Here is a 72,089-nt window from a genome sequence, read left to right on the forward strand (position 1 = left end):
AGGAGTGGTTTCTAAGGTTCTCCAAGAATGAATCCCAGGGAACCGGGATGGCCAGTTGTCAAACTGTGACTTTGCTCTTTGGACGGTGTACCCACCAAGGGTATTGGACTTTTATAGGTTTCCATTTCTCTTTAATACACGTCAGGTGATGAGGACGTGGGCACAAGTATTTGACACCTTGTCGAGGCGACTTTGGTTACCTGACTAGAAGCACGGGCACAGCTATGGCTGCGTCATACATCTTGCCGCCCATCCCGTTCCCCGGCTCAGTGATCACGGCAGAGTGGTCCCTTGTTGACCTGTCTGTCTCTTCTGTGACATCATAACCCATGAAAAGACCGGAGTGTATTAACGTGGATTTCTTAAAGTCAAAGGAACAGATCAAATATGGAGTCAGATTTGTTCTTTCCTACTTCAGTAGTGCCATGGAGAAGGCAGTTTGGGCAGCTTTTTGTCGGGCCCTAGAGGCTTTCTCTCTCAGCCTCTGGGCACCTTTATTGAAAACCCTTCATAGCTGTCTGGCATGCTGTAAAACCACTCCGCCTGTTTTGCCCTGAAGATGTGTTCAGTTTATAACTCATCTCTACTCCTTGGAAAACAACTCAATAAAAACTCAGTTGGTTTCCCACCAGCCCTGGGCAGGGGTGGGGGATACCTTGTTATTATTTCATAAAATAAAAATAACAACAATAATAATAATAGTAATAATAATAATAAATAATAATAATAAAAGAAGTCTTAAAACAGCACTGGGCACATTGGAGAGAGTCAATAAATGCTTCCTGGCTTAAGTCAAAGTGATGACTCAGTGATTCCATGGCTGCTGTATTTGCTGAGCTAATTACTCCTTTGCTCCATTACACATTTTTTTAACTGAAAAATACATGCAAATGGTTAAAAAAAATTCAAACAGAGCACAAAACTACACAAGTGAAAGAAGTTTACCCTCTTCCTCTGTTCTTCCAGCCCTCCCTGGAGATGCCACTGTTTACTATCCTTTGGATGCTTTTCCAGATATGGTATGCACATTCCCAACTATGTATGTAAATTCCTTTAAAGTTTTAGATATTTTTAACTTAAAGGGATTTAAATCCTCAAGTGGCTTCTGCCCGGGTAATAGAACAGAACAAATCTGACTGCATATTAGATTTTTTCATTTGACTTTAACCCCATGCTCTGTCTCCTAGGCTTCATCTTGCTTGTAAAACAATGTTGCTTAGAGCCTGAAATATACAGGAGAGCCTATTCTGAAGGCTCTGACCTTTAAGGATATTTAACACTTTTTCATTCATGAAAAGATAACAAATTACAGAATAGAAAATAACGTTTGTTTTGTTGGAGGTTTACAGAGATTTGACCCAGGCAGATAGCTGCAAGAACAAAGGATTCTAACAACAAGGAATTCCTACACCAGGAAGATTGCAACAACCAAGCACGTAGGAAAGGGGCCTGAATTCTGACTTGGGGAGATGGTTTTCCAGGACATTATTTTGCCATCTAGGTCTACAGAGACTTGCTATTCCTTGCCCCAACACCTGGTCTCCCAACTTATTGGCCTGTCCTGCAATGAGGAGAATGAATTTGGACTCGGTAACACTCCTATCTACCTAGCAACCTGGGCACTGGAACTGAGTGTTATGGAAACAACAGGCCAGCCAAGAAACAAGCACCACTGGGGGGGTTGGAGTATTCAGATTTATTATGCCGGCGGGCTCAGAGGGGCTTCTGCTCCGAAGTTCTGAGCAACTCCAAGACATGCACATGAGGTTTTAAAGGGTTAGTTACAAGTAAGGGGTATTACCCAATAAGGCTCAAACAACAAAAAGCAAGGAATCTGTACACTGGAGCTTATCAACTTGTAATAGATCACGTTACTGACACCTGTTGAGGTTGGATTTACGAGTTAGCTTGTTAGCCCAGTAAACTGACACTAAACTTCAGATTTACGAGTTAGCCCAGCAGAATTTAGATCAGTAAACCGACACTTATCACACTTAGATTTGTGACTTAGCTTGTTAGCCCAGCTGGGCTTTTCCTTTACATGAGGATAGCTCTCCCACACCCAGGGAACTACTGTGAGCCCTTGATGGTTCCACTAGGGTGGGGTGTGGTTTACCCAGGAGGGATGGGGACTGTGCACCAACACTCAGGCAGTCGGCTCTGTCTGGGGCTCTGATCTTGTACCACCCCGCTCCCCGCCAGCCCAACACCTGGGAGAGTGGAACTAAAGCAGAGATCATGCCTGCCTGTTTCCCAGCGTGTAAAAGGGGAATAGGTACTCTTCCCAAGGTAGTTCTGAGCGACAACACCTGCGGGTGCTTGGTTCCCAGAGCAACAGAAAACCCAGCTCCGCGTGGGGGCCATGGGTGTGATACCCATAGGGGTTTTGCAGAAGCATCGGATGGAGGGCTGGATCCGAGAGGTAAAACATGAGCTGTGGGCCTTGAAGGGTAACAGAATGGTACAGAGGCAGGACTGCCGCCTCCTTCGGGGTGCCCCCAGAGGTAAAGCTTTTTCTCTCCATCTCCGCTACGACCCTACCCTCTCCAGATCCATCCCTTTTCTCTGCTCTTCCGGTCCATCTGTCTCCCTCCACTTTTCCCCTCCTCTCCTCCCCCTCCCATCTTCTCCCTCCCTCGCTGCCCCACCTTCTCTCGCAGAACCCAGAGTGGATCACTGGCCCTCCTGCGCATGGGCAGTCGGTGCCAGCTCGACCGCGGGTTGGAAGCTCCAGCTCCGAGCCTCGGATTGGCCCCAAAGGCTTCTCAGCTCTGTCGACCGGTAGGCCTTTAGCTCCTTCCCGGGGCCGGGGCCTCTGGCTGTGGAAGTGCAAGGTGGGGGGCTCCCGGGAAAGGGGTCAGGCGGCTGCGGGAGGGCGGTCGGCATGTCACAGCCCCTCAGGGCACCAGTCAGCCTGTGTTCAGCTGAATTGCTCTGGCCAGACCCCTCTGCCCGCGCCACCTACCCCGGCTCCCCGGCCACACCTGTCCATGGCCAGGTGTGCACCTGCAGCCTCTCACCCAGCCGGGCTCCCCTCAATCCGTGGCTGGCGTCCCCTTCCCCTCTCCCGCCCGCGAGTCCTCTCCTCCCGGGCTGCCTCTCCTCGGCCGCCGGCCGGTCCCCGCCCCTGGGCGGGCTGTGTCCCGGGCGGGCGGGGTCTGCGGACCCGAACTGGGGCAGGCGGCTGGGGCTGGGGCTGGCCTCCGAGCGGGGCTGCAGCCCGCGTTTCCACCAACCGCCCCCCCACTTTCCCTGTCCCGCAACCCCGGGGCTGCCCTGCTCTCCCTTTCCTGCTCCCTGAGGACAAGCTCAGCGGCGTGGGCGCTGCTCCCTGGGCTGAGAGCCTCCAGCTGTAAAGCCCAGCTTCTGGTGGAGTCGGGAAAGTGGATCCTCAGTGCTGAGCGAGCTTCTGTCTCCTCCCTCAGTGTTTCTGCCCCAGGTAAGTACCTTGAACACTTTCAGGTGTTATGATGGCGGTGCTTGTTGATGTCACGTGTTTTTATAGTGCCAGGAATTACAGTGTTGAAAGCAGGGCTTGGTTCGGTTAAAAATGAGCTGAAGGCATGAGGCTGTGACATGCTCCTTCCTTCCCACTCCCAGTGTGAAACGTGTAACCGTCGATTTTAAAAAGATAGTTACAGTCCCTAACTAGCCCAGCCCAGCTAGGGTGCGTTAACAGGAACAGCACCACCAGAGGCCTTGGAGACCCAGGGACATTGCAGTCCTAAAGAGCTCCTGGCACGGTTTGTTTTGTTTTGGTTTTTTGTTTTTCTTAAATCGTGGGGCAGACTAGTAGTATAGAGGGAAAAATAATTGTCAAGAAATATGTTTTCATATAACAGCTTTATTGTGATATTGTTCAAACACCATGAAGTCCATCCATTTAAATGGTACAATTCAGCAACTTTTAGCATATTCACAGTTGTGCAACAATTATTATTCCAGAACGTTTTCATCACATTAGAAAGACCAGTGGAAATGAGTGACATACCCACTCCTCCCCAGTGGTGTTTCTAAAGAAGTTTCTTGCCTATTCCTGACCATAAAATAACTTGTTACATTCCATGAAATATCTGGTAGGAATTTTAATCAGAATTGCAATGCACTTGTGTATCAAAACTGGAAGAATTATTGTCTTTATGGCATAAATTTCTTCTACCCATGAATATATCTGGGACTGTATCTTTTCATCTCTCCAGAGCCTGGCCCATGGGAAGTCCTCACTAATTGTTGGGCTTGTGAATGATGAGATTCTATACATCGTTAGATGCTACTGTAGCCTTTCACAGAAGAGAAAAGTAACCTCAGTGAAGCCAAGTGACTGTCTGATGGTCAGAAAGAGTGACAGCCAGTGCTGGAGTGATCCAGTGGACTTGGTGCTTGCAACCAGGATTCTCCAGCAAATACAGCTAAGGGGATTACAGTATTCTTTTTTTTTTCTTAATGGCGTTGCTTTTATTTTTACTTATTTTTTTAATTTATTTTTTATTGAAGTTTAGTCAATTTACAATGTTAGTTTCAGGTGTACAGCAGAGATTCAGTTATCAACATATGCATATGTATATACATATGTTTTAGATTGTTTTTAGTAGAACTCATTACAAGAAATTGAATATAGTTCCCTGTGCTATATAGTAGGTCCTTGTCATTTATTTTATATTTATTAACGTGTATCTGTTAATCTCCCCTTTCCTGCCTGCTAAGCACAGTTTGCTTTCTATGTCCATGAGTCCATTTGTAGCAGCACCGTTTTTCCTAGTAATATATGCTCTTTGGCTGCTTTCAGTTTCAGTAATTCCATGTTATCTGTGAGCGCTTTTCTTCTGGTGGCCTTTATGTGGTTTGCACACGTGGTAATAGAGATCTGTATTTGGGAGAACTCCAGGCCTAGTGTAGTCCCTGGTACAGAGTGCCCACTGAGTTGATGCTTGAACTGGGGAAAAAAAAATAGTAAATGTTGGAATTTCCACTATGGTTGAGACTTCCAAGTTTCTGTAACCTGTTTACCCCACCTTATTATTGGCTGCCCCCATACTGGGTAATTTGGTGGAATTTCATGGTATGGTGGTGTAGGGACAGGGCCTTGTATGCTTCTTCTCTTTGCGTTTTCTAACACTCATTCTCCTGGGCCTCCCAGATCCTCCCCCAGTAGTGCCCAGGGCTGGCTTGGTGCTGTGCTGAGGCAATATTTGTTAATAAGGCCCTTTCCTCATCTCTTCTGACCCTCCGTTTCTTTCTCTGCACAATGAGGGCTTAGACTAGATAAGTGCTTTTCAGTTTCTTTTAAAGCCATGTTTCCTTTGAGAAACAGAAAATGCAAATCTCTCCTCCCATCCCAACACTTTAGATTTTGTTACTTCCTGCAAGGAGTGACATAGCTCTTTGTGGAAAATTGATGTGATTGTGATTCCAGGTGGCACAGAAAATACTCTTCAGAAATTTATTGCAGGGAGAGGGCGGAAAAGGGGCAGTATGTCACACTTTCTAGTGTGAGCACTGGAGCAGGGGCTTGGATTTAAATATGGTGTCTGTCGTGGCCTCTCTTTAATCTTGCACAATATGACAAACCTCTCTACCTCAGTTTCTTAATGTGTCAAGTTGGGGTGATAATATTTTAAGGCTTTTGTGAAACATTATACACATAATCTATTTGTGTCTCAGTAGAAACAAGACCTGCAAGGGATTCAGGGATTTAAAACAAAAAAAATCTTGCCCATCGCACTATGTCGCTGTGTATTTTAAATTTCCTGGAGGGTGATGGTTGAGTCTAAAGTCCATCGTGGGACAGGTGGCCCATAGTTCTCTATGCCCCAGATTGGCCCCTCCTCCCCAGTCCTCTTCCTCAGTCCAGGATGAAGTTCCCTAGTAGATTTACACAGAGGTCTTGTGGAAATGGCTTTTCATTTTATTGTTTCACCAAGAAGGGCTGCCATCCTGATCTCTGTGGTCAGGTTTTAAAGGGCTGCCATCTTGATGTCTAGTCAGGTGAAGGCTATGCAATTGGGAGTTTCTACTTAATAAAAAGGAAAAATATTACAAATAGAAAATTAGAACAAGTGTGGTGACAGGGGCTCTTGGAAGTGAGCACCATTAGCTTTGTTAGCTTCAGGTGCAGTGGCCTCTTGCCACGAGGACCCATCCTCTTGCTCTGAAGTTGGAGGGACCAGTGGGTTCAGTGGGAATGTTAACTGAGTGTATCTCATGTGCTGGGCATTGACCTATTTCTTCTGTGTGTTCCTTTTTTGAGACAGTGAGCACATTTAACCTCAATAGCTTCTTTAAAAAAGTAGAAGTTTTATTTTGAGATATAATGTAGATTCCCATGTAGTTGTAAGAGATAATATGGAGAGGGCCTATGGACCCTTTTCCCAGTTTTCCTTAATGGTTCCATCTTGCAAAGTTGGGGTACGATTCATTACTGACTCACTAACAATTTGAGGTTTGTGTTATTGCCATCATTTCTATTCACGATTAAACTGGGGCTTAGAGAAGCACACACGCCTGCCCAGGTCACCCACATGGTTAGTGTAGAGACGGGTGGAACGTGGGCTTGTGATTTCCAAGCAGTACCATTATGATGGTCTGGCAGGGAGCAGCATTCATTTTGATTGTTTATTCACTCATTCAACAAACATTTATTGAGTAACCTCTGTGGGTCAGATGCTTTCATAGGGTTATCTGATTCTTCAGCAGTACTGAGAATCAGGTAATATTTACTTTTTTTTAAATCTGAGAAAATTAGCTCTGAGAGGTTATTACTCCCCCGAAGGAAATATAGCTCATAAAGGAGGGATAGTAAATTTGTAGTCACCCCTTTTTATGCAGGTGGTACCCTAGGCATTTTACATTTGCAAACTTCCGTAATCCATATATATTCTTGTAAGGCAAGAATTTTTTTTTTTTAATTGAAGTGTAGTCAAGTTTACAATGTTGTGTCAATTGCAAGGTGTTTTTTGAATTTTGAATTAAAAACTATTTTTTGAGGAGAGTAATTAGGTTTATTTATTTGTTTCATTTATTAAAATGAGGTACTGGGACCTCGTACATGATAAGCATGTCCTCTACCACTGAACTGTACCCTCCTCCCCAAGGCAAGTTTTCTTATCCATTATTCTGCAGCTTAGGGGTTCAAATAAATTGGAATTGAAATCCAGATCTTTTGCTCCTACTGTTGTCCTTTTCTTTATATTCTGCTGAAGGGGGTTGCGGAAAGCAGTTCCTTTTTTCATTTCTTTATTCCGCATTTTTGAGCAATGACTTTGCATCAGGGCCTTGCTAAGTGCTTTGAAACAGAAAACAAGAAATGACCCTTCTCTGCAGGGGCAGGAAGCCTAGACCAAAAGCTGGGTAAACTGATCCGAGCTACGGTAGCCATGTGCAGGCTCTGAAGGACAAAATGTACCCCTGGATTTGCTTGGGCTTCCCCTGCCTTCTGGCTGGTACACAACAGGTCACCGCAACCCAGAGGCACCCGCAGCCCACAGTACAATATTTACCTCAATCTCCTCTCCCCTCTCGGCAGGGCCTGCTACAGGAGCATCCCTGACTACGTGCAGTGTGCTGAGGACTATGAGACTCTTCCCGTGGTGGTCAAACCAGTGGGGATCATCTCAGAGGAGAATTTCTTTTGCATCTATAAGCGAATCTCCTTGGTGAGCCAAATCAGCCCGTGCAGCTCCCAGGGCGCACTCTGTACGCACTACAGGTACCACTATGCGCCCAAGAATGGATGGAGCGTCTTCCAGACCCACCGCATGTTTCTGGGCCTTGTCACCATTACCGACTGCCTCTCGGCCAAGGCCTTCGAGAAGCTCCACGTGCAGAGGAGCTGTATGGCATCACGCTTAATGACTCTCAGCTCTTTGTCTTTGTGCTGCATGGGGAGGTAAGCCAAGCAGCCGCGCACCGACGTGGCCTTCAATCTACGAGGACTGCAGGGTGATGGAGAAGAGGATCGAGGAATTCACTGAGTCGCTCTTCATCTTGCTCAAGTCCAAGTGGCTGGATGGGGCCCCTGACAAGTCTGGGGACAAGATCCCAATCCTCTGCATGCCGTTTGAGAAGGAGGAATTCATGGGACTGGACACAGACAGCAGGTAAGTTTACCTGGAGGCCAGTCCACCCTGGCTGTGTGCCGGGTTTCTTCTCTCCATCCAGAAAGGGATCAGCACGGAATCGGACTGTCTTGTATCCAAGGGGGGAGGGAGGTGCAGCCCGCCGTTTTACAGACATCTAAAAGTGAATCCACCTTTGTTTCAGAGAGATTCTTTTAGTGATAGTGTTAGAGCACTTACTCCTGCTTTTCAGCCAGGACCCTGGTGGGACCCCTGGAGTTGCTGTTCAATAGAGTAGCCACAGCCACTGATGCTAGGAGCACTGGGGAGGAGGCTGGTCTGAGCTGAGATGTGCTGTAGTTCAAATGCACATGAGACGCTGAGGCTTGTCTACTAAAAGCATATAAACTATCTTGTTGCTTCCTCTATTGATTACATGTCAAAATGATAGTATTTTACATACAGTAGATTATATAAGATATGTTCTTAAAATCAGTTTCTAGTACTTGTTTTTTGTTTGTTGGTTTGTTTCTTTGTTTACCATTTTAAATGTGGCAACTGGGAAACTTTCTTTACATGGCTCTCATTTCATTTCTATTGGGCAGCGTTTCCTGGGACAGTCTCATCCCTTTGCTTATAGATGAGATGCTGAATCCCGAGAGGCAGAACGAGACGCTGGTTGAGCTGGCTTGGAGCCAGTGTCTCCTGCCTCCCAGGCTCAGCACCTGTTCGGCTCAGGCCCTCTCTTCCTGCCCGACAGGCAGTATACCATGTTAGGACATCAGAAACACCGCCAGGGACCTCCGAATGAACTGCTTATGCAGGGAAAGGCGTATCACGGAGTATGGGAAAGAGCAGAGAAATGTTCATCCTCACTTTGTCCCTGTGATTAAGTCAACGGCCCCACTTTGCCTCGGAATTACAGACGAGCTCTTCTGGGCTGCCTAACCCCCCAACTTCTGCTCTGTTTCCCCATGTATCTATTGTGCTGTCCCTCGGGCAGAAGAGGGTGAGGTGCCTTTGCCGGGAGGTGGTCCCCCTTTGCTGGGGAGAGTGAGGGAATCTGTGTACCCCCGGCCTACGGCCTTGGTCCTTGAGTCTGGAGAGGGCTCATGGCGGTCCCACAGGTGATGGTCGGACGACCTGGCACGTGCTGCCGGGCCCGCTGTGGAGGCGGTGCTCTGTGATTCTTGAACTTAACTAAGATCAGATTCTACTTTCTGGTTGTTGGTAAGTTGGAGGAGAAGATGCCAGAGAATTGATAAAAAGAATATCCAGAACAGCCCTGTGAGTGATAGGCAAGAGGACCCGAGTCCCACCTGCGTGAGGTGCCTAGCGGGCTCTGGATGAATTTTCTGTTCCTCCGGGACATGCTTAAGGAAGGGGCAAGGCATGTCGTGGCCATGATCTGTTCTTGTCCTCACAGGGCCCTGTGATCTACATGCCCGCGCTCCCCATCTGCTCCTTGGAGATAAGGTGTCAGGTTTAGGAGCCTGGGCACTGCTGAGGGCACAGCTGCCAGCACCGTGCTACACCGAGGCTGGCTCCGTTCACCTCACATGTCACCTCCTGCTGATCCACCAGGCGTCAGTCAAGGTAGGTGCATCGGTGCAACGTAAGCAGGGACCACCTTCTCCCCCTGGACAGACTGGTGGGTGAGCAGTGGAAGCCTGGAGCCCTGCCCCAGCCCCCATGCCAGTGCCTCCTCTTTTGTCACAGGAGGCACTGGTGACATTTTTGCTCAGCAACTGCTTGGCTCTGAGTCTGTGGACCCACCAGAGAATTCCTGCTTGTTTTTGCCTTTTGAAGTCTGTCCTTGGGATTTGGAGGAGTAGCTGGATATGTGCTTAGACCATAGTGGTTGACACAGTCACCATTGTTTACCCAGAACCTCGTGTACCAGGCATGGCTCTCGGCATCAAAATATAGCAGCGCATTAAACCTCCCTCCTGGTGCGTCTGTCTGTTTTGGTACCGTAAGGCCTCAGCCAGCATCTTAACGTCAGTGAGATAACGCAGCCAGTGAGCTCGGGTCAAACACGTTCTCCTCCAGTCACTTTTACTCCATTGTTGCTTTTACTATTCTGCAGACATTAATTTTTTAAACAATGCTTTGGTGCAGGAACAGAGCCTAATTCTCTCCTGCTACTCTTGGTGGAAGTGCGTAAAACTGTCCAGCCTGAAATGTGACCACAATTTGTAGCTTAAGACCTGCCTAGACCCATGTATGTGGAGATTTGGTTAGGGGCGCTGACCACGTTGGGGTCCCCCGGCAGCGCCGCTCCCCTCAGGCCCCTGCTCTCCCTGGAGCAGGAGGTGAGGGTGGGTCTCACCAGCCCCGCGTCCCTGGCCTCACACACTCACGTATATTCTTGTACGTGCTGTCAAAGTCATTTTGGTTCTTGTGTGTTTCTAATTTTCTCTTGTTCCTCTTTTCCTTTTTCTTTATTCCTTTTTCTCTTGTACTGCCCTGTGAGCATGTTGTTGCGTCTGAAAATGTGGGCTGTGCACACCCTGTATTGGAAATAGCTAGATCACCCTCCGTGCTGTCTCCATCGCTTTAAAAAGCAAAAACTTAACAGCTGCCTTGATCCATGTATTATCCTTGTCATCTTTTTATTTTCTAATTTTTTTTGGCACAACACCCACTGGTGTTTGATACCTCTTAAAATCCTTGCTTTAAGGAACCAGTTTGGTCCTCCTTATATTTGGTGACAAATGCGCCCTTATTAAATTTGTTTGATTGTTTTGAAGAAGTGAGATGCGAATTCATTTAGGCGGCTGCTGAGGGATGTTTTTCATGGAGTATTTAAACTTGTAAAGTCAAATTCTGAAGCATCTTGCTCCATTCCTTCTTTTACACAAACGTGCTTGGCACTCGGTTCCTGGCTGTCGCTGTGTGACGCACGTGACGGCGCTGCCTGGCCGGTGGTCACTGGTGAGGAAGTGGCAGGCTCAGGGGTGAGCAGCTGTTGGAGGAAGCAGTCACCGTTTTGTTATTTAATTTTTTTTTTTTTTTGCATTTTACTTCCCTTGCCATTTACTTTACTTTGCCTTCATAAAGAGGCAGAAGTGGGTCTAAAATCCATGCCACTCTTCTGTTCCCTTTACGAGGCTGGTATATCTGAGTATCAGGACAACATGCCCTTCTCCTAAGTAGCTGGCTCACCTGGATCTGGTGGACATAGGGACTGCTAAAGGGGACCGTAGCTTCCACCCTGCTCCAGTCAGTGGGCATTCAGAGCCGGGTCTGTGGTTTGCCTCAGCAGCCGTGCAGGCCTCCCTGCACCGGCCTTTACTTTTAACCCATGTTGGCAGTAAATAGCTGACTCCGTGTCTGTTGCAGCTGACGTCAACCACTGTCGGCCTTGTCGTTAGTTTGTGGTAGTGAGTCTCCAACACCCCAGTCAACTGTGAAGGAAGATGCTTTGGCCGACCTAGGACCTTGGATTCTCACGCCCACCATGGTTCATCTCACCCGGTGAAAGTGTTTGGCCACCACCATCATGCTGAACATGAGGCCTTGTTTCTCCTTTCATGCTCTGGTCCAAATGTGGACACTTCATTTTTCACTGAATTTGTCTCGCTTCAGACAGGAGAGAATATCTGAAGGAGTCCATCACATTGTGGGTGGGGAACAGATCAGAAGTAAATGTCGCAAGTAGAAGGAGTCTAGTCTGTCCGGGTTGGCAAATGCAGGCTGGGATCTGTGATGGCCGGGCTATGCCCTGGACACAGGCCTTTCCCGTGGCTCCCGAGAGCCCAGGGGTCGGAGTGAGAACAGCCTTGCCTGGGTTCCTCCATCCTCGTCTGCTTACTGGCAAGTTTGTCCGCTAATTAGGAGTTCCCCCACACCTCGGGCCCTTCAAAACTCAGACCATGGTAGAACGTTGAGTCCCCTCTCCTGGGCCTCCTTTCTGAGAACACAGTGCCTTCTGAGGTGACCAGTGGCAGGAGATGCCTCCCCCTCCAGGGAGCACCCTTTGGAGGACTGTGACTCAGTGCACCATGCTGTGAGCTTGTGGGGTTCCGGCCATGGTCCCTGCAGAACCAGACTTGAGTTGGGCTTAGCGACGGATATAAACAGGACTGATTCCAGGGCAGGGTTTGGGGGAGGGAACAGTGGAAATTGAATGTGACCTCAAACACATAGGTGGGTTCTGGGGCTGTTACTAAAATGGGGTGTCTGGGAGGTACCTGCCAGGAATCGAATTCCAGAGTAAATGGCGGACATGAGGCATTTTTAAGATGCCATTTGTCATCCAAGTTAGGACTTCAAAGAGGCACTCGAGTCTATGGCCATGGGGCTCAGGTGAAGGAGCCGGACTAGAGATACACGTTGGGAGTCGTCATTCTTAGCTGGTGTTCACAGCCGCGCATGTGAATTAGATCATCTTGAGAGCTGCAGACTGAGGCTGAGGTGGGGCAGGGCTGTGCCTTGGTTGGAGGAAAGCCCAGACCATGCAGCTTTGGTGTGTCAGTCTGCGGCATTTGCGATTTTCAGACTAATGCCATTTATCCTTAAGGGGCCGGGGGTTGGGCAGGGCCAGCCTGGAAGAAATCTGAAAGGAGGGTCTTGACAACGTGTGTGTCTTGGGAAGATGCAGATTCTGCAGGGTCCGGGAGGGTAGACTTCTAAGAAGCTGGAGTTGGAGTGGGGAGGAAGTAGTCACACTCACCTGTGAGGGAGGGAGGGCGTCCTTGGGAGTCGCCACCCTACTGGACTCGCTTTCCAATGAACAGAAGGCAATCAGACAGAGGATCTGAGGTGAGAAGAGATGGGCACTGGGAGGGGAGCCAACCTGGAGAATGGTGCGTGCAAAGTTCTGGAATAGTCTCCCTGAAAGATAGAGTTAAAAATACCCAGACTCTTAAGAACATTGATAGTGACTGGGGAGGAGGCAGTTGTTTTTCTGGCCTCCTAAGGGTAATGCATGTATTCAGGGATTCACAGAAGATTCGGGCAGTCTTTTCCAGGGGTTTGATCCTTACCAGGGGGAACAGTGCAAGTTTAAAGGGGGAGAAGGGCAGCGGAGGGAAGCTAGTCAGGCCCCGTGTCAGGTACCAGTCGGCAGCCCTACTTGCGTGTTGCATTCTCATCCATGCCTCCCAGGTGGGCGATGGCAGCTCCCTTTTGCGGATTGGGAAGACTTCTCAGAGGGGTTAAGGAATTGGTCCGTTTAGCGGCTAGTCAATGCTGTAGCAGGATTCAAGCAGGGCCTTGTCAGACTTCAAAGGCATGTTCTCTCTACTAATTCCGGTACCTCTCTGTTGTACCTGGATTGGTGAATTGGGTCAGTTTTGGAGCCTTTCACAAAAAATACGAGTTAAGTGCCTCAGGACAGTTTCACAAAGCTCAGTGTTCTTTGATGGTTCAGAAGCACCGCAGTGCTTTTCGCCCCACAGAGGTAAGGTCTTACTGCTTGATGATGACGTGGTTTCAAATGACGTACAGGTACAAAACCAGACTTAACAGCTTCTGAAGGGAAACTCTCCAGTTCTCCCTTGATCGGCTTTCTTCCACGGGATGTAACTGCTGCAGCGTAGGCCTGAGCTTTCCATATGGAGTGAGGGTTTGATATCCAAAGTTAGCATAAAACGGTCAGATGAAGAAAATCGACGTTGACAATTTACTTTTGGGTTACATTAGTGAAGATATTCTATCAGTTAATGACCCATATATCGAATGAAATTCAGTACAGAACATTGCAATTCTTACTTTCTATTTAGAGTTGTCTTACAGAGTAAGGTTGCCTGCTTTGAAACATCAGCTCCACCACCACGGCACCTATCAGTGTGTTGGTGTGATTGCATTTACGCAGTGAATGTAATGTGGGCTTCCTCAGCCCCAAACACTCCAGTGCAGAATCACGGGCTGTAGCCATCTCTTAGTCACGCAAATACTTCTAAAATTATATGATGCCAGAAAAGAAAGAAGAGGGAGAGAGAGATTGCCTTTATCAAAGTTCCTTTCTATTCTAACTGCAAACTGTTGTTGAACAGCTCTGGTTTCCTTTGGATATGAATATATACATTTCTTTGCATGTAACCCGGGTTTTGGACTAGAACACCAAGCTCTTGCTGTCCACAAGCCACAAAAATAGTAGCCAAATTGCACACGTGTGAAATAGTTTATACTTTTTTCTGAGAAAGAATCCTTGAATTTGGGACTTGGGTTGTGATTTTTGATTTTGCTTCCCCCACCCCTCTTGTAATCTCTCACTCCTTCCCACGTGGCCCCCAAGAGTTCGTGGTTTCAAAGGAGTGGGCAAACACCCAGTTGGTCACCATGTACTGTTGCTATAGATGGAGCCCTGCCAAGACCTAAAAGACATTATCAGAGAGGACTTCCTGGAAGAAATGGGCTCTACATTCAATCGTGAGGACAGAGTAAGTGTCAGCCAGGAGAAGGAGTCAAGAGTGTGGCTCAGGTGGCAGGTGCAGCCCGGGCAGAGGCCTGGAGGCTTGTGGTGTGGGGACCTGGGGAGAGTGTCCTGTGTGGTCCAGGGTGGAGTGTTCCCCTGCTTGGGAGGACCCTGGAGAGAGCCTGGGGTGAATGGCTTTGGAAGACGTTGGGTTTTATTTGAACAGACACTGGAGTCAGTGAAGGGTGTCAGCAGGAAGTGACCATCAGGAAAGGTACTTCTGGTTTTGCTTCTGATATTCTACAGACAGAAGGGTCGGGAAGGGCGAGAGCAGGTCTGTCTGTCCCTTTGAGACCCACCCCGTCATTCATTTATTCATAACACGCGCACTTCTGTGTGTCTAGTGGAGAGTGGGTGGACCCACATTAGTAAGCAAAATGTATTGGCTTCTGGTGAGCTTAGCAGTGTCAGAAGTTGACTTAGCCTAGAATGTTCTAGGAATAGAGGAACAAGTTGCGGAGGTTGGAGGGAGGGAAGTCTTCCTTGGGAAACAATCAAAATGAGCCTGGAAGCAAGTGGGAATTAGGAGCAGTACAGGGGGTCCCTGAGGTCACTGGGGACCTGGGAACTGGGGTGAGGCTGGGTGATCAGTGTCGGGGGCGGGGCTAGAATTCCACCAGGGAGACTCTGAAGGGTTTGAAGTGGGGTGATGTAATCAACTTTGTTATTTGGGAAGGCTGCCGTTGCTCTGTGTGTTTGTGTGTGTGTGTGTGTGTAGCGGGGAAGAGGGGGAGGGTGCCACCAACTGGGGGGGCCACTACAAGACCATTCACAGGCTGGGAGAGGGGCGTCAGGGCTGCTTGGGGACGGCAGGGGCATTGTGGATGCCGGATTTCCTTATGGGGAGGGCTTATTAACGGGGTCGCCTGAGAGGCGACTTTTGGCTGGAAGAAAAGAGATGGAGGCTGCCAGGTGGACTTTCCTCTTCTCTCCTTCCCTGCCTTGTGTGATGATCTTAGCTCAGCCAACTTTTGGAACAGAAGAGCTAAGTTCCAGGGTAGCCCAGGACTTTGTTGAGTTCGTTCGAGTGAGATCTGATAGGATTTAGATTTCTGTTCAGATCTGCATGTTCACTTAGCTACAAATCTCCCGTCATTTCGATTTCCATGGGGTATTTTTCTTGATAAAGATTGCTTTCTTGGTGAGAAGAAACTTAATACAGCTGTTGTCTTTCTCAAAAAAAAAATCATATCTTTAAAGAAATTTAATATTCCAAAGAATAGCAAAATTTAAAAATGATAAATTAAGGCTTTGGTGTAGTTTCTTTGGTTTCTGAGCTAATGTGGAGTTAGAGCCTTTGCATTACTTAATAGCACATCGTTTTCAGTTTTTAAAGAGCTGTTAGTGAGCACCCCAGGCCCCACCTCTCAAAACATCATTAAAGTTTGCTCTGAAATAGTGAGGTCATAAAGGTCTTGTTTGCAGAATTCAAACAGTTTGTTTATATTATGCAGCATAGCTCCATTTATAAAATAATAATAGGTTCAAAATTAAGAAAGTGGAAGATAATTGATTTTTTTAAAGCTGAAACATAAACTTTCTTGTGCTAATGTTGCAACTGGAAATTTTGAAAAGAAAAATCCTACTGTAATATCATCTACGTGGAATACATATATGACTTCCACATTTGAAAAGTAACGGCGCAGTGGTTTTAGAAGTCAGGAGCATTCCAGCTCAGATACTGGCATTGATGGTTGCTGGTTTTCAATGGAAGAGCCTAAATTTGCCTTCTTAGCATTTTTTTTTTCTTTTGTAGTGAGAGGGCTGACTAGTGCTTTGCCAGCATGAGTTTGGGGCAATTTGAAGGCAGATGTCATGTACCAGCAGTGAGATATTTCCATGCGTTTAATTTTCCGGACATCACCAGGGCACATGTGGGGTTTGTGCATGCAGGCTGGGATGCTGCAGGACTCCCTAATCCATCACGGTTATGTCCTGGAGCTGCTCCGGTTAGTGAATAATTTTCTGTGCCTTGGAGGTAAAGTGGTCTGATGCAGATGAACAGAAATGTAGTTAAAGTGCTATTACTTGAAATAAGAGAAACCTAGAAACATGGCTCTAACAATACAGGATGAGGGAGGAGAATTGGCTGAGCTGCGTGCAGTGGGGAGTCTTCTCAGGTGACTCCCACGCAGTGATCCCTGCCAATATCCGCCACAGCCCTGCACGGTTGTCCTGCTGAAGGAAGCATGCACTTTGCTCAGAAACGCACTGAATTTCCTTGCACCTCTGTTTGTTGGCTTTTTTTTTGAAAGCACATCTTGCCCTTTGTTTAAATGCCATCCCTGCAAGTCGCCTCTTACACTCATCCTTCTGGACCTCTTCCATACATAGCTGCTGAATGGATGAACAGAATGTAGAATCTCCATTTAGTGAAACATTATTCAGAAGTAAGAGTGAATAAAAAAGAAAAAGAGGAAAATGAAAAAGGCCACCTCTTCTGGGAAGTCCACTCTGACTGCTCAACCCGCCCTTTTCCCTTTGAAACACAATCACTTATGCTCCACTCTACTCTTTTTGATAGTACTTACAGCCCTCTAATAAACTTTAACGTTTTCAAAAAAAAAAGAGATGCTGATACCACTTCAACATGGACGAGCCTTGACAACAGCATGTTAAGTGAAAGGAAGCAGACACACACGGCCACATATTGTTGACTTCAGTGATCTGAAATGCCCAGAATAGGCACATGCAGAGGCGGAGAGCAGGTGATGGTTGCAAAGGGCTAGGTGGAGGGGGGTTAGGGAGTGACTGCTAGTGAAAGGGGGATTCTTTTGGGGTGATGAAGTGTTCTGGAAATAGATGGTGATGAGGGCTGCACAACCGTGAGTGTGCAGAAGATTGCTGAGCTCTGTCCCTGTGAGTGCCTGTGGTTGGGGGTGGCTTTATTTTCTTCTCACCCTGCACTCTGAAGAGACATCTTGTGCAGTGGCCTTTCTACTAGTGTGAGTGGTGAGAATCAGAGACTTTGCAGAGTCTTGTTTCTTTTACCCCCCCTGCTGAGTGCAGGCAAAATAAGTTTAAGCCTGAGAAAGTGCTCCATCGGCAGAAATGTATTTCAGTTTTGCATGGTGTAAAAATCTTGAGAGCTTTTTAATTGTTGAGGACACTCTGTTGGGGGAAATAGCCCGTGAAGCCCTGGGGAGACCTGGAAAAGCCGCGCTTCCCTCCCTGACACGGGTGGAGTATTCACCCCCGTTCAGTCAGTGAAGGGCCCAGACCCGTGAGCGGAGTTGACAATCGTGAATATTTACGTGTATCCGCTGCTTCATCTTGGATATTAATTTCAAGCTGAGTCAGTTTGTGGCGGCAGCCTCATCCTACATCAGGAATTTATAGTATGTGCTCTTTGAGGTGAAGACCTGACATATTTTATTATTTAAGAGTCTCCCTTGAATTGATATCTCAGATTCCTTTGTCAAAAGCAAAACAGCAGAAATACAGACGTCCTTTAATGCCAATATGACCTGGAGCAGGTTTAGTCTCTGTGCCTCAGTGGCCTTATCTGCGGGTGGAGATGATGATAACAGTGTTTCCCTCAGAGGGGCTGGTGAGTGGAGAGTGAGGAGCACAAAGGGAGGACTTACACGAGATGCTCATGAATGACTGAATTTAGTGCTCTCAGCCTGGTGAGGCCTCAGGGGCAGAGATGTCAGAACAGAGCATTCCTAGCCGGAGCTAGATCCGTGTTGGCAGCTGTTATGATCAGAGTCACAACTGTGTGTTATCAGGCAGTTTTAAGACTTTGTAATATGAATTCATGAATAATGTAAGAAGACTAGATATCTCAGATTCACTTTACATAGTTCTCAAGATTTCCTCTGAGAAATGGATGGTTTTTTCCCCATCTTAAATCTGAGATGAGTCTCTAAAAAATTTCTGTATTCCTCCATCTTTTTGCTTTAATTCTCCATTTCTTAAAAAAAAAAGTTTTTAAATTGAGTTAGTGGGGACTGAACTGAGGGCCTCATGCACGCTAAGCACATACTCTCCCAAATGAGGTATAATCTCCCCCCTGATTTTTTTTAAAATTTACTTTCTTAGTATTCAGAGGTTAGAGGCCTCTAATTCTTTTTCTGGAGACTTGTCCATGAACCTGTAAATCTATTATTAATGGACAAAACATGGTTTATTAAAAAAATGAATAGAATATTCTGCAATGCATCCAAAAGGAAATGTTCATTGGCTTAAAACGTTTCTACTTTAAGGTGATTTCTCCTTTTTGGTCTAGCTCAATTTATTAACAGACATCCTCATCATCATAATGACCAAACTCGCTCTGAGTGGACATCTCCCTAAGGCTAAAATACTTTCCTCATGTTTTACTTCATAGCAGGTGTTTGACGGTAGGTATCAGTGTCTCCTTTTTTGCAGCTGAGGGATTGAGAGATGGAGCAGCTTGTCCCAAATCACACGCAGCTGGCGGTGGCTAGCTCGGTGCTGGAACCCAGGCTGCACAGGATGCGTTCTTAATTGCTCCTCTAATCAGCCTCCCGTTGAGTGGTTACCCGAACTCCTGTGACTCAATAAATGGCCGATTTTAGTGATCTCAGCCTGATGAGGCCTTCAAAGGGGAGACACCAGTGAGAATGTGAGACACAGTGGCATAAATTAAAATTGTACATTTTCACAGATGTTTAATTCTCAGGTAGTGGCATAAAAAGTTAATTTTTATGTATTTTAGTGCTCTGTAAGCACTAAAAACAAAACATTAAAAATAAATATTTTGCAAATGAGAAGGGGGCTTTGAAAGTCCAACCACTTCTGATGATGTTATTGTTTTTCTCTAGTGGCCCTTATTGACAGAAATACTTACAAAGACTGAATTGGTTTTATGTAGTCTTAATATGGAAGAAAAGATTGTCAGTGAATATTTTAAGAAAATCTTTATTCTTTTCTTTCCTGATGATGTATATATAAGTTGTTTTCATGACTTAAGTACATTTCCTCATTTGTGAAATTTGAGTAATATCGTTTAACTTGTCTGACTGTGAGAGTTACTAGCCTTGTATACAAAGAACCCAAGAGGTGCTTAGTAAAAATGTGCTGTCACAATGACAGATATTTTAGAAGGGTCGACTCTGAATACTAAAGAGGGTGGCTTATTACTGATGCATATTTAATATGTATATATATGATATATATGAATATGGCTTAAAGTAACAAGGATTCATTTATTTTTTAGTGCACTATGAAGTTTTAATGAAATCTGTATCATTGTAGTGAGACAGGGACTAGTTAAATTGCCTTAAGCAGACGACCTTGAATATTATTTACACAGAATGTGTATTGTTAGAACTCAGATGTCATGTTGCCGTGTAACCATCCACTCAGACATTTAAATTCGTTGGATTCTGACATCCACATTGATCATTTTCAGGGAATAAGCTTCTCTCTTTTGTGATTAAAGAAAATTTTGATCTTTTTTCCTGCACTGTTAACAGGTTTAAAATATCAAAACATTGATTTGACATGTAACTTTTTTAATAGAGAGAATAAAGCTCATGCTGTTTTATTATGTAAATAAATGTTTTTGTATTTCAACAAACGTATGATTTCCTGGATTTTGAGAAGTATGTTGCAAGATACGTAGGTAACCTACTTTCGGAAAAATACAGACACGACTTTTATGAATATAGGCCTAGTACAGATCTGTTCGTTTTTGCCACAGTGCAAGACATGAGGCCTAGGAGAGATTTGCTGCCGATTGCAAGGAGGACAGATCCCATGTCTCAGTCTCCCCTCCTGTAAAATGAAGTGGCTGGACTGGATTCTTTCCTCTTCTAAGATGAGTTTCCATGAGCCTGTGTCTTTTGTTTATATTCAGGAGTATTAGCAATATCAGATTAAATACTGAGTTACCCTCGCTTCCCCCGAAGCAAAGTGCAGTATGTGCTACAGAAGCTTTTAGTTATCTGATTCTCGTTTCTGATCCTACAGGCAATTTTTGTGTTGCATGCTTCCTGGCAACCTGGAAGGTCTTTTTAGCCATAGGTGGCGCTTGTTGCACCTTCTTACCGTCTTAATATTCCTGTTTGTTAAAGAAGGCTTAAACAACGTTATTTTGTTTTGATTTCTTTGCTTGATGCTTCAGAATAGCAGAATGTCCATTATGTCTGTCTACCTTGAAAAATTGTTATGCTTATATTTTAATTTTATTCTGTCATCTCGCTGTGAACATCTCAGACTTGCTGTGTAAACAATGGCAAAATCGGACTTTTCTTCCAGTGTTAGAAACCAGTGAGCCGGGAATTTATAAAACAGCTAGTAGCGGCCTCTGGAGCACCTTAAATCTGAAAAGTGTGCTGGGTTCCCTGAGTATTGACCCCGCTGCTGTGTGTTAATTGGTGGTAGGAGATTTGGTACATATAGGAAGGGGTGTAGTTTTTTGACTTGGGTTTGCATGCACGCGCTGCCACTGAGCCATGTGAGCCTGAGTCAGTTCGTTCTGAGTTTTTCCCTCGTCTGTGAGATTGGGACGTTGGTATCTGCTTTGTAGAATAGTGAGAATTAGAAATTTTGTAAAGTGTTTACCACAGTGGGTATGTCAAGAGGGCTCATAATCTTTAGCTGTTGTTTGGTGTGAAGCCATCATTTTATAGTCTTTGGCAATTACTAAGAAATAGGAAAACAAGAAAAGCTGGTTTTATGATGAAAGATATTTGAGGAGGTTCCATAGTTCCTATACCCATAATTAAGCATCAGCAGAGTCAGAACTGTTACACAGTCACCCTGAACCAACGTTAAGCCACAGAATTTTTTGTTACTTCATATATGTTGGGGCCTATGGGGATCCAATACTTATATGCATGTTGTCTCCAGCAGCCAACTGAGAGATGACACAAAAGAGTAGGCAGGCGATAAATGTCTTCTTTGTTACTGATGAAGCCACGTTCTCCATGAACTTCAGGGCTGTGGGAAAATGTGTGTCATGATACTGTGTCCCAGAATTAGAGACTCACCCTGTCCCAGGTAGCTCTGGGCCACAGCGAGCCTTCCCTTGAGAGGACCTGCCCCTTCATGCACAGGGCTGTCCTGACATGGAGCTGAGGATCCCAGGTGCTTCCCAATGGTGACCAACACTGGAGGGAAAGGTAGGCTTTCACATTCCCTGCTTGTCTCCCCGGACTCACACCTCACCCTGTTAGTGTGACGAGGGCTAGCTGTGATCCAGCGGCCAGGGGTATGAAGGGAGAAGCACTCTCCATGGCCCAGAGGAGTGGGGAGGAGGCATCCCCTCCCTAGTTTAAACAGGTGGTGGGATGGAATAGGAGGGTGCTCCCCAAGAGTTTATAAAAGGAGAAATAAGGATTTTCTTTGGGACTTATACTAGCCAGGAAACACCTAATATTATTAGAAGGGAGACTTGTAAATCACTTTTATATTAAGTTGACATTTGTTGAACACCAAAAATGTGCTACATTCTTTTCTGAGAGTTTTACAGAAATGAATCCTTCAATCTTCTCAACAAGCGAGTAAGGAAGGTTTGATTGTTATCCCAGTTTTACAGTGTGGAAATTTCGGCACGGAGAGGGTAAGTTGGCAAAGGTCACAGAGCTAGTAAGTGGCAGAGCTGGTATTTAAACCCTGGCTGTCTGGTTTTGAGGCTCCCAGAAATGGGCTTTGGGTGTTTAGAGGTATCTGCATCCCTGAATCTTTGTACCACTTTGCATCACTTAGCCCAGAAAGGACAGGGAAAGGAGAGTTACACAGGTGCTCACTGTCATGTCTCGGCCACTGTCCACGAAGTGTGCACTGTGATTAGCGTTAATTATTTTCTAGGCAGTAGATCTGTTCGTATAACAGAAATTTAGTCCATTGAGTTAATCTCGAAACCCTTCCTGCTTTGCTTCTGTCCATGGTTGCCATGTGACTTCCTGCCTGTGATTGGGCTGTGGAGGAGAAAATGTACTCATGGTTGAACTCTGATATTTCAGCCCGGTTTATAGTTTCACTTCTTCTGTTACATTAATAAGTTTCTGGTTTTCTTGCATCAGTGTGTCATGAGTTTGGTTAATGTGAAACCAGTCCATGGGAGCCCAGGGATGCTAACGGTATAATTTCTGAGCACACTGTCGCACTTCTACCCGTGCAGACCTGGCTGGAGTATGTCCGCCTTCCTCACTGATTTCTCCAAACAGCAGGGTCCTCTCCCACCCCCGGATATGAGGCTGGGAGCTCTATGAGTTGGCCACTCGGTGGCCAAGTCCACCAATCAGAAAATAATGAAGTACCCGGAAGTGGGTTTAATAGAAGAAAAGGGCTTCCAGGTAGTCCGATGGGCTGTTCGTGTCCATTTGGTGAGAAGCTGTCCACTGTCTGTGGTTGAGCTGCTGCTTTGCTGTTGAAAAGTCTGGTTTAGATGAGGGATTTTAAAAAGGAGAAAGGAGTGATTTCAGGTGGTACGTCCACACCGGTGAGAAGTGACGGATGACCGCCTGTGTGAGGCATAGACAGAGTCTTACAAACTTCATAAAACAGCTTTAAAAGCTCTGCCATCTGAGTGCACTTCATATGGGGTCCAGTTCATCACTGGTCGCGCTGAGTGGGCAAATAATTGATGATGGCCGAAAGGACACGGAGGCATCAAAAAGTCTCAGTCATGTTCCCTGTTTAAAGGATGTGGCACAATGTAATATATTTGAGGTGGTTTTTCACTGAACAATTTTTAGTGTTTTCTGGGACTCCCCAGTGCCCCAAGGCTCCATGCAGCTGGGTGTCCCCTCAGAGCAGCTCTGTCAGCGCTTGCCCTGGGCTGACGTGGTGTCGCGGGGAGCAGGACGGTCAGCGTCCACGGCTCCTCCGAGATCCGTCTCCTCATCCGCAGTGCCGGGTTGCTCATCCGTGTCTACTTAGTAGGTTTGCTGAGAATCACACGTGATGGTTGTCAGGTGTGATTTGTGATTGTCTCTGTGATTGGCATATAGTCAGTGTTTGATAGAAACCCTTGTTTTTTTAGTATAATTGTAGCAGCTAGATTGCAGTGGTTTTTAGTCTGTATTTTTTTATAACTTTATTCTTATTTTTAAATATGCACTTATTTTTATTTATTTTTTTGGAGGTACTGGGGATTGAAGCCAGGACATTGTGCATGCTAAGTAGGTGCTCTACAACTGAGTAATACACACCCTCCTTGTCTGCACTTGAAAATAAATATTGCAATACACAAAATAGATCTTAAACACCATCATGGGACCTAGTCTCTGTATAGACAATTGAACACGTATGCTATTTCAATAAGAATAAATGTTGTTGAGACATACATTTCTGAATCTGTTAATGTGCTTAAAAACGATCATAGGTAGTGATAAACACGAGTCTTTGATCCAGTACTTCTTAGGGTCTGTTTTGCCATCAATGGAAATTACATTCTACAGAGAAGGCTAATTGGGTCTCTTTGATATTTGGATGGTTTAGCAGATGATCAAGGCTTTCAAAAGCTGACAGAATTGTATTTTAAACTAACTACAAAGTTATCTTCTAGAAGTTGGAAATCCTAAGCTTGTGAAGTGTCCAGTAATCCAGGGGGTATGTGTCTGTGTCTGTGTGAACGTTTGTGTGTGTGATTTCAGGAAGGTAGAAATAAGTTCCATATAGACTTCTGATACCTTTCTCCTCAAGTTCAAGGTGTAGGCATATATTTACACAAATAAATTGATATTCTTTTGTCATTTGGCATATTGGGAATAAGAGGTTGTCATACTTGTTTCAGAAGGGTTGGGGTGCATGAGCTTAGAAAACGGGAGGAGAAAGAGGCCGGGAGGCACTTCACACTCTGTGCAGGATTTGAGGAACAGTAGCTTTTCTTTTTTATTCTAAAGCAAACTGGCGCTGAATTGTAACATACTATTACCCAGAATTGCTTTTCTGATCAGATACAATTGCCTCAGATTTTTGAAGGCAACATGAATGGTGAAATGTGTTTTAGCAGTTATCTTTAAAAGTAGTTTTATTTTTCAAGTAAAAGGCTATAGCCTGTTCTTTCTTCCAGCGGTACAAGACATGCTTATTAATCTATGTACATGATCTGTGTGCTTAGTTTCTTTGTTTTTTTTGTTTTTTTTTTTTTGAAATGCTTGTTTCATTTTGGTTTGAATAAATGTTTAAAATTTCTGGGTTTTGATGTTTAGAACATGCTGATTTTTGAGAACCGTTAAAAACCTGATTGATCTTTGGTCCTTGTTTGTTGGGGCACCCTATTGATTTCTGTTGTCTTTTAAAGAGGGAAATGCTTCCTCTAGCCTGTAGATCATTAAGTTAATGGTTTGCAGTGTGCCTTTAAAATTCTTTGAATGCATTGAGCATGTTTGTCCAGTGAATTTTGAATTGACTCATTGTAATGACTTTGCTTTTGTTCTGTGGCTTTTGCTCCTCTCCACAAGAATTTGAATTCTCTGTTGCATTTTGTATATGTGTTCTTAACAGGGGAAGAAATTTTGCATTTTTTACAGAGCTGGGTTTTCCTATCCCCTCTGAATGCCATCTATACTTGATACAATAAAAATCTGTTATTGCAGTGCTTAATTATTTCATAAACTATTTTTTGGCATAATCAGAAACAATGACAAAGAATGATAAAAAAATACAAAAACCTTCCTTCCTTTGAAGAATAGAAATGAGGTGGTCAGGCTCACGCCTGCTTTGTGCCTGACACACTTACTCTCATTTCATTGTGTATCATGATTCGGAGATGGAGTTGCTTCAGGTTTGTAGATTTTTGTTTTAATATTTGTGTTGAATTCTTTCTCCAGGCTGATGTTTCCTGTTGTGTTTGTGGAAAGAGTAGAAGGGAAACAAATACTTTGTTTTGTTTTCAGGAGTCCTGAGTTGATGAGAAAAGTGTTGAGGGTGGGCTGAGGAAAAGAGTGACACTCCCTCTCCTCCCGGCTGAAATTGATAAACAAATAAATCAATTAAGTGTATCGATATTTGACCAATAGTAGTTAGCGAGCCCAAAATGGATAGATATGCCCAATGGAAATTACTGAGTTCACCTGTAGAATTATGTGCTTTACCAAGTAGAAGCAGCTTAGGGCAATCAGAAAAATCAGTAATATGATGAGATATAAAAGGGATATCATATCTTTTATTTCTGAAACTTTTCTACGGTAAGTTGTGTAGAGCTAAAATTAAGTTTCAAGCACCAGGATTTAAGAGTGTGGGTGGTTCTGGAGGATCGTTATTCACGGATGTGCCTAGACCCTGCTAGAGTGGCTGAAGATGGCAGGAAAAGACCCAGAGGCAGGATTTGTCATCCTAGGGTGTCCTCTATAATGGTTCCATGTGAAAGCCCATGATTGGTTTAACAAACTGTAGCACACCTCAGCCGGCTGTGAACTTTGATAAGAAAAAAATATGCTTAGAAACTGCTTTGCAAGCAAGTGCCTGTGCATCCTCACACCAGTCTCCTTGCCTTAAAAAGCAGAGACAATGCTTTGCTTGCATAGTTGAGGTTTTAGATAGCACTCTGCTGGTTGCAAAGCAAGGACCGTGGCCCTCAGCAATAAACACTGGGCTTGTGTGCTGTTAGATAGTCTATTATCCCCAAAACAAGGACCTGGCTGGTCTGGTGGTCTGCTTTGTAATTCACATATCTAAAAATGTATCTTGTTCCCCTCACCCCATGACTTCCCTAAAGATACACTAATCCTTTGTACTCATTGTGGATTTTACAATCTCTGCCTCATCCCGTCTTTCCCGAAGTTCCTCCTTACTATCTCACAACTGTTGATGAATTTTTCCTTTGATTATACACAATAAATATGGGAGCATTTGAGAGGCTCGTGGAGTTGGCTCCCTACTCCCTCTCGATTTCTTGACTTTTTACACAGAGTCTTGAATAATCATTCCGTGCTGGTAAGACTTCTGCCAGCCAGATGCCACAGTTCCAGGTGAGAAGTATGCAGGCTTTATCTCTCCTACCCGAGGGAGAGAGAGGAGAGAATTGAGATATGCTGACCCGTGGTCCCCTCTTGCCTCAGAGCCACTGCAGTTCACCTGAAGCCTTCTGGCCTCTGCTCAGAGGGCCTCTGTCCCAGGACTGACTGCAGCCTTTTCTTCCCTTGTCAACATTTCCTTTCAGAAGTTGGTCTCTTCTCTGCAATTCCACCCTGGCAGATGTGATGGTGGTCAGCGTGCTGGTGGGCAGTCATTTGGGGACTCCCAGGAGCCATGCTGATTCTCCTGAGTCTCTCAATCGGGGTTACAGAACAGTCGAGAACCGAAGGAAGCCCATTCACGTGAGGTCAACAGAGCATTACATCACTTTCATTTTATTTTTGAATTTTCAGTAGAGAAATTATTTGTAGCAAACTGTTCCAGATTTTCGGCCGCCTGCTTTCCTCATCACCACTTCCTTGCTGGCTCTGGTGCTTGTTTTACAGACCAGGTTTCTTCTCTGGTCATTTCTAGCAGCTGGGCTTGCCGAATCCTTGATCTGCATTTGAAGCAGAATGCTTCTTCGTGATGTGAAACAATTTTCCTATTTCTGAATATTTCGTGTACACTCAGCAACTGTTTCAAGTGAAATGCTCTTGTCCAATTTCGGTTAACTCACATTTGCTGATCTCCTGCTTTCATGCTGAGGGCAGTTTCTTCTTCCTGTAATAAAATTTAGCAATTTGCATTTACTATGGGAAGGTACTGGCCCGAGGTGCTTTTTTTCTTAACAATTTTAATACAATTCACCCATTAAAATGTACAGCGGTTTTTACTCTATGCCCAGAATTGTGCATCCCATTCAATCTTAGAACATTTTCTTCCCCCCAACAGGAAGCCCCGTATGCATAAGCAGATATTCCCATCTTCCCCATCCTCCCCCAGCCCCAATGAGCCACTCTTCTCTCTCTGTGGATTTGCCTGTACTGGACATTTCATTTAAATCGAGTCACTTCATGTAAGTGGAACCGTCTATTGTGACTGACTTCTTTCACACTGAGTAACGTTTTCAATGTTTGTCCACGTTGTGGCCTGGGTCAGTATTCTATGCTTTGCTATTGCTGAATAATATTCCACTGTATGGCTGGGCCCCACTGTTTACCCATTCATCAGGTGATAGGCATTTGGGTTGTTTCTGCTTTTTGGCTGTGATGAGTAGTGTCGCCGCGAACATTCCTTTAGGAGTTTTTATGTGGACATTTGTTTTCAGTTCTCTTACGTGTGTGCCCAGACAGCAGAATTGCTGGGTCATTCAGAAACCAAATGTTCAACTCCCTGAGGACCTGCCAGGCTGTTTACCAAAGTGGCCACGCTGTGTTACGTCCTCACCAGCAACTGCTGCGAGCTCCGCTTCCTCTGTGTCCTCATTAGTGCTTGTTATTTTTTTTTTTTTTATTATAACCTATTGTTGTGGGTGTGAAGCGGTTTCTTCTAGTGGTTTTGATTTGATTTCCCTTAGAGCTAATGATATTGAACATCGTTTCATTGTGCTTATTGGCCATTTGTATATTTTCCTTGAAAAATACCTTTTCAGATCCTTTATTCACCTTTTAATTGAGTTGCCTTTTTATTGTTGAGTTGTAGGGTTGTTTTTTTTTTTTTTCATTTGGAGATACAAATTCCTAATCAGATAAATGATTTGAAAAATTTTTCTCCTGTGTATTGGTTTTTCACTTTCTGGATGGTGCCCTTTGAAGCAAAGTTTTAAATTTTGATGAACACCAATTTATCTCTGTTTTCTTTGTTCCTTGTGCTTTGGGGGTATTATTTAAAATCTGAAGTATTTTATTTAAAATTTTATATATAAAATAACTTAATTCGTAGGACCGTTCTAGGAGATGGGTGCGGTTGTTGTCCCCAGTCTATGGATAGGAGACTGAGATGCAGAAAATTTCACTGACATATCAGTGTCACAGCTACCCAGTGCTGTGGGAGTTCAGACCCTCATGTTTGTCCCCAACATCTGTGCTTTTCACCAACATGCTCCACTCCTTCCTGGAATCGTTAATGAAAAAGTGTTTCCGTTTTTGATTTCTTGTTAGTTTGTTTTCTCTTTGGGGACCTCATCTCCTCATTTTCCTTTCGGATATCAGTGTAGATTTATTTTAGGTCTCATGTAGGCAGAAGCATTGCTATCAGTTAACTTCTTTATTACTCACTCTCCGGTGATGATTGTTGCTATTTGACCTAATAAAGTCATGCTTAACCCTTTCCTGCTCATGACACTGAAAAGAGTCATGACTTACAGAATGCTCAAAGAAGAAAGTACTTGATTGATTTCATCTTGCTACCCAATCAAACCAATCAAATAAAAACCCGGTGTTGACACAGACTATAAGCCCTCCAGAATAGGGTCACTGTCTTCCTTGTGTTTCATTTGTTTGGTCACAGTGTCTTGATAGCGCCTTGCTGTCCAGCAGTTTTGTGAGGATACGGTGCTCGTGAATTATTGTAAGTACAGAAATTTGACAACAGACTATGTTGTTCATTTCACAAGGGAAAAGATAATATAGAAATACTGCTCAGATCTATTTTAAAATTAAGCTTGGAATTTTGAGAAGAGTTCAAGAAACCATACAAAGATCTTTTTCACTAATTTTAGATCTATCTTAGACACATTATGGTTACATAGCAAAGTAACTTATCAAGTAGATTTGACAAGAGGTGTGTATTATTGATTTTTTGTTTTAGTTGAAATATTCTATCTGAGATAAAGTAATCAGTGCCTATAAAGGCACAAATATGTTTGTATTTCTATGCAACATGGGAGCAGACTTCATATGTTTCTATATAATATATATGACTGTGTGTTTTAATCTGTCTGTCAGTGTTTTTATAGTTTTTCAGCAATGTTGTAACTTTAGAATTCTTCTAAGAAATTCACTCCCAATACTACTGCAGTTTGTACTATGTATCCTGTCTTATGCATGGGATTCCACTGTCCCCTCAGGGAGGAATTTCCTCTCCTATTGAGTTAGTTACAGATTTAAAGGAACTGTGATTTCTAGGCCTTTGCTCTCCATGTGTTTGCAGTTGGCTGTCAATCACGATTTTCCCTTTCTTGAGTTTTCATTGTTCAATTAGAATTTTTGAAAATAACTATTAATATTTTGCATCGGTCTCCCTAGAAACTTGATGTGTTTGTGCTTTTCAGTTTTCAATTTATGAAAAATGTAAATGCACCCTTTTTTTAGGTAGTCTTTTTTCACTAGATATTTGTTTATCTCTTTATAGTTAAAATAATTTTTTTCCCAATGAATGAATCGGTGTGCATGTTTTAAAAAATCTTACTTTTTACTTTTCTTATTCTAACAGGTATATTCGTTGTAGAGAATTTAGAAAATAAGGATAAACACAGTAATAACTTAAAATGGCCTCTAATCTCACCTGAAGATACAGTTGTAAGGTTTGAAATTGAGAATTACAAGTCCTCTCACGTTGTTCTTCTTTTTCAAGTACGTTTTGGTTACTGAGACCCTCGAATTCCCATATGAATTGTAGCAGCAGCTAGTCAGTTACTGCAGAGGAGCCCACTGGGATTGTGATCGAGACCACGTTGAATATATAGATCGCTCTGTCTAGCTCTGACATTCCAAGAGCGCTGTCATCTGATCCACGAATGTGCGTGGTTTGTCTGTCCAGGTATTTAGGTCTTCTTTAATTTTTTTTCAACAATGTGTAGAGTTTACATAGTATTATTTTTCTTTATTTTTTCCCTTTATACTGTGTAAAAGTGTGCAAGGTACCGGAATCAGAACTGTATTATAGCCCCAACACTTGCTGCTACAATGGGCGCTGCTGTCTTTCTTTGCCCTCTGTAAAATCTTGCACAAAATAGGACCTAAGTAACTCTTTCTTGAATGAATGATTTTATGATTGCTGAATGATGCTTGAGAGTCCTTGTGATGATATCTTTTTCCCAGACTTTCCCCTTTTCTTAACTATGCCCTTTCCCTTCCTTTCCTCCAGCCTGGGTTTCAGCCTGCCTGTGGCATTGATTTTCCCTATCTGTGGACTCTTCCTTTCACTAGTTCAAGATAATGTTACATGTGGGCTGTGGAAACTAGCTAGATGTCAAGAAAGATCCAATCCATTGCATGCTAGTATTTTTAGTGTGTGGTATTCTTTTATCTATTGAAATTAAATCAGGCTGACCCCCTGAGCTCTTTTCACCTTCCTACACATGATACTGCTCTGGTTGCTGAATGTGCCCTTCCCACAGACTTAGTTTTGGAATTGAGTAAGTCACCATCACTGGAGAACTCTCTTTTAAAGATGAGGAGGACATTTGATCCTTCTCCCTGGTTGCGGACTTGGATGAGATGAGGTAACAGATAAAGAATGGAGCCCCAGCTCATTCTGACCGCTGCTCTTTCCGTTCCTTTCTCCAGGGGAAAAGAGTACAATTCAAAAATATAAAGATTGTGAGCTAATGAAATAGACAAGACAACCGATCATTTATTAAATGTCATTTCATGCCAGAAACAAATGTATTATACACAAAATAAGCACACAAACCACGGTAGAACCGTGATTACAAACGTGGGTCCGAGTTCGAGTCCTGCTCTGGAATGACCAGCCCTGTGAGATGGAGAACTGGTAGGCCAGCTTAGCGTCTCTCGGACTAGTTTTCTGTCCTCCAGAGATGGGGCTCGCTAGGCGTCCCCCCCGTAGAGTTGCTGGGGGGTGTAAGTGACGCACGTGGGCAGCCCTAGCACAGCTGCTCGTTCCTCGTAAGTGCAGGAGAGCATAGCTTTTGCGGTGACGGCTTTATGACCGCCCCGTGAAGACTCTCAGTGCTTCTAAGGGATGCCTTGTGGTTTGGAGATGGGATTCTCACTTCTGTAAATACCCAAGGATTGTGTAATTGGGCCCTGCTGATTTGAATCTATTCTTATGAAGTACATATTGTAGATATATTTTTCAAGCATGCATGCTTTTTTCTTTTATTATTTATAGTTCTACCCTCTCTCTTGGTGGGACATTTCATGGAATCCAGGAAACAGCCCTAAGCCACCTGCCTCTTCACACGTCTCCGTGGCGGTTTTCTTCCCTGACTAGAAGAGGGCTCTGCACAGGAAATTTTCTTTGTTCCCCTTTTCTTGGAGTCTCTCTGTCTGTCTGCCCACCTCTCACCTGTCCAACTGTCCATTTCTCTACCCACTCATTCTTCTGACTTGTTCCAAAAAGCATTTCAGGCAGCTTACAGAAGAACAGATGCCAAATAAACAGGTGAGAAAATGGGGCCAAGTTCAAACAGTGAGGCTAGGAGGCGAGCCTGTGTGAGGGTGGCAGGCATGAGAGACACGCGTCTGCCCTGTGACTTATAAGATCGACAGCAAGAGTGTGCCTGGGGCTCCCAGCAGACACAGGGAAACAGGGTTTGTGGGAGATGCTCACTGGCTGTGAAATAAATAAGTGGCTGAGGAGAAGCCCAGCCTTTCCAGCTACTAAGGCTTAGGAGAATATTTTGAGTGTCTTCCAAAATCAGAGAATTTCATCTTTTCCTTTTTCAGAGTTATATGTATAGTTGGTTACATTCTATACATGGAAATTTCTCCAAAATTTCTTCCCACGTGTGTCCCATGGCTCGGAATGGGGTGGTTCTTCTCATTGACTGGTGTTGGCCAGAAACCGAAAATGACATCCTCCAAGAAGCCTGGGATTTGTCAGTTATGTTTTGTCAGTGCTGTTGACTTCAGAAAATGCTTTCACAGTTCCTCTCCATCTGAGGCGGCAGCGTGCTCTCTTAGCAGCATCAGGAGCTCAGGGCCACGGGATGGTGGGGGCTGACTGCACTGCCGTCAAGACAGCTGAGGTAGTCACTGCAGGCGTGGTGCTTTCACGTAGTGCATTTCATGTTCTTTCATAGGTTTCAACAGGGAGTTAATTGAGTTAATTAACATTTAATAAATATGATGCTTTGTTTTAAAGACAGTTATAGGCAGAATATAAGCTCTGAAGACTTTAAAAAAGGTTTCATTACTTAAATTTCAGCAGGGAAGATTTAGTTTATCTTATTTACGCCTCTCTTTTACAGTAACAAAGAAACAAGACAGAAAAGGCAGAGGATGATTTCTGTTCTTCCTCTCGGCTTGCAGGTGCCCTCACCTCCAGTGGCATCCATCCAGACACCAGCACTGACACTGGCCGTGCTCAGAACTGCCTCAGCCCTGAAGATACAACTGACAAATAGAAGGGGGCCATGCCCTGTTACAGCAGGTGCTCTCACTTTGTGGGTCCTTATGTAACTGTGCGTTGTTATTCAGGATCGCCCATTCTACATTGTGTGACGCTGCTGCGGTGTCTCCTAGTTATTTGTTTCTGTAAGTACTCATGTATTTTCTCCAATGCATGGTACTAGACATCTAAAAATGCTTTTTTCAGATGAAAAATAATGTGTATTTAATATAATAAGTCTGAAAAAAGGGGCAAAAGAGTGTATCCTTGTCCCACTACTCAGAGACAGTAATTAACACTTTAACTTCTATTTTCTGTTCTTTTCATCAGTGTGTATCACCTCTGTCATAAAAACCAGCGATCACTCTGTGCATGTTTACTGTGTGGAGACCTCCATTTTCCATTCGGCTTATTACATGTTTTTCTGCAATATTCTATCTCCCCTGGCATGATTTTTAATGACCAGTGTAGCATTCTGTCTTGTGGAGGCATCGTCCATTTTACTTCGGACTTAAATAAACTTTTAAATTCAAGTATACTTAACTGAAATACTGAAAAGAGAACTGTGGTGGTACAGGAAGGCCCCTAACTCCCTTCCCCTTATTTCCTGAGTGTAAAAGCTGTTGACAATGTGGTGTATATATTTCATGACCTTTATGCCTATGACATATATATATATACCCATAAATACATACATACCTACATACATACACGTATATGAGAAATCTATGTATATGTGTGTGTATATATGCTTTATTGAAAAATAAGACCATACTATATGTGTTCTGCAGCTCGCTTTATTCACTCACGGGTATATCATAGACGTCCTCCCACTCCAGACTCACCAGGTCCTTTCAGATAGAGTGGAGGGGTCTCCTGATGTGCAGGTGTGGTCTCTTGTGCAAGGACACCTTTGGTGGGAGAGTGATGTGGACAAGGCCCTGGAGCATGCTGAATCGCCGGCCCCTTCCGAGCCCACGTCTCGCCGTGATTTACCGCATCATTTTCTTGATGTTGGACCCTTAAGTTTTCTCCATTTTCCACTTTCAGAAAGGATGTTTGACTGGCATCCCTCTTGTATAAACATACCTGTGATCTTGTATGAGTATTCCTTTAGTTAAGGCTTCTGGAAATTTAGTCCCTGGATGTGACATTTACATTCATCACAGGCTCCTTTCAAGTGACTCTAGAAATTGCTTCTCCAGTGGGGAATGAAAAGCTGTAGAATAACTTATGTAACCAATTCTCTATCACTGGATATGATTTCACTTCAGCTTTTCATCCCACCATTGTAAACAGTGCTGTGTAAATGCTCTGATGAGTACATCTTTTGAACTGATTTTTTTTCTAAATGAAATGATTCCTAGAAGTTGAGTTGAGTCTGTGTGTACACACGTTTTTCAGAGTTTACATATCCATTGACATGTCGTCCTCCAAAATGTCGCTCACAGTTTGTTCTCTCACAGATGGACACTAGCTAGAATATCTTTTACAAATATTTGCCAATATGATGAGCAAAAGTGCTTTTTCATTGTTTTAGATTGTATTTGATGACCAGTGAGTTATTGAGCATTTTTCACTCATTAGCCATCGGACTTTTTAAAAGTGAATGATCCCTTTTGTCCTTTGCACATATTTAAGTGAGGGAGCTTCTTGTTGCTTTGTGACAGCTCTTTGTAAGTTATGAACATTAACCCCTTGTCTTCATCAACATGTATCACAGAGCTTTTTCTTGTCATTTCTTGCCTTTCATTTTGTTCAGTAGGTTTTTTATTTTCGTTGTGGCCCAAAATACTTTTAAGATTGTAAATGTCTTCCTTTTGGGTTTTATCTTTGGTATTATTCTTAGAAACACTTTCTTATAATGATATAAATCACTTCTGTAAGTTTTTCAATCTCTAAGATGGAGATGATAATACTACTTGTTATAGTGAGGAGAAGTTGAATTAATATGAGCAAAGAGTTGCATTTGTTGTTATTAGTATTTTAATATTTACATCACTATCTGTAATTTTTCTTGTGGTCATTAGCACAGGAATAGAATTTGTTCTTTCCAGGTGATTCTCTGATTGTCCCAGGACAATTATTGAATTCATACTTTGCTCTTTGATTTGAAATCCCACCTGTACAATATACTTATGCACACTAGAGTCTCTTTTTGAGCTCATGGTTTATTTCTGTCAATTTTACTTTCTTACTCCAGTGCTATATCTTACATATTGTAAAAATTTATTTAATAACTGAAAGTGTGATTTTTTTTGATTCTTTTCTTCCACCCCAAATTTTCTTGGCTAGTATTATGACTTTATTATTCCTGAAGAATTCTAAAATACATTGTTCAAGTTAAAAAAAAACAGATAAGGGTTTTCATGGGATTTTTTAGTAAGTTTTGAATTATCTTTAGGAGAACTTACATCTTTACAAAACTGCTTTCCTCCATGCAATATGTTGATGTCTCTACATTCACACCTCTTACTTTACTCCTCAGTAGAGTCCAGTAGTTTTCTCCATGTAGAACATGGGCTTTAATTTTGAGTTTATTCCAGATTATTGTTGATGTCTTTGTTAATTCTGTAAGTGAGAATTTTTTGCTATTATATTTTGTAACTGTTAAAACTGACACCTAGGAAGGCAGATTCGGTTTGTAAATACTCACTTTGTAAATTGTCATTTAAAATTGTAAGTATAAACTACTTGTTCCAGAATCCTTTCTTTTCTGTTTTTAAAAATTTGTTTCCAAGATTATCAAAATGGTCATAGCTAAGTAGTATATTTGGGGAGACAGATGGAGAGAGGTAGTGTGGCTCATGTACAAACTCTAAGCACTTTCATGGCTGCCTTTAGGCTGGAGAAGCTGCAGAAGAGCCCAGGTTAGACCAAGGGTGGCTTTGTCTGCACTTGAAAGCCAGCTTTCCTGCCTGTATGGTGAAGCATGTTGGGCGTGGCAGGTAGATGATCAAGGTCCGATGGAGGCCATTGGCTGCACAGAGCGCTGTGTCTGTGAGAACTGGAGACCATCGCTATGGGAAATCCTTGGTGCCAGGAACACTGCAGGGGAGCTGGGGAGCCTGTGTGTTAAGGATTTTCCAGCCCTGGGAGTGGGAATAGCAGACTCTGCATTCAGACCTGAGTTTGAATTCATCCTCTCTTGTTTACTGGTCCTCTGACTTTTGTCAAGTTATACATCCTCTTTGAACTCCTGTTTTCTTGTCTCTCAAAACAGGAGAATTACGGCCTGCTGCTAGAGTGTTTGATCAAGTTAAATGAATTGTGTCTATAAGATGCCACGTACAATCACAAGCTCAGTAAGAAATGGGCTGTCACCTTTCTTCTGCAACTCAGTGCTTGACAAGACATGGGGGAAAGCCAGTCCATAATTTGTGTGTGATGTAATTAGGAACAAAGTTAACGTCTTGCCTTTCCCTAGCAGTATTCGTACTCCTTTGCTTCATTTACTTCTTTCCTCCTTTCCTTTCCCCTTTCCCCTCCTCCACCATAAGAGCCTGAGACTCTCTCAGAACACTAGATTCAAATTACTTTAAAGGTTGTCTCATCCTCATGAAATGACAGTAAGATAAAAAAATCTGTAAATATCCCAGAATTCATTGTATTTGATTTACACACACGCGCACACACACACACAATCAGGCTACCTCCCACTTGCTGAGGGAGAAGGAACACTTTTTCTGTGTTTCCATTCACTGAGCGTGAGAACAAAGTCTCTTATGCAGACTTTCTCCCGGCTTCTTGCATGGTGTTTTTAATTGGATTTCTGCTCTGTTGCCATAGAAATATTCTCCTAATAGAAGAGAGGAAGTGGAGATATAGACATTCTGCTGAGATATTGGTTTCATCATATTTGAGTTGGAAAGTACTTAAGAGCATAGAGCCGTAACTTTTTATGGGTGAGAATCCATGATGGTGTAACTTGGACAAGAACCTGGGTCTTCTGCCATCGTGTCCATGCGGGCGAAGAGGCAACTGGGCAAGGGATGGCAGGGGTCCTTCTTGCTTGATTTCCAGGGTCTTGCTAGTTTTCATTGCTCACCTGCCTTTAGTTTATGTCCATGTGGCCTCTCATGGGAAGGCCACTCTGTCCTGGTAGACTGAGTTTCTAATCAGCAAAAAGCTCTGGATCCACTCATATTTCCCAGAGTTTTTCTGCTGTCCTGCTGACACTTTATATAAATGAGGCCTAAGAAACTACTGAATATAAATTCCTTATTGATATCACTTGCCCTCGAGTTCCATAGGAATGGGGTGCTGTCTCAGGCTGTCTAAGGCTAGATCTGAACAAAGATATGGTGATAGGCTGTGCTGCTGGACCCTCCACAGTCAAATGGGATTTCCACCTAGTTTTTAGAATCAGGCAGATGAGTTCAAATCTTGCGTTTACCAGTTATTAGCTTTGTGACCTTGGGGAAGAAACTGTACTTCTTTGTGTCCAATTTTCTTTGTCTGTAAGTAAGTTCAGTAAATATTTTAAGGTTTTTTTTTATAGAATTGAATGAGCTAATTCCCTCATTTATACCTAAAATACTGATCATGTGGTTCTATGTTGGTGCCTTGGTAGTTGATTACTAAGGAACTCGGCAGTGAGAATGTGGGTGGTGGACCCCTGGAACATAGAGCTTTTATTCCAGGATATGCTTGTAAAAGACTGGATGTGCAGTGGATTTTTAGTAAATATCCATACCTTTCCTAATCCACATTGATTGTTTATATATCTTTACACAAATATATGAACAATTTTTTATTGCAATTTAAATATCTTTTTAGTATTTAAAATATGCAGCTATAACAAAAATACATGAAATAAATAGATTTGACTTTTATTTTCTTTTCAATAAGTAAAACAAATAAAATAGAAAAGAAAAAAAGTTTTGAAGGAGTAGAAATAATTTTATTTCCATGGAATCAATTCCCTATGTTAGGTTTTTTGGTTGTGTTGCTAAACAGCATATAAAATTTATAGGTTGTGACATATTGGAAATGAGGAAACAGTGGAGACATACTACCTCCAATGAAGTCATTTAGTTACCACGTCAAAGCTAGTTCTGCTTCCTGAATGACAGGCGAGTAAATCGGGAGATGAGGTGTTAGAGCAAGGAATAGTGACTTTATTTGAAAAGCTGGCAGACCCAGAAGATGGCATACTGATATCCTGGAGAACCCTCTTCCCCAAGTCAGAATTCAGTCTCCTTTTTTACTAAAAAGGGGCGGGGGTGTGGTTGGTTGTTGCAAACTTCTTGCTGTACGAATTGATTTCCTTGGAATCCTTTGTTCTTGCAGCTGTCCATGTGGGTCAAATCACGGTGACCCTTTAAAACCTCCAAAAAAAAAAAAAAAACAGGTTATTCTCTATTTTGCAACTTGCCATCTCTACATAAGTGTAGAAGAGCTAACATCCTTAAAGATCAGAGCCCGCAGAATAGGCCCTCCTGGATATTTCAGGCTAAAGGCAACTTTCTTTTACAAAAGATGCAGAGCTAGCATGTCTGAGCCTAGAAAACAGGGCACAGGTTTAAAGCCAAAGGAACACATCTAACATGAAGTCAAATTTTTTCTTTTCTATTACAATCCCTTTTTCCACCTCATAAATAATTTTAGTAAGGAACATGAACAATTTTTAATTTTTCTTCTCAATAATGGATAAATGAGCCAACTACATTTTTGTGAGCAGGGATGCTGTGCGTGCCTTGGGGTCACAGCAAACTCTTGTTGGGGGTGGTCGACCCTGCAACATGTCTGATGCCCTGTGAGTGTTGGTGAGGGTATCCCTAACCTGGGGCTCTCTTCAAGAACCAGCATATGGGCATTGACCTCTGGAGACCTCTTTTTCAGCTGCAGGAAATTTTTTCAGATACTGTGATTGAAAAATCACTCCAGCTGGGGATAAGTAAGGAATAAAGGAAGAGGAAAAGGGCTTGGATTAAGTAGAAGAGAAGAACAGAAGATTAGGGATCCTAGGGGCTTGGAAGCGGGGCTTCGGGAGAGAGACGAGCAGAGGTGGGGTGGTGCCCGGCTCTGGAACCAGCTCCTGCACCTGTCCGTGCGCCCAAGCCACACAATTTAATTGGCCCAGGACGCTATCCTGTCTGGATATCACCCTGGGCAGAACCTTGAGAATCGAAGGTAAGGGGTGGGCAGCACTCAACTAGGGGTCACTGAAGGCTTTAGTCAAGTCCACAGTGCCTTTTATAGTCATGTGTCTTCACTTGCCCTTTATCTTAGGATTTGAGAAGCAGGAGCAAGGAACTCAGGGAGAGATCCAGGAAGACATCTGACTCTGTTAAGAGACGACAGTCACAGCGACACGGGGAGCGAAGACACGTGCAGCAAAGCAAAATGGCTTCACAACGATTGCATCAGAGCTGCAGGTGTGAGAGAGCCTAAGCCTGTCTCAGAGTGCAGGGGACAAGTGGAAAGGAATGGTAAAATTTCCACTGACAATTGAAATTTTGTTAAATAGCCTGCTACTCTTAATTGTATCACTTCATTGTATGTAGGTGTATTTCTGTGAGCATTTATAGGTTCACACATCCCCACCAGCACCTCTTGCCCCCATTGGGGATGGGCTTTCTCAAGCACAGTGCACCTCATGCTTGGGTGGGCCATGCTGTGTGTCCTCGCCTGGGGCCGGGTTGCTGCAGGGCACTGAGTCCCCGAGGCACGGGCTGTGAGACACGACAGGAACATCTCAGCTCATGACTGAGGGCCTCCGTTTCCCCCTGCAGTGTAAGAATGACGGTGACTCAGTTAGAAGCATGCTTCGAAGCTGTCCGTGTGCTTGCCATCCAGAAGCAGAGCCTGGGAGCTTCCGAATTTCTCCAGAATGCGGTTTACATTCACCTTGACAGGTGAGTGTATGTCCTTTTACATGTGGAGGAATTACTGCCGTTTCCCTGGAACTTACTCACCACTAGTCTATCTGATTTTCCTGTGCTAGGATTCAGTATAGCCTGCTAAAAATTCTGGAGTCAGATCTTGAAACCCTGATGAAGAGGATTATTTATTTTATTTCTTTATATGATAGTATTTTACTTTCAAAATTCAGAGTTTTCGGTTCATTGAGGAATTTTTTCGGGGGTTGGAGAATCAACGTTGTTCTTACCATCTTTGTGACCTGTTGCTATATGCCTCTCACCTGTCTTCTGTCACTTGTGAGGCAGTTCCATTTGTGACCCTGTGCGGGTTGTTCATGTTATAAAATATAAAGTCTGTAAAAGTACAGTCCCTTTTACTCCGAAGATATTCCACAAGTACTACTTAAATCTGGGTGTGGTTTTTAGAAGACAGAATCATTAGAACGTTTACTTGCAGGTTGCTAGTGCAAAATCCCCAAATCAATAGTCTAGCTCAACATCTAAAATCTTTCTAATCTACCTTGGATTTGTATGGATAAGTGAAGCAGTTTGCTAAGAAATCAAGACCAGGTTTAGAATACAGGCTGGTGTAGCTCAGCAGGTCGTCCCATGCTGATGCTCTGCCAGAGGGTGGGGCCAAGGGGAGAGGGCGTGTCCTGCCCTCCCTGAGCTGACAGTTTGATGGCAAAGACCTTCACCAGGTGAAGAACTTGGAGTTTCTTCTAAGAAAAGTGGGTTTGGAAAGAGTCCTAAAAGCACGAGAGTGACCCAATCCCATTTGTCTCAAGTAGGGGAGAGCGGCTGTAGGGCCACTTGGGAGACTCGTGAGTCCAGGTGTGCAGTGTTGGTGGCTTCCACTTGAGTGTGGGATGGTCAGTGGGTAAAAGCGAACAGATTGAAGACATGTTTCGATGGTAAAAATGAAAGGATGAATGCTGTCTGTGAAGTTAGAATGGAGTAAGGCCCAGGTTTCGGGGTGGATTAATGAGGTAAATGATAGTCCTGCTGTGCTGTGATGAGGGAAACCTGCAGAGGGAGTTCTGGGGAAAATCTGATGAGTTCAGCTGTGGGTAAAATGAAAGGCTGTTAGATGTGTGGACTGGGAGATCTGGTGAGAGCCAGTAGTGAGTAGGGTGAGGGGAGAGAGACTTTCAAATCATTTTGTCTTGTGAACATACAAATAAGTATGAGCAATGACACACTTAACACCTCCATATTCTGGATTTAAAACCCAGTAACATTTTGCTTTATTGACTGCAGAGGTTCTTAATTTTTTTAACAGAAATAAAATAGAAACAAAATAGTGGAGTTAATCAACATCTTAGAGTTGATGTGTGTCCTTGTATATATTTTGATACCTCATCTGTTTATAACTATAATCTACAAAAAGTTAACTTGCTTAGCATAAGAGTTAAACAGAGGGACGTGACACACTCTGTTAGGGTTTGCAGCTGATCACCTTGGGCAAATTATGCCGCCTCTCTGTTCCTTAGTTGCATATTCTGTGACTGCCCCTGGGCCCCTCATCACAGCTGATTTCCTAGACTTGATGTTGGGAGGGAGGCTGCTGAAGGGAGTAAGAAGTGGCAACTACGAGGGATACTGAAGAGAGAGACAAAAGCAGATTAAAGCCTATAAACTTAGTACAAATACCCTCAAAAGAGAAAGAATCCCGCAGTGTTTTGAGCCACTTAGCGTAAGGAAAACAAAATCACGTGGACCCAATTCTCTTGAACATTTGAGTATTGTGGGTGGGAGGGTGTCATCAAAAAAGTGTCGAGAAAAGGCTTTTTGGTTTCCCTTGACATTTCCAGTAAGGGTGGGTAGCATAAGCAAAACCCCCCCGGTTCACAGTGGAAGGTGCCTTTTTGTGCAAAACTGACCAAAGGTTGGAAACCAGTCTTCAGTGGTGCTGGCAAATGAAGAGACTTCTGGATTGGGTGGGGCACTTGCTGTGACTTCCAGGTGACATGCTGGCTGGGGACTGTGAGGCAGGCAGTAGGTTTGCAGGGAGACACGGGCATAATGCCTGGCTCTGAGGCTGCTGGTCTGACTAGCAAACCTGGGCACCCGCAGTCCTAATGGGGCAGCTCGGGATGTGGCCTGGGACACCTGTCATGCTGAGGGCGAGAAGAGGGCTTCCCTGAGGGGGTGTCCCTGCGGAGATTGGAAACCTCCTCCTGCAGGGGAGGAAGTGCCTCTCAGCAGGGTGCTGGATGCACAGGCAAGACTACCCTGAGCATGGAGGATTTGGGAAGCCGGAAGTCATACAGTGGCCAGAGCAGCCTTGTTCCTGAGAGACTGGAGGTAAAAGATGCTGAAAAGGCAGGCTAGGTTCAGACCCTGTGGTTGGTTATGTGTGACAGGAAACGACTGGTCAGGCAGGCACGAGAGAACCCTGTGGGCGTCCCAGCTGGGGCGTCATGCCGGAGGGAGGAGCAGAGTTATAGACTTTGCTACTTATTAGCTGTGTGACTTTGAGCAAGATCACCCCAGTTCTCTCTATATATATATTCATCTGTAAAGTGACACAGTGAAAAGCTCGTGTCATCAGAAGGCTTAGTTTAGCTCTGATCCTCTGTATCCAGTCCTGCCAGTGCTGCCCTGTGAGGTTCTGCAGCGGCTGCTCTTACCCTGAGATGGGAGGTCGTAGAGGGACATTGTAGCACCCGAGGGCAGGATGGGTTTGCTTTAAAAGCAGACATGTTGCCGCCTGCAGCTGCAGACCTGCAGGCAGCTTGGTTGATGGTCGTGGAGAGAACTTTGGAGGCCTTAGCGTCGTCTTAAGACTTGTTTTCACTTAGGGACTGGATTTGCCTTTGCAGATTAATGTTGAAGATTTGGGCTTCTGACAAAGCTGTTTTCAGAGATGGGTATATACGTAACATATCATATAACATAAAATGATTTTCTTAACGTGTGGGACTTTGCAGCTGTTGGGAACAGCTCTGTTGCCCTGGTCTCCACGGAGGACACTAGGGGTCAGCAGAGCGTGCGGGAGGGCAGGCAACCCACAGTGCTTTTGCCGGCTGTTCTCCCCAGTAGGGCAGTCTGCTGAGTTGACTCTTCTCTGAGTTTGGTTACCAGATGAGCAGACAGCAAAGTAATGAGTTCTGGTGGGACTGTATAATGACAGGAAGAAAGAGGAACCAGTAGTTTTTCAGGACTAAAACACTCTTTTGGTTCCTGATCCAGTGTATTCCATTAAAGAAGTGATGAGTTGTGTCTCTTCTGGGACTTGATTGAAATAAATGTTCAGCCTAAAGTTAAGAGTTGTGTTTCATTTGGCGGGAGGACTCGAGCCTGGATGACAGCCTCTCAGATCACTCTGAGGAACTGCTCCCAAGAGGTATGGGAAGAGCTAGGATATATAGGAGCTTTACAACAAAGACCAGGTAGTTGGAACAATAAAAGATTGCTTGTTATCTAAAGAAAGCCAGGTATCTCAAGTTCAAGTATTTAGTGCTTTTCCATGTATGGGAGGAAGCAAACATTTGGACTCACTGAATTCATACTTTAACAAGCACCTAGCTATCTAGGGCAAGTATCCTGTCCTTTCTTATTCTGAGTCTGCTCAGAGAGCACCAATATGAGTGGCTGAGAGGCTGGGCTGCAGGCCTGTCCTCGCTGGGGTGTGACAGTGGCTGCTGATGGCTTGGTTTCGGCATTCTTTGTTTACTGACATGGTTGCAGTATTTTCATTCACACTGTAGTATTTTCGGTCACAGAATGATTATGGATAATCTGCAAACTTGGAAAGCAGCCGAGATGGAATTACTTCAGGTACCTTCTAATTTAATAAGCCGTGTGCAAACATAAACATGGAGGAAGCATACAAAAGGATTTGGTGGTGTAGGGAAGGTGTTCTGCACATTACAGGAGAAGGCAGAATTCCTTTTCTTTGTGGGCAGGGACGTAAGCCCACCTTTCTTTTCTGTAGTGGTTTCTGAGAACAGATTATGGTAATTAATGAACATTGAGAAACGGTGGCAAACATTGCATTCAAGAGCTGGCCAGCTGCAAACTTGTGTATTGGACAGGTGGATTTCATAGGCAAGTGGTCAAGTGGATGGGAGAGAGATGGAGCCCAGGCCTGGGCCCAGATTCAGGTTTAAATCCCCATTTCCTCACCATGGGGCCTTGGACTAGAATGTAACCTCTCCTAACCTGTTGGTGAATCTGTGAAATGGGCATGATAATATTGGTTTCTACCTGGGATTGTTGTAAGTTGTAAAGAGTATTATAGCACACATGAAGCACTTAACACACTGGCACTTAGCAGCGTTCACTGTGTGTGGACGTCCCGCTTCGCGTGTGTCAGAGCCGTAAAGGCAGCATTTGTCTGTTGAGGATGCACTGGTAGCCCCTTGAATAGGTTGTGAATTTGGTGATTTCCTTTTATCTTGGTAAACCTGTGTGCCATGGGCAGTTATTTTCATGGACAGATGAGGAATCTCAGGGTAAAGAAGACTGTGTAATTTGCCCAAAGTCAGACCATAATTTTGGGTGCAGGGGCCTCAGTTCAGCATGGGCCCCTGGGCCTTCTGCCCTCTCCTTTCAGCACCTGAGCCAGATGTGTGCTCGGCTGTCTCCCAGCCCAGAATATCCAGCAGAGAGCAAGACATACCTGGCCCTGTGCTGCTTGAGCAAAACTCCGGGGTGGAGGCAGTTACAAAAAGGATAAACATAAAAACAGATGACTGCAAACTGTGATCAGCTCTGAAAAGGAAAGGAACAGGCCTCGCAGTGCAGCCCTGGGAGCTTACCCGTCGGGGCTGCTCTGGGGGCGTTCATCTCAGCTAAACAAGCTCTGCTGCTGCACCAAGGCAGGAAGGCAGGGCACGTGTGACCAGGTAGACTGGGCCTCGTTAGTCATACTCATTCCCCATTAAGCGGCAGCTGTCATGGGCACTTACCTAGTAAACAGATGTTGGCCATAATCATCACGCACTTTGCTTGGTAGTTTTATTGGCCCCACCTTTGAGATGAGGTCATTGAAGCTGGGGAGTTTGCTGCATGCCCGTGATCACCTTGGAAATACCCCCACTGGTCTTTCAACCTAGACTGGTGTGGCTGTCATGCCCCAGCCCTGTGAATGGCATCGTGTAGCTTCTCCCAACTGGCCCAAATGACTGATATTGATTTTCTTAATTCGTAGGAAATGGTATGTGACAGTAGGAGAAAAAGGTAGTAAGGAATTGTTTGGAAAACTAGAAAAAAATTCAATTCTTCCCAAGCTGGGGGAGCGTAAGCTCTGTCACACACTCCACTCACTGCCTGTCACCTCCTCCCTGCCGACTCCGTGTTCAGAAGCCACTCTGAGCCTTTGAAGAACATTTTGCCTCATGACACTGTTGACTAGGACCTTCGACCTCTCTGTCCCTGGTTAACAGTCTATTCAAAGCCATTTAAATTTTATGCAGGCTCCTCCACTCAGATGTAAGAATAGCCTCTTTAAACTTCTTGATGCAGCTCCTTAATGAGGATCTTGTGAAGGAAACCTAGTCAAAACCTGGGATGTATGCACATAGTGACCGTAAACTCAGCACTTTGTGAAGTTCAGAATCAGATGGGTGGGAGACTCAGGAAAGGCTTTTTAATGTAGAAAGGGGAAAGTGAAAGGATGCAAACATCTCGGTCCCAGCCAGCAAGGCACCTGCGTTCAGGATGGTGGGTGGGGAGTGCAGAGTTGTCACAAAGAAAGAAGTGGTGGGATGGGAGGGAGGACAGTTAGGTACTTTACTGGGGAGGGAAATAGTGGGCTGAACATTTCCTGGTTGAACAAGAGGACTGTGACATGATGTGCTTGTATTTTGGAGAGAAGGGTTTTGTGGGGACAGGCCTAGGGAGAACGCTTTGTGGCTGGGGATTCAGCACAACAAAGAAACATAGAGAACCGGGCAGACCCCAGGGCCCCTGCTGGGGGAGAGGCTGCCCGCCAATTCGAGCCCTTGGGGCTGCTTCTGTCCCTTAGCTGGGGCCTTAGAGCTCCCTTCACAACCCAGTCCTGTTGATACAAGAAAAAATAAGTGGGGCATGAGAAGGGCTGTGTCCCAGGCTTTGGTTGAGCCCCTTGGACGTGCCCTGCCAGATGTGGGTACTTGGCTTCATGCAGGAAAGTATTCAAGCGCAAGCCACTGTTGAGTAAAGGTAGATTTATTCAGAGAGATTCATTGAAAGGCAAGAGAAATTCCACGATGTGTGGGGGTTTCATGCTCAGATTAAAAGTAGGTACACACTCCACCGAGTGTGGGCCTTCTCTGAAGCGGGAGAGAGAGGTGTGACCCCTAGGCGGTGCTGTGTTGCTTGTATTCATGGGCTTGGTGGTTTCATATGCTAATAAGTAGAAGGACCAGCCTAAGGGCAAGGGGCTGGAATTCACAGGGAGTTGGCCATTTCCCACCTTTGGCCTTTTTTGGCTAGCCTTGGGACTGCCATGGTGCCTGGGGGTGTGTTATTCACCTTGTTACTATTACAATGGGTGTGTAATGAAGCTCAAGATCTGCTAGAACTTAAATCTCTTCATCCTGAGCCTCAAGGCCTATTGGGGTTGAATCCTTCACCATTTTGATGTTAATTGTTGTGGCCTTCCTTGAATGGCTGTGCTCTGCCCCCTTCCATCCTGTCTCACTGTGATGACACAGAGAGAACAAAGGCCCGGCCCTGGCTGTGCTCCTGCATTTAACAGGGGGAGGGGTGGGGTAGGCTGAGGATGACTCTGGGTGGTGAGAAGGATGTTTCAGATTTTCCCACGTGGGACATGGGGACCTGCCAGCTGCCACCGCAGATTTATCTCACGGGCATTATCGCTTGTGTCACTCATTTGTTTCTATTTTTCTTTTTTTTTTTTAAGTATTTAATCTAAATTTATTATCAGGTTTTTTAGGAAACAAATTTCTCTTTTTATTTTCTTTGGGGCTCTTTTTGGGGGGTAGGTAATTAGGTGTATTTATCTGTTAGTGGAGGCCCTGGGGCTTGAACCCAGACCCTGTGTATGCTATACACACGCTCTAACACTAAGCTCTACCACCCGTCCCTTCATCTTTTTCTTTTTCCTTTAGCTGCCAAAAATCTTACAGCTGAATTTCTAGTCGGCCTTTAACACTTACCCTGACTTCATGGCATCCATTTTTATGACTTTACCTCCCCCTGGTTTCATTTAAGTATTGAATCTCCATTTTCTTTTCACTCTCACTTTTGTCTTTTTGTTGTTATGGTTGTTAAGCTGTGTTTAAAAAATTGTTTAAATTCTCTCTTAGCAGGAGGCTGAAAGTAAATAAATATGTAAATAAACATCACACTTAAATGCTTTTATACATTCTAAGCTGTTTAGTAGTTACCTAAAAACTGGACTGATATTAAAGTTATAACATTTTTACATTATTTTTTAATTTTTTCTAAAGGTATAGCTGATTTACAATATGATATGTTTCAGGTGTACAATAGTTGCTCCATTTATAGTTATTGTAAAACATTGACTGTATTGCCTATGTTGTAAGATACATCCCTCTAGCGTGTTTACGTTACATGTAGCAGCTTGTATAAGAAAGTTGGGTAACACAGAGTCTGGGGCATTGCTGTGTCTGACTCAGGTTCCAGGTCACCCTGCCTGTCAGAACCCAGGCCCTCACACCTGTCTGCAGGGCAGCGAGTGGAGGCAGCTCTCATCAGCGCTGGTACCAACCTCTGAGTGGCAGTGACAGCAGTGACTGTCTGTGGACGTGCAAAGTTTTGTTCCAGGAGATTTACATGCATTTCTTCATTTATTATTTAAAGCCCTCCTGTGAGGGATCGTTTTATGTTTTTAATGAATAATACACTTTATTTTTAATTTAATAGACTTCAAACTTCCGGAAAATTTACAGGAGTAGTACAATGAACACTTAGATACACTTCACCTAAAAGGGCAGTATTTGTCCTTTTGTGTCTGGCTTATTTCAGCATACTTTTTTTAAGGTTCATCCATGTTGTAGCCTGAAACAGTAATATATTCTTTTGGTTTAATAATATTTTTTCTTTCTTTTTTTTTTTGTTTTTGGTCTATTTAAAAATAGTTTCATTGAAGTCTAGTCAGTTTATAATGTTGCATCAGTTTCTTGTTTACAGCACAACACTTCAGTTATATAGGAATATACATGTATTCATTTTCATATTCTTTTTCAACATAAGTTACTATAAGATATTAAACATATTTCCCTGTACTATACAGTATAAACTTGCTGTTTATTCTATACATAATCAGTATCTGCAAACCTTGAATTCGCAAGTTATCCCTTCCCACACCATCTCCCCTCTGGTAACCATAGTTTGGTTTCTATGTCTCTGTGTCTGTTTCTGCTCTGTAGATAAGTTTCTCTTTCTTTGTTTTTTGTTTTTTTTTTAAGATTCCACATATGAGCGATCTCATATGGTATTTTTCTTTCTCTTTCTGGCTTACTTCTCTTAGAATGACATTCTCCAGGTCCATTCATGTTTCTGCAAATGGCATTATTTAATTATTTTTTATGCCTGAGTAGTAGTCTATGGTATAAATATACTGCAACCTCTTTATCCAGTCATCTGTCAGTGGACATTTAGGTTGTTTCCATGTCTTGGCTATTGTAAATAGTGCTGCTGTGAACATTTGGGGGAAGGTGTCTTTTTGAATTAGGGTTACTTCTGGATATATGCCCAGGAGTGGGATTGCTGGGTCATAGGGGAAGTCAATTTTTTGTCTTTTGGTGAATCTCCATACAGTTTTCCACAATGGCTCCACCAAACTGCATTCCCAGCACAGTGTAGGACGGTTCCATTTTCTCCACAGCCTCTCCAGCATTTATTGTTTGTGAACTTCTGAATGATGGCTATTCTGACTGGTGTGAGGTGATACTTGGTTGTAGTTTTGATTTGCATTTCTCTGATAATGATATTGAGCATTTTTTCATGTGCCTATTGGCCATTTGTATGTTTTCATTGGAGAAAAGTTTCTTTAGCACTTCTGCCCATTTTTGGATTGAACTGTTTATTTTTCTTTCTTATGAAGTGTAAAAGCTGTTTATATATTCTGGGAATTAACCCCTTGACAGTCTCATTTATTGTAAATATTTTCTCCCATTCCATAGGTTGTCTTTTTGTTTTGCTTACTGTTTCCTTTGCTGTGAAAAAGCTTGTAAGTTTAATTAGAACCCACTTGTATATTTTTGCTTGTATTTCTATTGCTTGAGTAGACTGCTCTAGGAGAACATTGCTGAGATGCATGTCAGATGTTTTGCTACGTTTCCTTCTAAGAGGTTTGTAGTGTCTTGTCTACATGTTTAAGTCTTTAAGCCATTTTGAATTTATTTTTGTGTATGCTGTGAGGGAGTAGTCTAACTTCATTGATTTACATGCAGCTGTCCAGTTTTCCCTACACCATTTTCTGAAGAGGCTGTCTTTACTCCATTGTATGTTCTCACCTCCTTTGTCAAAGATTCAATGACCAAAAGTTTTTGGGACTATTTTTGATAATTTTTTTACCCATTCATTGATGGATGGACATTGTTTGTAACCTTTGGCTACTCTGAATGATACTGCCATGAATATTGATGTGCAAGTTTTTGTGAGAATATGTTTTCATTCTGTTGGCTGTACAGTTGGCCCGCCATATCTGTAGTTTCTACTTCATGGATCCAGATGGCTGGTTGTAAAGGGACTCGAACATCCTTGGATTATGGAATCCAGGGTGGTGGGTTCCTGAAACCAATCCCCCGAGGATACTGAGGGATGACCCTATATGTAGGAGTAGAATTGCTAAGCCATATGATAACACTAAACTTTTGAGGAAACACCAGGCTTTTCCAAAGAAGCTGCACCATTGCCCCTTTCCAATGGCTGCATATTGAGGGTTCCCATTCCTCTGCCTCCTGACCGACACTTGTTATTGTCCGTGTTTTGATTATAACCATCCTAGTGGGTGTAAAATGAGATCTCATTTTGATTTTGATTTGACTAGTGATGCTGAGCATCTTTTCATATGCTTATTGGTCATTTGTGTATCTATTTAATTCCTTGGTAAATTTAAAAATTGGGTCGATTTTCTTTGTATTGGTCAGTTGTAAGCATTTGTTTTATATCCTGGATACTAGTCTCTTATTAGATATATGCTTTGCAATTTTTTTCTACTATTCTGCAGATTGTCATTCCACTTTACTTTTTTTAAGCATTAAGACAATTTCTTTATAGCGGAGGTAATTAGATTTATTCATTTATTTTATTTATTTATTTATTTTTTGCCAAGCATGCACTCTATCACTTGAGCTACCCACTTCCCCTTTCATTTCACTTTCTTGATGATGTCTTTTTTAACAAGTGGTTTTAATTTTGATGAAGTCCAGTTTATCTGGTTTTTTTTTTTTTATCACTTCTGCTCTTGGTATTGTATCTAGGAAACCATAACCTATCCTTGGACCACAAAGATTTATACTATGTCTTCTTTTAGAAAGTTTATAGGTTTAGATTTTACGTTTCTGTCTGTGATCCATTTCCAATTAATTTTTATTTGTTATATACAATAGGGGGTTTCAGATTCTAAATTCATTCTTTTGCCTGCAGATACCCAGCTTTCCCTGCACCATTCGTTGAATAGACTATTCTTTCAATGGAGTGTTGTTGGCGCCCTTGTTGAAAACTGACTGTAAATGTAAGTTTCCCCCCTGGAATTTTTACTGTGTCTCATAGATTTATGTATCCAAACTTATGACAGTACCATAATGACTTCAGTACTATAGATTTGTAGTAACATTTAAAGTGAGTCCTCCCACTTTGCTCTGCTTCTTCAAGATTGCTTTGGCTGTCCTGGGCCCCTTGCACTTCCATATGAATTTTGGGATCAGTTTTTCAATTTTTGCAAAGAAGTCAGCTGGAATTTTGATAGCGATTCCACTGAATTTGTAGATCACTTTGGGGAGTCTTAACATTTTTAACAATATTGTCTACTATTCCATGAACATGGGATGTCTTCCATATATGTAGATCTTCTAAAATTTTTTCAGTGATACTTCAAATTGTTCAATGTACAAATCTTGTAAATTTTTGTTAAATGTATCTCCCATTTTATTTTTAATGCTGTTGTAAATGGAAAGGCTGAGCTTCTTAAGGGTGGGACTATATATCAATTTGTTTATTTCTAGGATTCCTACACATCAAATACACTAGGTTTATATTTGCTACATAAATCTATCCACAACTCTTCCCTCCCCTGTGTTATAAAAAACCAAGACCCAGGTTAAACTACCTCAACACCTATGTGGAAGTGAGAAATGAGACCCTTGGGTGGGGCTTTGTGCAGATGATACTGAGAACTTATTTAGGATGGCTTCATCTTAATTTCTTTTAAACAATCCTCTCAGTGTATATAGTCAGATACATTAAGAACATGCTCTTTTGATGTACAGAGGAGCTAAGACTATCATTTTCAAATAATTTCTAGTGAGAATGTTGTACTTGAAACCTAATTTGTATCTATCTTTGAAGATTTATGTTTCAGGAGCTTTGACTAAAGAACACCTGTCTTTATTCAATAACGACAACTAAATGCTCAAACAACATGTAAGAGTTTGAGCTGTAACTGGAGGCAGCGCTTACCTCTCCCAATACACTTGTGCTGATCTGCTCAAAGGGGTTCGTCCAAATGTTTGTCAGTAGTCTGTTGGACAAAGCCATAAAACATTGATTTAAGGTTGCTGGAATGCAACATATTCTTATTAATACTAAGTAAGCCCATATTGAGTGCTTACTGTATGTTGGGAATTGTCCCTCAGACTCACATGAATTTTATTTCTCTGAAAACCTTACATATTTCCTTGCTATTCCCACTTTACAGATAAGGAGACTGAGGATTAAGTCTTCTCTCTTTTTGGGGGAGCTCATTATCAATGACTGGAAGTTGTAAGGGAAAACATATTGATTCATCCTGAGAAAACATTTTTCTGAGAGTCAGCATTGAAGAGGGTGACCACTGAAGAGGGTGATCATTGTTCGAGTGAGACGAGCCCCGTGTTGTACGGAGTCAGCATCCCAGTCCTGGACACGGCACTGTGCTGCGTGGTGGGTGAGGCGGCGTGGCCGTGCAGGGAATGAAGATGCCGGGCCGTTGGGCTGTGCTCAGGCCTGGTGAGGCTTTCTCTGAAGAGCAGTGGACCGTCATTGACAGATTTTAAGTAGGGGAGTGGGGTGCTCTCTTAGATCACTTTTGTGTTTGTAGAATGCTTGCAAACATTCAGTAGGCTCGGCAGAAAGTGATGTGACGAATCAGAGTAGGGTGGCTGCGAGGTGTAGCAGTGTTCAATTTTCAAGTGGTTTTCAGTCCCATGTTTGTGGCTTAGTAGACGTGTCACTTTGGATGACTCACTCAAGGAAGTGAAACAATTTATCTAATCAATTGAAGCAGTGATGTACCCAATTCCCAGGACTGTTGTGGAGATCCAGTGAGATAACATTCGCACAGTGTGCAGCATGGTCCCCAGCCCAGAGTCAGTGCTGAGGGAGTGCCTGTGAGTACCTGGTAGGTCAGGTGTGGGTGGTGGGGCTCGGTGACTGAGGAAATCTGAGCCCTGAAGGAGGGGTCCAGTCACATCTGTGAGTGATGGGCCTGAGCTGGGAGGGGCAGAGAGACCTTCCCTCCCAACCAGGGGCCCTGGGCAGGACGGCTATGGGAGGAGCACCGTGAAGTCAGCACTTTGCAGGTGGAGTTGGAGTTGCCCTTGAGACATCTAAGTGCAGTGTCACGAGCTCAAAGAGGAGGTCTGGGCCCAGGCTGTGAATTTTCCTATAATCTTAATCCCTGAGGACGCCGAGGTATTGATCACTGAACATGAAGACATACTTTACAGGACAAGTGAATATTAGTATCATCTCTGTCATCAAAGCTCAAGTCTCTTTATTCATCACCCACTTTGTTAATTGGATACTTACAGGGCGGTTCTTCACCGCCCTCCCCTAGGCTCAGGCTCCACAGTAAAGAGCTGGTGAGCCTCCCTCTTTTCCAGAAGAAGACACATTTAGCTGATAGCCTTCTATACCACGCCAGACTTAGAATTTTAATTTGTTGTTTTAATTCTATTATCTGTTGGTCATCTCCTGACAGGAGAGACGTTTTACCTCATGGTCATGTTTCAATTAGCTGTTACTGAGAATTGCTGATCTGATCCATAGTGTATGTATTATATTAACTTTGTAGAGTACTTATCATTTTTCTTTCTTTGCCCTTAAATTTTGTTTGCCCCTTCAAGTTTCTATCCTATTTCGTGACTTATTTTTTTTAATTAAAAAATGTGTGTTAGTAGTTAAGAAAACAAAAGCAGAGAAACAATGCACATGATACCTAAATTTAGAAAATATCTATTGTGTTTTCTGTCTCGGCAATGGAGGGTTCTAGAAACTCGTGAAAACGTTCATTACACAAGTTCCTTAAAATGCTGATTAAGAAATAAATCCTTCCTTCCTCATCTTTCAAGCTGCACAGCTAATTTTCAAGAAAGTGAGGGGAAATCCTCAGAATCCAAGTCATACCAGAAAGCAGGGATTCTGGGAGATACGCGAGCCTTAGAAGCCCTGGGGTGCCGGTTGGCTCCTGAACTGAGTGTTAGTTGCCCTGGCAGGAGGGCGGGAGGTGAGCCCCAGGCCTCTCACACTGGGAGTTGGAAGGCTCATCCTATGTAAGGCCAAGCACATCCTGAGAATCCTGTTTAATAAAGGGTGAATTAGAAAGAAAGAAAAATATCAGTCCTCAAGGCAAGAAATTAAGGAAAGTCAATTTTTGGGGAAGCAGGGAAAAATAACAAATCCAAATAAGGATTTAGTTTAAAGCTGTTCTGGCATGAGAGTGACCACAATCTCCTGGCAGAAAATCACAGCTCCTCCCGGAATGAGAAGTTGTGTTTTGAATGAATCAGTGAACAGCCATTCCGAAAAAGGCCTCCTGAGTCTTCTGGATCAAGGTACTAGACCCAAACAGCTCTCTTCCAAGGTCTCATTTAAATAACCAGAAAGATTTTAAAGGAAAGAAGCCGTAATCATAGTTCTATTTAGTGACATTAGTATATGCTAGGAATTCAGATGTGACTATGGAGTTGTCTCCTCTTTTATGGACCTTACTTTCTGTTTGACATAGTTGGGGAGCTGGGTGGAGGGAGGTTTTAGTCTGTTGCAATTAGCTAGGAAAGGAAATTAAGAAAGCAGTGAAGGGTGGGTGACATTTTTAGCTGAGGACAGTCCTGTTCAGTTGGCTTTTAATTGCAGGCTCGATGAGTTTTCACTGGAGGGAATTGATCTTACAGAAGATGGACTTAACTCAGGCCTCTTCAGAATGGACAAATGAACCTGGAGAAAGACAGTCAAATCTGTGCAGACATTGAAGTTCACGTGAACGTGCTGTATCCCTGAGCCAAAGATCGGACATGTAGGCAGCACTTCTTGAGGACAGAGGAGTGGTTTTTAAGGTTCTCCAAGAATGAATCCCAGGGAACCGGGATGGCCAGTTGTCAAACTGTGACATTGCTCTTTGGACGGTGTGCCCACCAAAGGTATTTTCCGTTTATTAGTTTTCATTTCTCTTAAATACATTTCAGGTGATGAGGACGTGGGCACAAGCATTGGATGCCATGTCGAGGTGACTTTGGATACCTGCCTAGAAGCGCGGGCACAGCTGCGGCTGCGTCATACATCTTGCCGCCCACCCCGTTGCCCGGCTCCGTGATCACGGCAGGGTGGTTCCTTGATGACCTGTCCGTCTCCTTTGTGAAATTTTAACCCACCAAAGACCGGAGCGTATTAGCTTGGTTTTGTTCTTTTCCATCCTTCTCTTTGAATGGACTGATAGTGGACCCAGTTATGTTAGCAGATGTTTTACAAGTAGGGCTCTCAGTACAAACCATGTAATCCCCGCTGTGTGATGTAGAGAAGAAAGTTACATTCTTTCCAAATTGTTTTGATGCACTTATGTGGGAAAATGGTGTACGTTTGAATATGTATTTCCTCTCTGAATCATCATGGCTAGAGATGAATGTGGGCAGACATGGAATGTGTTTTCTGTATTTGAACTGTATGGTCCCCTAAATTCTCCCCAGCTTTTTAAAGTCATCACTGGAGTGCTACCTCCAGAGTGTCCCAAAGCATCCACCACTGCCTGTTCTTCAGACACTGTGAGTTTCCAAGTTGGAGAAGGCTGCTAGCTGGTGAGGCATTCTCTGGCACATCTCTGGCTGGCTGATGTGGGCTTAGCACCCAAGATTTGGCAGACAGTAACTAACCACGATCACTTCCATTTCTGGGACACTCATGAAGGATTTTAGACGTATGCTAGTGGCATACGTTATTTCAATTAGTTTTCCCAACAATCATAATTAGATTTTTTCACCTGTATTAATAAGTAAACTGTCAAAGCGAGTGACGTGCAGACTTTGGACTGGAACACGGGTCTTTCTGATCCCTGTCTCTGTTCCCTCCCTGGCCTATCCTTCCAGATGGCCAGGAGACTCTTCCTCAGTCTTGAGTTTCCTGCTGATATTACCACTCTCTTTGTTTCTAGGAGAGGAAAACAAGTCTAAACTTACTTTCCAGTTGAAAATGGAATGGAGAGTTAACGTTGGAAGCCGGGAGAGTCTGTCCTGTGATGAAGCGGTCTCCGAGCCACTTCCACTGGGACGTCACGTCACTGTCTGGGCCCCTTGCACAGCCTGTGCACAGGTGATAAGCCAGATGTGCCGAGCAGTCCTCCCGGACAGGGCAGTGTGTTGGAAATGAGTTTGGGGATTCGGTTTCATTTCATAGGTTTCTGAGGGCCTTGGCCTGGCACTTCGAGTGGGACCATCCCTTGTCCCACATACTCGTGCTCTGGGCCCGTGCAGACCTGACGTGGCCTCAGCCTTAGGCTCCGGGCCCGTGGTGAAGTGGAGAATTTTAGTCCAGGGTCTGTGGAGGCTCTGACAATTCTGGGTCGTGGGACATTGTCCAGGATGATAATAATTCCTCCCCGAGTTTCAGATTTCCTTGCCTGTGAGCCGGGGTAGTAATAGTTTCTGAGATGATTGTAATGATTCAGTAAGGGGCGCAGAGTGCTGGCAGGTAGCTGGTGCTTAAGGAGCAGAAGTCGCAGTCACTCTGTCAGCCTCTCACTGTGTGCTCTGTGCTTTGAGAAGATGTGTGTTTGGTGAAAGTCCTGCCCAAATACTAGGGTCTAGATGAAACGTTGTTCCTTCACTTTCCCTTTCTTTTGCTCCTTCCTTTCTCTGCGTCTCATGTGTAGGGAGCAGATTCCTCTGTTTCAGGGAATACAGGCCTTTCTAGGAAAAGGACAGGATGAACGTGGATAGGTGGGGCCGGAGGGGGTCTGGAGCATCTGCATAGCGCTGCTTCCCTGCATTTCTGCATCCGGTCCCATCAGTGCACGAACTCAGCCTTCCTCTTCCTTCCTGTGTCATCAGGTCTCTGTTTTATGGGAAAACTTTTTACGTGTCTTTTTTCACTTACATGTTTCGTTCAGATGCTTGTTGCTTTTCTCCCTGTGCTTCAGCGTTCCTAGGAGAGAATTCAGCAGTGCAGCATCCTCTCCGAGCTCTATGAGTTGATCGGCTTCCACTGCAAGTCCGTCTTCTTCAAGTGGGTGGCCCCCGTGCAGCGCGTGGCCCCCGGCATCCCAGAGCCTGGTGGGAAGGCCTGCTACCGACTCCTTCTGCAGACGCTTCCTGGCTACAGTCTGTCACTGATTCTGCAGGACTTCAACAAAGGTTTTGGAACTAAAACATTGCTTCAGTCCCATTAACCATGCCTTGTTTGGGCCCTGCTCTCCTGTCTCATCAGGGTGAATTGTGATTCGTGTAGAGCAGGACACAGCAGACTTTTTTCTGTCAAGGGCTTGGGAGTCAATATTTCAGGATCTGCAAACCTCCTGATCTCTGGTGCAGCTGCTCAGCTCTGCTGTTCAGACGCCAGAGCAGCCGGACAGTCCACACACCCACAGAGCTTTATTCACAGCAGTGGCTGGGGCTGGATTGGGTGTATGAACTGCAGTTTGTCCCCACAGCCTCCTCACTATTGACGCCTGTACCTGAGTGTGCATTTGCGACAATGGGTGAACCTACACTGACACGTCATCATCACCAAGAGCCCATACTTGACACTAGGATTTACACTTGGTGGTGTGCACTCTGTGGGTTTGGACAGATGTACAATGACACGTTTCTACCATCACAGCATCATACAGAGTAGTCTGTCTTAGTGACCCTAAAAATGCTCCGTGCTGCACCTCATTCGTTACTCCTTCCCCTCTAGCCTCTGACAGTAACTGATCTTTTAGTCTCTGTGGTTTTGCCTTTCCCAGAACACCATACAGTTGGAATCAGACAGTTGCAGAACCTTCCCAGATTGGCTTCTTTCACTTAGTAATATGCATTTAAGGTTCCTCCATGTCTTTCCATCCCTTGATAACTCATTTCATTTTAACATCATAAATAGTCCATTTTCTGCCTGGACCACAGTTTATTTATCCATTCACCTACTGAAGAACAGCTTAGTTGTTTCTGAGTTCTGGTGATTATGAATAAAGCTGCTATTAACATCTGTATGCAGATTTGTGTGTGGACGTAATTTTCCATTTTGTTCAGTAAACACCAAGGAGCACAGTTGCCAGATCATATGGTAGGAGTACGTTTAGTTTTGTAAAAAATTGCCAGACCGCCTTCCAAAGTATCTGGGCCATTTTTCATTCCCACCAGCAATGCAAGAGAATTCCTGACGCTCCACATCCTCACCAGCATTTGGTGCTGTCAGTGTTCTGAGTTTTGGCAGTTCTGACAGGTGTGCAGTGATACCTCGCTGTTTCAGTCTGCAGCCCCTTGATGACAGATGCTGTGGAGCATGTTTCCATAGATTTCTTTGGCATCTAGTTTCCTTCTATGTTGAGGTGTGTGTTGAGGCATTTTGCTCATTTTTTAAGCAGGTTATTCATTCTTCTTGTTGAGTTTAAAGAGATTTTGGTGTATTCTGGATATCAGCCCTTTATCAATGTGTCCCTGCCCTTCACCTGCAGCACCGGAGTTGTCCTTTGGGTCTCAGTGGAGTGTCAGCTCTTCAAAGAGGTTCCCTGTCTTCCCTCAGCCTAAATACTGTCCTTGAATTTTTCACTTTCATTGACTCACTTTGTTCTTTTTAAATAGCATTTCCCATAATTTGTAAGTACATTAAAAAAAAAAGGCAATGATTGAACACTGCCTCCCCCACCAGGCTGTGTGCCCTGTGAGAGCAGAGACCCTGTCCCCACTCACCATGTCCCATGACAGCACATGTCACATGTCCATGTAAATGTGTGTAACGTGGGGCCAAACCTGATGAGCAGCTATGACGACTTGTGTTGGCTACCATTCATTGAATAGAGTTTGTATCTTGATCTTAATTTTAAATCACATGAATGAAACATGTTTCTTTTGAAAAATAAAACAACAAAGCACACCTCCATGTGATTGGTACTTTCTACTTAGCCTTCTGACCCAGGAGGGGACGTTCACCATCATTTTGTGGAGGAGGTTGGGGAGGTAAAGTAGGAGAGTGAGATCAAATAAAGTAAAAATGATAACTATCAGCTGGCTTTATTTTCACTAAGACAAATGTTACTTTAAACCATATCTCAGCTGTTGTTCTGTTGTTTTAAACACTTCTCAAGAATTAAATGGAAGCCCACTAAACCCTGAAAGGGAAATTATGTGCTCAGGTCCTGAAAAGTGTTTATGTCTATTTCTTGAAATGCACATTTTCCCTGCTGGTTACAGAAAGTCATGGCGGGAACACAGCCGTGCGCTGTGTGTCTGCTGGCTTCACGGGCTGCTCACTGTCATTTTCATTTTCTTGTGTTGCAGTGTATGAAGGTTTTCTATCAGACTGTTTGCTCAGCCCCTTCCTGAATGAGGGATTGAATTTTCCACAGGAAATCTTATGGAAGAGAGTGACAAGGCACATGGGTTTCCCAAAAAGCAATAGTTGTTGTAATAAACTCTCACATTGGTGAACTTTTTGAATACAAGCGAGTTGAAAATTTTATCACTAGGTCATATGCCACAAATCTGTCTTAAGAATAAAAAGATTCAGATTTTATAGAAGAAGCAGTTTGAATCAAGTATAAATTATAATTTGTACACTAGTTGGTGTTAGAACTTATACTCACTCTTACCATAATTGCCTGTGGTAGGAGCTGGATCATTATTTATTTATTTAAAAAAAAATCCTCAAGGTTCTACTTGCCCCATTCTTGATGCGGCAGTGCTGAGGTTAGTTAAGTTGGGACATTTAGAATTCTTGGCTAGGTTTTCAGGACATTGATTTCAGCCTCTTTATCTTTTTCAGAATCTCTTCTTTGTGTCGGTCTTTGGTCTTTGGACAATATGGAAATACTGCACAGATCTGTCTTTCCCTTTTTTCCTGTCTTTATGGGAAAAGATTTCTGTAAGACACACTACTAGGACATTAAGGATTTTGTGTGGGGTAAGTTTGGTCGGCTCAAAGGATTTCAATTAATACGTATTAATACTTGCTATTCAGCTAATGATAAGAAAATTATAAAATAACTTAAGTATACATCAATAAATATAGTACAATAAGCCCATCACCCAGATTAAGGAATTCACAAACATTTCCATATTTCCTTTATTCAGACCTTTGTTCTTTTACTTGTCCTTTGTTGAAGTATTTGACAGCAAATTCAAGAAAACATGTCATTTTACCCTATGTACTCAAGTAGGCATGTCTGAAAAATGAGGGCCATTTCTTTGGTCAGGTTTTTCCATTTGACTTATGTGCTCGTTAAGTACCAGCTGTATCAGGCATCTCACTAGGCATTAGGAATCCTTGGGGCAATGAGACAGTCCTGGCTCCCAAGGAAGTTAAGGGCTGATGGAAGAAACCAACAAAGGAGCTTAGGTGCCTCACCTAAGGTCCCTGCTGGATGACACCAATTGGAAAAAATTTGTGCACAATACAGTGGGATTCACAGAAGGGACTGGTCAGACTAGTAGGGCAGGCCGTGAGAGAGGTGGTCAGCAGGGCTACAAGAGGAGGAATCATTTGATCAGCATCTGAAATCTTTTCTGCCAACCTTCCTACCAAGCCCCTAGGGCCCATCACACACAACCCTGTGCTGTAACTGTTTTTGATTCCTGTTACCAAGTCTCCTTCAGGAAGGATTTTAAGGTGGAAAATATTTAAAATCAGTAATTGTTGCCAGAAGGGACATAGAACAAAGAACATGGAAACAACACAAATGACCATCAGCACATGACTGGATAAAGACAAGGTGATACATATCTACAATGGAATACTACTCAGCCATAACAGATGCAATTTGCAGCAACATGGATGGACCTGAAGACTGTCATTCTAAGTGAAGTGGGGTGAAAAGAGAAAGAAAAATGCCATATGACTTCATTTATGAGGAATCTAAAATTAATAGCAATAATAATAAGACCACAAATGAACTAATTGTTATTTTGATTTCTTGAATATGCTTAAGCACATATGACTGTCCTTTGTGATTGGATTACCATATTCTGTTTATTATTCTTTTGTAGTTGGCTTTATTCCTCTGGTAACTATGTAAGTTTAAAAATCTGAAACTCTAATCTGTTCTTAGAAACAATAATTAGTACATATATGTAACTAAAAACATGCAGTATACTCTATACATGTATTTACATGCAATGTGTATGTGGAGTTGAACTGTAATAATTATACCTAATAATACTGAAAAAAGAAAAAAATAAAATAATATATAAAAAAAACTAATCACCCCTCTTTAAATATTAAAACATTCAGTTCTGAGATTCTGTGAAAGACAGCATGGAAGTAGGTTTTTAAGATTTTCTCCTTGTTCCTCGGTGAGCAGCCTGGGCTGCACAGCTCGGCCGCCACAGGTGCCCAGGACTTGCCGGCTTGCTCCTCACATGTTGGGAGGAAGATTAGCTGCTTCAGGAATATTTATGCTCTTAGAAGTTGCTGAAAACCCCACAGAGCTTCTGTTTACATGGAGTGTATCTGTCAATATACCCCATTTTAGAAATTTGAACAGAAAATTTAAACCCAAGAACTGACAAGCACACGCTGCCCCAGCACATGGTCAAAGCAGTGCTGCCACGGTGGCGTGTGTTGGTTCTAGAAAAAATGCACCATACACTCAAGAATGAGGGTGAACCCACAGATCTCATCTCAGCAATGCTATGAAGAGGTGGGACCCAAAGCCCCTAAAACAGTGCTGAAGTCCCCAGATGTCCCAGAACACACAGAGCCATGGGACCAAGATTCCAGTGTCTCATGGATCATCAGCCGTGGAGACCGCGTCCTGGGTCAGGAGAAGCAAAAGTAGGGATACCAGGCACACAGTCCTATTACAGCAAATTTTTAAAGGTGTTGAATTGACTAAGAGTGGCAAAGATTTGCATTTAGAATACTACATTTCCTCTCCTGGAGACGTTAGAATGATAACACTGATTAACAGAGGATGATTGTAATGGATTAACTATGATACTGATGACATGAGCTGCTCACACTAACCCTGCACTCAATGTAGACTAAGCCTTTTATGCACACACTTCATTAGGTCTCCACATCCCTGCAAGGTGGCATTAAGCACTCATACAACCATGAAATCAGTGACTATAAAACAGTCACAAGGCTTTCTCTGCAGCATGAGGTAGCAAAACCAGCAAGGATTTTCAATGACAAAATCCAAAATCATATATATTTGGGAAAGAAAGCAAACAAAACACAGAAGGACAATAAAACAAAAGAGCAGATGGAATGGAAACTTTTATTGAAGAAAGCAGTGATTGATTCAATTACAACAGGTAATGTCCCTGGTATAATTGAACCATCAATCAAAATTTTTGGAATAGTGAGTTGTGAAATTACTGTCTCATTTAATATTGGAATTCCTAGTTGGACCAATTTGATATACATCACTGGTGTGATGTTATCTATTTAGGTAAATAACAATATTTATATTTTTTAAGTTAACAGGAATCATAACACAGGACTCCAGATTTAGAGAGAGAATTCAAACAACTACTATCATACTCCATCCAGTAAGGACAAGTGTCCCTGCGTCACCAAAGCAATGAGAATTTGCACACAGAAAACACAGTTCTCCAGTTGTGACAAATACAAGACCGTGAACCATGAATTACGAGAAGAAGCAACTGTTTAAATGCCATGGGCAAAATTTTTTATCATCTTGAAAACATCACTGATGCACTAAGTAAGAAAAAAAATTGTTTTACTAGCAAATCTAACTGACACAGGGGATTTTCCAAGTGAGAAGGTAATCCCAAAAATTGCAGTAAAATGAGTTAAGATGATCTGTGCAGTGACGGAGCTGATATTAGACTGACCAGCATCACGATTTCCGGTTTTACACTTGCTCTCTTCTTGTCACCTCTGACACAAGAATGCATCATATGATTTTTTTCTTTAGGAAAAAAAAGATAAATAAAATCTAACTAGAAGATGTGGTATGGAAAGCAGTAATGAAGTTGTCTAACCTAATAATGCAGCCAGTGTAATGTAGCACTTATTCGGGCACTAGAATTTTTTAAATCATGATTTATTTTATATCCTATTTCTATCCTAAAGGAGGCACTTAAAGTTTTCTACTTTATTCAACATATCTTGTGGGGGTTGTGATATATACTGGTATGGCAGTTTTCAAAGATTCAAAATCGCCTCTGTGGTTGTGGTCAGGAAAGGCAAGGCTCCCTCACATCTGCGACGGAGAAGGAATCCCCGGAGTCAGCCCCCGGACAGCTTCCGAACCGCATCTGCTTGCACTTGGCACAGGACACCATCAGCAAGTGTAACTCTGACAAGGAGATTTCCCCGGGGACCTGGGAGGTGCTCTAACATTCTGAAGCCACTTGTTTCCCAGTTAGGTAAGGCTTGGAAAAACAGTTTATTAGAAGTGACTCCCTTTGTATGTGCCTTTTGTCCGGAGAGGTCACTAATTAGCATAAATATAAAATACCCCATAATATAAGAATTTAGGTACCCCATTTTTCCATCTACCTGTCTATTTGTTTATCATATTTATACTTAGGTTACACTTTCCATGATGTTCAATTCCAGGCACCAAAAAAGAAAGGTTGCAAAATATTTCTTATAAAAAGCGGGAGTGGGTCTAAGGTTTAAAAACCACTACTGCTAACAATAAAAGCCAGATAATATTTTTAACCTCAATTGCATCAGACCTTCCCGAATTCCTCCCTAAAGTTCACTGTTAAAACAATAATGGAATCTCTGTCCTTCCAAGACTCGGGCCTGATCGCCACCCATCCAGATATCTTTCTGTGGGTCCCTACTTGTCCTCAAGGCCCCCAAACACAACTTACGGGTTGAAATTTCTTCAGTGTTCCTACTGTAGAGGAAACCTGGAAGTCCCAGGCACTGTCCAGGAGTCACACCTACCTGAAAAATCAAAGTCATGTGACTGAAATGGCACAACCCAGGTTGTGTGGTAGGGCTGATAGCTTACCAAAAACAGGTTTGGGGGCCTTACCCAAGCCCTCCATCTCCTAACATGAAGAAGGACAGGGAGGCCAAATTAACCACGAGACTGTGTGGCTTAATTACCCCATGAATAAAGGATTTGTGCCAGTGCCACCTTTAGACAGGGAACCCCAGAACCCAGACTTGGAAGCACCCTGTCCCCTACCCTCTGAACAAATATTCTCTCAAGACACATAGTGAGAGATGGGAGCCCCGGTGAGCTCTGGAATAAGATGCGACCTGAAAGGCTGCTGGTGACAGATGGTGTGCAGCTCGGGCAGCCCCCAGGGCCACCAGGCCTTCTGGTACCACTGATGCCCACACTTCCATCCACAACAGTTTCTTCAGGACCCTTACGCACACATAACCATCACACAAAAATGATTGCTTAGACATATTTTAAGAGAAATAACATGAGAATGCCAAATTCAAAACAAGTCAGAGTCAAGACCCCGGAGTATTTACTGAATGAGATCTCACGTGTGCTCCACAGTGAGCTTTAAACCCTTAGGACACAGTCATGGGACAGTAGGCATTTTCTTTCTTTCCTCCAAGTTGGCTTTACAGCAGAACTCCGTAGACACAGGAAGACTCTGTTTCCCACCTCTACTACTTACACAAAGGGCTCATCACGTGCTGAGGGATCAGCGCTTGTGCGACTGGCTCCAATGTGAGCACTCCAGTGCCCAGCTCCTCCAGGAGCAGAGCTCCCCCCACAGGAGCAGAGACCCCCCAGGAGCAGAGCGCCCCCCACGGGCACTGCAGTGCCTGCAAGAATCAGGAGTCTGATGAGTGAGCCTGGGGCGGGCAAGTCAGGAAGCAAGCACCGCTCCCTCAAGCTCTGCAGGTGATCTCTGTGTCATCTTGAATAAATACAGTCAGCATTAAAGATGTTTGACAAGAGGGTAAAAGGTAAGGCCTCCCCAAATCTCCTCGCATTCCTTTAGTTGGAGAACTGGTAGAACACATGGCGACAAGAGACGCTGGCTTTTCATGCCCACGTTGGCCTCAGGGCTACAGGGGAGGCCACGGTGCTGCCTCCGCCCCACCTCCTGCCTTCGTCCTGCAGACCTCACAGGGGCCGCTGACTCATTTCTCTGACTTTCTCTCCTTGGTTGTGCTGCACTTCCAGCTTTTAAAAGCTCACAAACTCCTCACTGGAAAATCTTTAACAATGAACCCAAGTCAAATGAAATCAACCAAAGAGACACACTGCCTTCTTCATTACTTTATATTTTAGGATGAAATTCTTGAAGACGACTCCCTAACCTGAAGGGGTAGATGGAGGAGAAAAGAAAACAAGACAAGCATTTTTGGGCCCATAAAAAATGAGAGGTAACCAGATGGTGTCTAGTCTTCATTGCACCTCTCTGCCTGCCCCAATTTCACATGCCCCTCCCAAATGAACTCATCAGAACTCGACTGAAAGAGACGGCTGTGCAAATTTATTGGAAACCAAATAAATCACTACGGAAACAGTCTCCCAAACCCAGCGAGAACACTGTAAGCTGACCAGTGCCAGGATCTGAATACGTGCAGATCAAAATTCCGACCATCTCCCTGGTAGGTGTACTTACAGTGGGGGTGTCGCCGTGCAGTTTGTCTGCATCCAACATATAAAAATGAAAGGGACTCCAGTTTTCAACATCACAGTCCCTCTGAAACAACTGGTGGTCAATTAGCGTTTGTCGCCAGCAAAACTCGATTTTCTCCCCTGCACGTGGAGGTGAACACACAGAAGAGACTGATGATCCCCGCTGCGAGTGTAGCTAAGTGTGTCTAAGCAAGCTGTCTCCATCAGCATCCTGATGAGCAGGGGAGTGTGTGAGCCGAGGGGCTCTGCAGACTAATGGCCAGGCAAGGAGGGCACTTTCTTACATTGGGGAGAAAAAGGCTGCAGCAGCACTCGCTGGAAATAAATTCTAATTAAACCTTCAGGTGCGGTTCCTGCAGCAGAACCCACGCCAATAGATGAGGCTCCCTCCGTGCTGTCCAGTCATGTGAACCAGGCTCATTAATATACCTGTGTGTTTGGTTTAGCAAGTGAATCATGTCTGTTTTCTGGAAATTACATGAGGGTGGAAAACCTTCCAAACATGTTCATTTATTTGCTGTGGACTTTGTTTAATCCTCTTAAGAGCATTTAGAATGACAAACTTCTTAAATTAGCATGTTTGCCCGAGTGACCTTTCCAGGCACATGGGCCGAAACCTAGGAAAACCCAGAAGCAAATTCAAAACCGTTCCAGCTGCACAGCACTGCAGAATGTGTCCAGTTTGAGAATAAGGATTTTTTCTCCACACACTTTTCCTCCTCTGCCCAAATTAATCAGCCTCTGCTGCTCTCGTATAATGAGTATCGTATGACTCATCTTCTCTGCCTGTAAAATGGAAATGGGAAATACATCTGCCCAATAAAATGACATAGAACTAAGCCCCAAAATTATATATATTTAAAAAAAAAACAGGGCTTTACGCTGTCCAGGGATATGAATCATTTATTTAATATATATATTGTTACTAGAATAATCTTTTCAAAATGTAAACCCTCCTCAGAAAACTTCAACTACTATTCGATAAAAATATCACAGAAAATTTCTGAAAAGAATTTAAAGGAAAATCATTTTTAACTGAGTCATATTCTAGGCACACTGAATAAATTCTGTTTAGAGAACTACTTGTTTTTAATAAATGACCTATAAAAATACACCCAGCATTAACCAGTAAATCTTCAATCTTTATTTTAAAATTCTTAAGGCATGCTATATTTCTTAAATCAAATGAGGAGATATTTGCAAGCCAATGGACAACGGAATTACCTAAGAAGACATTATAAAGCAGCAAGAGCAACTAGCACTTTGCCAAGCATTCTGCCTGAGAGTCACTCGTACCAACTTATTTTGACCTGACTGCTTAGAGGTGAGCTCCATCGGCCCATTTAACACATGAAGAAACTGAGGCTATGTGTGGTCATGTTTCCAGTACTTGGTGGAGCCAGGATCCAAACCCGGATCTTTGTCTATAGAGCCTGTGCCTTTACCAGATCACACTAAATTTCTCACTCTTCAAATGCACTCAGTCCCCGAGGTAACTCACCTTCCTTGCATTTCTAGGAGTTTTAGGAATTACTGAATTACAAGGACTAATCAGACATTTGTGTGAGCTAATTTTATATTTTCTGATTTTCCTGAATCAGTTCAGGCTGAATTCATTCTACTTACGAGAAGTCCTGAGGCAGAGGAGAGAGGGGAATATAAGCCAGACATAAACAATTTCAACAGATCCAATTCATCAAGGAAGCAAATTATTAAATAAACCACTTCAGCTACACGCTTGTCAATAAACCTTGGTGTCTCTGTCTCAGCCTGAAGGAGGGTAAGCCCTCCAACCCATCTGCCTTCCAGCCACTTACCCTGGATGATCTTGGTTCCCTCACCTGTGACACATGTGTTCTCCAGGGAATCTTTTTAGAGATTAAACGATAAAACTATATGCAAAGGGGATACTTATTTGTTAGACAGTAGGCACTAAACAAATAATAAAATTATTTTATTTCATGAAAATGGGACGTAGGTCTCCCAATTAAACATTCCTGATAGAATCCCAATAAGGACTTTAATTTATCTGCCAGAAATTGTAAAATAACTTTTCTTTTTTAAAGGCTGTATCCATTCTCCCTACTTTTTACCAATCCTGGCTGTTATCCTGAAAATCTATTCCCAGAACTTGGCATCCATCTCCCATATTTAAATCTTTAAAGTTTGAAATTATGATGAAGCTTGGGCACATAAAGATTCACACCATAATTCACAGAATAAACAAAGACCACAGGAACAGGGCCACCTCCAGACCCCATGTGCTCAGGACAGTCTCCAAACTTCACAAAATCAGAAGCATACTGTTTGAAGAGAAAGAAAATTGAATGTGATCAAGGAGGCTGACATAGAGCACTGGCCGGCTCACGAGAAGACCCCGTCGCCCCCTCGTCTGACCTAAGTCATCGAACACAGTTATCCGTTGATCTCTAACTAAAACTAGAACACGGGTAGGGTTGGAAAGTAACATTTTTTCCTACAATATATACATATTGTCAACTAAATATTGGCACTTGTCATCTGCCTCTGATTTGGTTAAGTCACGAGCCACTGCAGCTGCTGACTTTCAACACCCTCTGAAAGTAGTTAAGTGTGGAGATCAGGAATGGGGCGCTCTGTGCTCTGGGAAAATGGGCAGAAGAGTCTTCAGATAGTTAGACATTTTCAGGAAATTTTATGCGCCCAAATTCTTGCATCCCCTCCTATCTAGAAAAGCAGTAAAATCATTAACAGAGACACCTGCTTCTTGACTACCAGCAGCCTCTGCCTAAACTTGTATTGGACCACACGTCCCCCTTCACTGAAATCTTATATAATTCTGAGCTCCCCCTCCTCTTCAGAGCAGTTCCTCCGAGCTCTCTGAGATGCTGTCACCTGGGCTCTGGTCCTTATTTTGCCCCAGATAAACTTTAACCAACAACTCTCACGTTTTGTGGTTTATAGACAGTACCACAAAAATTAAGCTTACATACTTGAACTCAGAGTAAACATTCAGTATCAAATATTTCTTGACTTAAATTCCTATTTAAATGTAAATAATTATTCCATTTCTTAAATATAACATCTTAAAATATAAATTAACAGATATTTGTGAATCTTCGAAAAATATAGTCTAGAAAAAATTTTAGCAATTAAAAAAGCTATTGTGTGGAGCTTTAGAATTTCAAAAGTGGAAGAGAATAGTATTGTAACTCAAGTTCTTGTTTTAAATGCAGAGATCCTGAGGCCTCAAAAGACATATCAATTTGCCTGATTTTATACACTGTCCTTTAACAGAAAACCTTGAACTAAGTTCCTGGTCTTTGAGAAACCAAGACTTGCTCTGCTGGTGCAGGGCTGAACTTTATGAAAATGGGTCGTGAGAAAGAACCAGAATACTGGGGCCTGGGCGAGGCAGCGGAGGAAAGGAGGGTCTCACCTTGTCGTGGGTGAGAAGTAGGCTCCCGCAGTGCTGGTGTGATGGGCATCCCTCAAGTGCCTGAAAACTACTATTTAGCACACCTTCCACCGAAAAGCACACAAGCTGTTTAACTAGAAGGCTGACCAGTAGGCTTTCTCAGTGACACAACAAGCTATTTTCAAGTTAACTCTACAACTACAGGAAGAGAAAGAATAGAAAGCTGGTATTAGTATTAAAAATTTACACCAAGAACCATGGAAATTCCAGGAGAAATATAAAGACGTTTGAAGTTTCATTATGCGATCTTACTGCCAATTCATTTGTCTTAAAAGCTGTGCTATAAAATATATTGTCCTTTGTTGTTCCAAATCACATTTGAAAGAAATAATGTTTCTTAAGGGTGTTTCTGGAAATTTCTTCTATTTCCTAACACCAAATCTCACACCCTTAAAGAAATGGGGGGTTGGCATTTGGTCCACTGTTCTCTAGGCAATTTGTTTTTCCTTCAAAGAACAAGGAGGGAATCACACAGAAAAGCATTTGAGCATCAGGCTGCTTACATTTCCTCCAGGGGGTCTTGGAAAATAAGGTGGAAATGAACAGTAGGACAGAAACATGGCGGGAGAGTCACTGGCTAGAAGGTGAGAACAAATGTGTTCTCCAACGTGCTCTGGTAGCCACTAGTTTAAATGAACCGAGCAATTGTTCGAGCATACACGCACTTCTACGGGAAAATCTCAACCGTTACCAACCGATCAGTGCAGCCCGAAGCAATGGACGGACTGCGGAGGCCCCCGGCGTCTCATCGTGGTGTCTTACACCATGTGCAGGATAAGCAGTGCCTCCCCACCCCCTCCCTCCCCTCCCCTCGAGGGAGATGGCTGGTCCTGAGCTGAGCTTACCTCATAGCAAGCTGTCTCTCAGCCCTCTGTCTAAAGCAAGATAAAAGCAGGAAAGCTACCTGGGACTTTACAGAACCAACCCAAAAGGGAACTGAAGCACCTTTCTTCCCTCCTTTCTGCTGCCTGGAATGTGGGCCTGATTTTTGACCCTCAGGCAGACACTTTGGGCCATCAAATTGACGGGCTGAAAATAAGAGGCATCTGGTTCTCTGACCCTGGGACCTTCATGCAAACCAGCCCTGTGGTACCGATTGCTTGACTTCTTTATGTAAGAGGGAAATACAAGTTTAGCATGTGTAAGCTACCGCTGTTATCTGGGGAAGTAGGTGTTGTACATTGCCACGGTAAGTCCTAATAATAAAGTTAAAGATTCACCAAAAACTATTTACCAAATAGTTAATAAATGATAAAGAGTTCCTGATTTTTGTTTTAATGCTATGAAATGTAAATCAAGTTTCAGCATATGCTAGTAAAACAAGACACTGTGGAGAAAAAGCAAAACAGAGATTATAGAACAGAGACACAAAGCCTCCTCTTCTCCAAGGCACAGGAGGACAGCCGTGACTCTACGTGCCAAGGTTGGAGTCTCATGGGCTCCCTGTTTTCCTTGCCTTGGGTTGTCTTTTCTTTCCAGCCTTGGGAAAAATGGATAAGGCTGCTGGTCAAATCATTTCAGGAGCAACTTCCATCGTGTAGAACCCCTGTCTCTTCCTTTCCTCTGCCTCCTGGAATGTTCTGACACAATCAGTCCAGCCTTCTAAATTGAGCAAATGGAGCTCAATCAATCTGCTTTTAGACAGAGTTAGGAAACAGACATTAAAAAGCATAACTAGGAAATCTTATCTTCCAGAGGTCATTGCACAGATGAAATAGGAGAATATCTGTGAATCACTCTGTAAACACTACGTACAATACAAACAATATTAGTACTGATTCTATGTCACATTCTTCAAAAAACGAAAACAGAATAGTTTTCTACCAGAAGGAGTAGGTGCTTTGCAATTTTATGTCACTTTAATTCTTCAAAAGTTTCTATAAAATTGATGTCTTTAAAAAAATCAATGCGCATTAGGGACTAAATTTAATTCCTTCATCTTCCCCTGTTTAACAGATATCAAGAATGATACCATTTCTAGACATTTTATCTAGGAAAGCCTTTGGTATACATGAGGCACAGAGCACAGGCACAGAGCATCTCTCAATTGTCAGTATCACTCAGGATAGGAAACCCATGTTTGATACCCGAACTTGAAGACATGAAGAAGATGCCTGGCATGTCCCACTGACCTTTCAAGCTGTTATTTTTGAAACACTTATTTCTTCTTGGTCCAGAACAGACCCGCATTTGTTGATGTGAGACTTTTTAAGTGAAAAGGTAAACCCATCATTACACTTTAGAGACTGAAACCTTACCCTCCTCATCCATGTGGACATAGCATCCTTACTGATTCCTAACATGAAAAATGACCACCAATGACATCTCAGAATGCTCCAATGCAGAGGTTCTCTGCTGCAGTGAGGAGGAAAGGGCCGTGTGTTTCAAGATGTACTTACTGTCTGTAGCTCACTTGGCAAGACACGGCAACTTGTCTAAGCTAAAGCTTAAAAGTGGAAAATAGAGACAACATCCATGGCAAAGGGCATTCGGAGGCTAATTCCTTGGCCCCACTTCATCGCTTCTCAAGAGCCGTGGGCAATACCTTGAGAAAGGCAGCAATACGTTACCCAACTCATCAAAAAGCTGTGCCTCCTACTAATTGACAGTAAAGCAAGTGTCATCTGGCTCAACAGATCTCCCTGTGTCTCTACAGTGGTCGTCTACTTTTTCTTTATTTTCTCGGTTGGGGGACACTCCTTTTTTGAAAATCCTCCTCCCTGCAGTAGAAGTTCTTATTTTCCCAACCAGAATGCAGGCTTGAAGGGAGGCAACAGAGCTGAGAACACATAAATCAGTATTTATTCCTTGATATATTTTTTACACATGGACTAAAAATCATTGGGTCAGTTGGACATCAATATCATATCTAATTTACACTATTGTCAACTTTCATATTACTACCAGCTCCTGAAACAGTCACGTGGTCACTAGGTTTTTTTTCCTTCCCTTGACCCATGGGTTCGATGATTTCTAACCAGACACAATAGCTTTTTGAAAAGAAGTCTGTTTCACCTTTTGCTTTTAAACTAAACTTGTGTGCTTGACCCTGATTTCATTCTAACATTCACAAAAATCTATCCAAGGACAACCACATTTAACATCATTTTTAGATGTCTTGAATACAATGGTGAGTGATTCTTCCAGATCATTAAACTATATATGCACATTATGCTGTGGTCCTCTTCAATTTGTGGTGTTTACAGTAATCGTTACCTCTTTGGATACTTTATTACACATTTAGCATTTCTTTATCCAATTCAGTTACATTAATATATAAGATTTCAAAAGATCTGCTTTCTCAAAATGATGATGTTTAACATCTATAGTCTATTTTAAATCAAGTAATTCAATAAGGTTGTCAAGGACAGCAGTGAAGGTTGTGTGTGGTGATTGCTGCTTCAGAGTCTCCGGTCCTGTCCCTTGATCTTACAGGTGTTTACGCATCCTTGTCAATGTCATCACATCAGTCTATTAGGAGCTGAAATTAAACTACCTGGATGCTAATTTTTTTTTAAAACAATATACTCAATTTCCCCTTCTAATACTTTATTGTTTCTCATACTGAGGCTCAACAGTTTTCCTAATATATATATTTGGTGGGGAGGGGGGCACAGCCCTGAATGCCTGCAGACAGCACCAACTGTATAAGATTAACCAGAGGTGGCCGTGGATGTTCTGTGACTTCAGCCACTGAGCACGAGAACCTGCTGTACTTCCAACTGTTCTGCCTCCATTATTGACAGCTCTGAAGGTCACTGCCTCTTGTAAAATTCTACAACATTACAGTTCATATATTTTTAAAAGTTATAAATTTGTGAAAGTCGTCTGCTGTTTGTGTAAAAAGAGGGGTACTTCCTTTTGCTCATTTCAGGCTAAACTAAGTCCAGAAGGACACACACACACACACACACACAGAGACACACGCAGTTCTGAGTGCCCCCAAGGAAAAGTTTGAAAGGCTTCGGGACAGTGGTGGCGCTCAAACCTTTGGAATTTTGAGCTCTATGAAAGCATCACTTATTCAGAAATTAAGCATTAT

General features: G+C 43.2%; 1 pseudogene; it reads left to right on the top strand.

The window, feature by feature from the left end:
* The first annotated feature begins 2,691 nt into the window (after window positions 1-2,691).
* On the top strand, window positions 2,692-55,964 carry LOC135319711 (trafficking protein particle complex subunit 9-like; annotated as a pseudogene).
* The last annotated feature ends 16,125 nt before the right edge of the window (window positions 55,965-72,089 follow it).

Source organism: Camelus dromedarius, chromosome 31, assembly GCF_036321535.1.
Source record: "Camelus dromedarius isolate mCamDro1 chromosome 31, mCamDro1.pat, whole genome shotgun sequence".
Taxonomy (NCBI): Eukaryota; Metazoa; Chordata; class Mammalia; order Artiodactyla; family Camelidae; genus Camelus; species Camelus dromedarius.